At 36.7% G+C, this 60,745-nt stretch overlaps 1 protein-coding gene, 3 long non-coding RNA genes and 1 pseudogene across 4 annotated transcripts; 1 reads left to right on the top strand and 4 right to left on the bottom strand.

The window, feature by feature from the left end:
• Positions 1-11,134: 11,134 nt before the first annotated feature.
• On the bottom strand, positions 11,135-17,374 carry LOC147543307 (uncharacterized). The gene is made up of 5 exons (XR_015223515.1): positions 17,289-17,374; positions 16,984-17,061; positions 12,746-12,797; positions 12,587-12,645; positions 11,135-12,431 (listed from the first exon to the last, which is right to left on the bottom strand). It is a non-coding gene; the product is annotated as an uncharacterized LOC147543307 (long non-coding RNA).
• LOC147543308 (uncharacterized) lies at positions 13,729-15,223 on the top strand (annotated as a pseudogene).
• An 11,815-nt stretch (positions 17,375-29,189) lies between the features above and the next one.
• On the bottom strand, positions 29,190-30,443 carry LOC147543306 (uncharacterized). The gene has a single exon (XM_086637244.1). It carries the CDS (start codon positions 30,423-30,425, stop codon positions 29,337-29,339), a length of 1,089 nt encoding a protein of 362 aa, XP_086493370.1. The 5' UTR covers positions 30,426-30,443; the 3' UTR covers positions 29,190-29,336.
• A 2,035-nt stretch (positions 30,444-32,478) lies between these two features.
• Positions 32,479-37,315, bottom strand: LOC147543305 (uncharacterized). The gene is made up of 4 exons (XR_015223514.1): positions 37,242-37,315; positions 36,933-37,014; positions 34,349-34,393; positions 32,479-34,053 (listed from the first exon to the last, which is right to left on the bottom strand). It is a non-coding gene; the product is annotated as an uncharacterized LOC147543305 (long non-coding RNA).
• An 11,507-nt stretch (positions 37,316-48,822) lies between these two features.
• On the bottom strand, positions 48,823-49,600 carry LOC147543304 (uncharacterized). The gene is made up of 2 exons (XR_015224376.1): positions 49,537-49,600; positions 48,823-49,308 (listed from the first exon to the last, which is right to left on the bottom strand). It is a non-coding gene; the product is annotated as an uncharacterized LOC147543304 (long non-coding RNA).
• Between the last annotated feature and the right edge of the window lie 11,145 nt (positions 49,601-60,745).

Here is a 60,745-nt window from a genome sequence, read left to right as displayed (position 1 = left end):
AAAACTAAGAGTAACCCAAGAAACAAACAACTAAACAAGCTGAAGGCACCTCCACTAATAAGAGGCGCCTCTACAAATCTAGACGGATGCATCGTCAATTTATCGTTTACTCGCCTATATCTGAATCATATTATCCAAAATGGATCCAAAACCAAATTGAATTTGTCACCCAGGCGAGTCATTGATTACGATGCATAAGACAAAAACACATTCTAAAATCACGCTCATTTTAAATTTGACTCGAGTTCAAATCTAACTTTGAAAACAAAAAATACAATATTAGGTAAAGTTAGAATTCATTCTTTTCATATAGAAAATCCAAAATTTTAAGTCCACGTCAGTATAAATTTGAAAGTAACCTAGAAAGTTAGATTAGGGACTAATTTCCCAGATTTGGGGTCGTTAATGTCATGTTCGAATGTGAAAATATCACATCTTGCTGGGGCAAAAACGCAAAATGTTTCAGATGCACATGAGTTCATGGGTTTATGTCAAGCACACATGTGGTTGGATCAGATACATGATACAAGATGACCTATCCACATTTGAAGATGCACAAAACATTCTCTTTTATTCATTGTACATTTGCTTTTATGTATTGTGTTTCCTCTTTAAACATTGTGTATCAACTTTCATACAATGTGCATCCACTTTTATGCACAATCGAAGTGTTCTAACAAGCAAAATCTGAAGTTAGATTGTACAGTGTAAAAATATACTGCACACAACATGATATATGTTACCTTCAATCATATTTATGTACTAAATGGACAACTTTCGCTTACACAAAAGTATAATTTTTGGCCGCTTCAAAATTTTTGGGCACTCCAAACTTGATTTTTTGACTTTGTTCTCCTCAGTTTTGTTAGGGTCCTTAGGCCTATCTGAAGTTTTTTTTGGACCTTTTGCTAACCTCCCTTTCAAATATCCACATATCTACATAGTTTATATATGGACCCCACCGTTTCCAAAACTACTAGTTACTCTGTACTAAAAACCTAAACTTAAAGCAAAGATGAATGCCAAAGCTTAAAAAAATCAATGAAGAGAGATGAATGTTTGATGATGAGGAAATCTATTATATTGGATCATACTGATTATATCTATACTCATGTAACGCCGCAAATCAAGATTTCCACGTCGGCCATCATGAAAACCTAAATTTAAAGCATTTATCCGAAGAACAGTGAACATATAGGATATACTCATCAAAGCGAGAAATAACATCGAACATGAAGCTCAAATGAAACATGAAATCAACTAATGAACCTTTACCAAGTTTTCAAAACTCACATGCTGTCGACACATATGTTGGACAAGGTCAAATAAAGCAAAAACAAGTATTTAGGAGATACAACTCCAAATAACTACAAAAAGAAAGAAAGAAGACTACTAAAGAAACTCCTCCAAGGCTAACTATGACTCAAGCCGGTGGCACTTCCCGATGTCCTTGACCTGAAAAATAATAAGTCGGAGCGGACCCAAACAAGTAGATTTCGAAACCTCCAAAGCCATAATAGACAGTTTCAAGAACTACCAAAACAATAGACAACTCCAAAACAATATAAAGGTGTCCGAAAATAGTACCCGAGTTATGACTGTTAAAATAAAGTAAACCACATTTGTAACAAACAACCAAAAGAGATATGACAAGTTGGTGCCCACGTTGTATAAGAGTGTGGTCCACAAGGCTATCCTTGTGTTAGAGCCGACCCCATACGCTCCATACCTAGGTCGGATCCGGTAGAGAGGGTGGAACCAACCACAAAACTCCTACAATCCTCCACCAACTCCATCACGTCACACATACATAATAACATCACACCATTTGTAGTAAATAATAAAAAACGATATGACAAGTTGGTGTCCACGTTGTATAAGAGTGTGGTCCACGAGGCTACCTTTGTGTTAGCGCCGACCCCATACGCTCCATACCTAGATTGCATCCGGTAGAGAGGGTTGAACCAAACACAAAACTTCCACAACCCTCCACCAAGTCCATCACATCACACACATATATAGCATCACACCACAACATACATAGATCGCAATTATATTCATCAATATATTACAACATATGAGTTTCATATCTATAACGTTTGCATGTAATGAATCAACGGATAATAATAACCTACAATTCTCATATCATGGTGAGTTCTAACAAATGTTCATGTATCTACATGAAGGATATTGTCCAATAGTGAGAGACATCTAATTATATAAGTTATATACTACAATCATGGCAAATAAAGGGGTTTAGCCCTAATTATCATTGTAGTACATGAATGTAGCATGAGAATGTTGATTGAGATTGTATGGTTCATCAACTATGTCATTAGGGAAAATTCCTTCAAAATCTAACACATGGATGGTATTTCAACTACAAATTTGTTTGTGTGGAAATGATAAATCTACTACTTCAAAGGTATATATTTGTTATGTATATATTAATTTCAAGAACCCTAATCTATGTTCAAGTAATACCAAGATCTAGGGTTTGTAGTGTCATCTAGTTTGTCTAGGTCTTTCTATAAAAATGGCTATTCAAGCCCTAGAGAGATAGAAATCTATTATATCCAAAGCAAACCAAGCCCCACACCAAGAACAACAAAGAAAAAATCTCCAAACTCTGATCCCTCCTTCTTCTCCTTCACTTTGTCCTAATTTTTCTCTCTAGAACGAAACTTCCTCTCTCTAACACTAATGGCTACAATAAGATAAGAAAGAGATGAAGAAAATAGGAACTCAAAAGCGGGTGTAGGGTTTAGGGGTTAAATGGGTTAAAAAGGGATAAATGGGTTGGGTAAAAATTGGAAGTGGAGGAATCACCTAACATCAAAACAGTGGGAAGTCTCAATGTTGTAAAGGATATCAAAGATGGTCCATGAATTAATTGTTCTTTTTTTTTCTTTTTATGGAATATCTTACTTTCATCATTTTTCTTCTTTATATAATCTTAATATAAATTTGTTGCTTAATCCCCTTTTTGGTGCCTAATCTGTATTTTGAAACTCTTTATTTGTTCAATTCACTAATTTGAGAGTTTCTTTTGGTAAAATAAAGAAATGTTTAAAAAATTAAAACAAGATACAAAAGTTAGAGTTGGGAGTCTCTTGCCGAAGACAATCGCTAGGGAAAGGAGCACGAAAAAATCTTATGTTGTTACAATTCAAAATAAATAGATACTTTCGGGGATAATTTTGCGGCCGCATCAGGCTCTTATTCAACAAAAATGCAATAAAATATAACAAATCTATTTGTGTTTCACTAAAACCCACAAGGCCACAATATTGCCAATAATAGCTAGGTTTTCAGTCTCATGTACATTTGTGCACTTACCCATGATATACCAACGGAGGTCATGTTGCTCGAGATTCAGGATTTATGCCATTCTCTTAAGGCCACAATATTACCATTAACAACAAGCTCACGAGTTTATCCCTGACGGTCCGCTTAAGGGCCAATAGTTCAAACAACTCACAAAGTCAGCGTGTACCGGGAATGTTGTCAACATCTAATACTGGGCCAATAGAAATGAAGGAACAGATTAGGGCAATAGGGAGAAACGAATGGCCAAGTATAGGGTCTGAGAGGGAACATTTATAGAAGAAAAGGAAGTGGCTTTGTTAGGTTTTCTATAATTAAAAGAAGCGAGGTTGTAGGAACAACACAAATAGTGGCCAGCTAGTAACATCTTCTCTCTGGAAAATAAGCAGTCAAAGCTCTCTAGCCCCGAACACCCCTGAGCAATCATAGCCATTAGGTCTTCTTTTAGTGGAAACATGGACATTAGATTTTTTTTAGGCACAATCAAAGCCATGAGGTTTGTTAATCTATATAGAAAGAGTAAAGCCAAAACTATTGGAATCGGAGCCTATTTTGGATCGGTTCAAGTCGTCAAACTCAGAAACGAAGCACACCATTGCGTTCGTCTCGTCGAGCTCTTAAGTTTAGACTCAAGAATCACTCAAATCCGATTCCGGATGAATGAGATATTCAAGTTTAAAGTTGGATCGATTTTTGGTTGATTTAGGGACTAAATCGCAATAAGGAAAAGTTGGTTTGGGGGATATTTACGCAAAGAGGACACGTCCAGATCAGACGGCCCAAATCCCAGCCGACACGTCTGTTGCTAAAGAAGTGACCCGTCACTTTACTTTCCAACAGATGCGTCCCTAAAACCCAACAGAAGTGTCCCTTATGAATGCATCTATTCGAAACCTATTTATAGGACCCAAATCAACTCCAAATTCCAATCCGTTTTTTCCAGAGTGTCAAGCATTGTTAGAAGATCATATTAGAGTGTCTAAGAGAAAGATTTAGCAGAGTTTTCAAGGAGTTTCATAAGCAAGAAGTTTGGTCCATTTGCATAAGTCAGAGGTTAGTATACTTTCAAGTTCGACTGCTTTCTGATTCGAAGTACCATTGAATCGAAAGGTTAATCGTTGTATCCTGGGAGACAAACGCCGGTAACTGTTTGGTACTATACAGGGCGTCAATTGTCTTAAGGAAAGAGGAATACCTCGCCTCGATTAAAAAATTATTCTTCTTCTAATCCTCCGATTTTCTTTTTCTTTTTAGTCTATCTGATTTCTTAATCAAAGACATTCTGATTTTCCAAATCAGAAGTGTGTTGATTTTTAAAGTAATAAATCAGTAAACACAGAAGGATACAATTCCTCTTTCCGATCTTAAATCGATAGTGAGATTCGACTACGAATCATCTGTTCTGGGTAACAGACATTATCGGTTAGAAATACGAAAGATACTGAGTTGTTTTATTCCTTAGTTTTTCTCCATTAATTTGGAAAGAAAGTGTGTTTGATTGATTTACAATTAAAATCAAAGTAGTAACCAGTTTCACCAGTGATCCGGTTAGAGACTCGTTGAGTCAACTCGTTGAATCGGTACACCGAAACCAACAATCTTAAGACAATTGAATTACTTCGGTATACTGAACTAATTTTCTATGTCAGACAGAAATAGAGATGGCAACAACTGGTGAAGCCATAACGAAAAGTGTTGGTCCTGTCCATGCCGAAAAACCGGAGAAGTTTAAGGGCATCGATTTTAAGCGATGGGCACAGAAGATGATGTTTTATCTAACCACTTTAGGGTTAGTAAAATATCTGACTGAAGACCAACCAGTCCTTCGAGAAGACGGAGATATCCAACATACTTCGGCCGTAGAGGCCCGGAAGCATAGTAATTTTTTATGTAAGAATTACATTCTGAATTCGTTGGATGATGGGCTTTATAATGTGTATTGTGTTATTGATAATGCAAAAGAATTGTGGAACACACTACACAATAAATATAAAGCCGAAACTGCAGGAGTGAAGAAATTTATCGTTGGAAGGTTTCTGGACTTTAAAATGGTTGACTCTAAACCAGTCATAACCCAAGTTCAAGAATTCCAAATAATTCTTCAGGAATTAAAGGCCGAATCATTGGTAACGAATGAAGCCTTTCAAGTCTGAGCAATGATTGAAAAATTACCTCCGGGTTGGAAAGACTTCAAGAATTACCTTCGTCATAAAAATAAAGATATGAGCCTTGAAGAACTCATCCTCAAACTTCGAATAGAAGAGGATAGTCGTACTGCAGAGAAGAAGACAGAGAAGTCTTCAAATACTCCAAAAGTAAACGTCATCGAAGGGGGACCAAAACTAAAGCGGAAACGCTCGGGCCGTGAAGTGGGCTCAGGAAGGCCGACGAAGAAGAGTTTCGACGGCAACTGCTTCAACTGTGGCAAGAAGGGACATCTTGCCAAAGATTGCCGTTCTAAAAATGACAAGATCAACAAGAGAAAGAAAGCTAAGCATCAGGCTTCTCTTGTTGAAGATGAAGATGTCCAGAACCTGTGTGCAATGGTTATTGGAATCGAAGACGTGGCTGAAAAGTTTCAGAATATGAACCTGTGTGAGGTTATTTCTGAAGTTAACCTAGTTGGAAATCCGAAAGAATGGTGGATCGACACTGGGGCCACGAGGCACGTTTGTGCAGATAGAGCCATGTTCTCCACTTATACCAAACTTGAAGAAGGCGAGACACTGTTTATGGGAAACGCCGCAACAAGTCAAGTTCAGGGTAAAGGGAAAGTAATCCTAAAGTTCACTTCAGGAAAAGAAGTAACCCTAAATGACGTCCTGCATGCACCAGACATTCGAAAGAATCTTGTGTCTGGATCGCTCCTTAGCAAGAACGGATTCAAACTTGTATTTGTTTTCGATAATTTTGTTTTATCCAAAAACGAAATGTATGTGGGAAAAGGGTACTTATGTGGGGGGCTCTTTAAATTGAATGTTGCAACTGTAACTCCAAATATTATTAATAAAGAAAAAGCATTAGCTTATGTTGTTGATTCTTGTAATATTTGGCATGAGAGACTAGGTCATGTTCATTATAACTCTTTGAGAAAGTTAATGCAGATGGACTTAATACCGAAGTTTGATATTAATTCTTCAGAAAAATGTCAAACGTGTGTAGAGTCTAAATTGACAAAGACTCTTTTTCATTCTGTGGAAAGAAATACAGAACCATTAGAGTTAATTCACAGTAACATATGTGATTTAAAAATGGTTCAGACTAGAGGAGGTAAAAAGTATTTTATCACCTTCATAACGATAGTACAAGATACTGTCACGTTTACTTGCTAAGAAGTAAAGATGAAGCAGTAGAGAAATTCAAAATCTATAAGAATGAAGTTGAAAATCAACTTAATCGAAAAATTAAGATTTTGAGAAGCGATAGAGGCGGAGAGTATGAATCCCCTTCGCTGAAATTTGTGCCGAAAGCGGCATCATTCATCAGACTACTGCTCCTTATACACCTCAACAAAATGGTGTAGCAGAGCGAAAGAATCGAACTCTGAAGGAGATGATGAATGTATTATTACTCAGTTCTGGATTACCTCAGAACTTGTGGGGGGAGGCAATATTGTCGGCCAACTACTTATTAAATAAGTTACCTCACAAGAAAACAGGTAAGATACCTTATGAGTTGTGGAACGGCAGAAAACCATCCTTTAAATTCATTAAAGTGTGGGGGTGTCTAGCCAAAGTCCTGGTGCCTTTACCTAAACGGGTCAAAATAGGACCAAGGACAATAGAATGTATTTTCGTTGGATATGCAGAAAACAGTAGTGCATACAGATTCTTGGTTCACAAGTCTGATATAGAAGATTTACATGTGAATACAATCTTAGAATCACGGGACGCCGAATTCTTTGAAAATATATTTCCATGTAAATCTATATCAGAGGAAAAATCTCTGAAAAGAGTTAGAAACGAAGAAAATACAGAAATCTCTGAAAGAGATAAAAATCTAGTAGAGGACAAGTCGGAAGAGTAAAAGGGCAAGGGTAAAAAAAACCTTTGGTCCTAATTTTCTAACCTACATGTTAGAAAGTGAGCCTCTAACATATAAAGAAGCTATGTCAACTCCAGAAGCTCCTTTTTGGAAAGAGGCAGTGAACAGTGAGATTGAGTCCATTATGAATAACCATACATGGGAGTTAGTAGATCTCCCGATAGGTTGCAAACCTTTAGGTTGCAAATGGATCTTCAAAAGGAAATTGAAGACGGATGGATCAATCGACAAGTATAAAGCCAGACTTGTGGCTCAAGGATTCAGACAGAGAGAAGGTCTAGATTATTTCGACACTTACTCCCCTGTTACTCGAATCACATCAATAAGATTGCTAATTGCGATAGCATCTATCCACAATCTAGAAATACATCAGATGGATGTAAAGACAGCTTTCTTAAATGGACAACTGGAAGAAGAGATCTATATGACTCAACCAGAAGGGTTTGTGGTACCCGGCCAAGAGAAGAAAGTGTGGAAGTTAGTAAAGTCGCTTTATGGTTTAAAGCAGGCTCCTAAGCAGTGGCACTTGAAATTTGATCAAGCAATGTTATCAAATGGGTTCAAAATAAATGAATGTGACAAGTGCGTCTACACTAAGGTCACTGCTAAAGGATGTGTAATCCTATGTCTGTACGTAGATGACATGCTTATTATGGGAGATAATATAGATGTCATAAAAACAATTAAGCAAATGTTGTCGAAGAATTTCGACATGAAAGACTTAAGTAGGGCTGAAGTCATTCTCGGAATAAAAATATCTAGAAGCTCTTCTGGGATAAAATTATCTCAGACTCACTACGTTGAGAAAATTCTAGGAAAATTCAGCAAGAATGATATGAGTTTAGCTCGGACGCCGATAAATCCGACCGTGCATTTGATGAAAAATCGTGGTCAAAGAGTAAACCAGTTAATGTACTCACAGATTATTGGAAGTCTAATGTACTTGATGAATTGTACACGTCCAGACATAGCCTATTCTGTTAGCAAATTGAGTAGGTTTACTAGCAATCCAAGTAAAGAACATTGGACGGCGATAGTAAGGGTACTCAGGTATTTGAGGCAGACTAAAGAGTATGGGCTATTATATATCAAATATCCAGAAGTATTAGAGGGATATGCGGATGCCAACTGGATCTCAGATACTGATGATACCAAGTCAACTAGTGGATACATATTCACACTGGGTGGGGCGGCCATATCATGGAAATCCTCAAAGCAAACATGCATAGCTCGATCGACAATGGATTCCGAATTATTGCTCTGGATAAAGCAGGAGAAGAGGCAGAGTGGCTGCGACATTTCCTGGAGGACATTCCTACATGGACTAAGCCAGTGCCTGCAATAAAAATACACTGCGATAATCAGACAGCTATTGCAAGAGCACATAGTAAAATGTATAACGGTAAGTCACGACACATTCGTCGACGACATAACACCGTAAAGCAATTACTCTCAGAAGGAGTCATAACAGTAGATTATGCCAAATCTAAGGATAACCTAGCGGATCCATTTACAAAAGGGTTACCTAGAGAGTTAGTAATTGCTTCATCAAGGGGAATGGGACTTTTGCCTAAAGTAAATGAGTAAAGTCATAACGGAAACCCAACCTATGTGACTGGAGATCCCAAGATGTAGGTTCAACGGGAAAACTGAAGTTATATACTGACTCGAACGGAACACTGAAAGAGATTTATCTCTTACCCATTCCTAGGATGACATCAGTGTTGTCTGCAATGAGAGGTTAAGCATTAAGCTTTTAATGAATCCGAAAACTTAGAACTTGAGTCTAACGTGAGGTATAGCAGAATACCTTATTACGGATAACCTATATGTGTGCGAACTGATGCCGGTTCTATGAGAAGGTCGTAATGGCCGACTTCTCTAGAGCACACATGAAAACCAGGTTGTTCAGGGCCGAAATGAACACAACTGAGAACTTTTGAAAGTAAGGAACTAGCTGTGTGATAGTTACTCGTTGGTTTACAACTCATGGGACCCAGTTCAAGACATAGTTCACTAAGGTCTTTGTAAACCCGATGGCTACTCACTACGGGAGATTCAAAGCCGCAAGCTATCTATCCTGATACAGCGAAATTCCGCCTCTAACCTCTGTCAGTGTCAGTGTGTCAGTCTAGTAAGTCTGCATGATAGGAAATCTCGAATATTCATTCATGTGGGGGATTGTTGGAATCGGAGCCTATTTTGGATCGGTTCAAGTCGTCAAACTCAGAAACGAAGCACACCATTGCGTTCGTCTCGTCGAGCTCTTAAGTTTAGACTCAAGAATCACTCAAATCCGATTCCGGATGAATGAGATATTCAAGTTTAAAGTTGGATCGATTTTTGGTTGATTTAGGGACTAAATCGCAATAAGGAAAAGTTGGTTTGGGGGATATTTACGCAAAGAGGACACGTCCAGATCAGACGGCCCAAATCCCAGCCGACACGTCTGTTGCTAAAGAAGTGACCCGTCACTTTACTTTCTAACAGATGCGTCCCTAAAACCCAACAGAAGTGTCCCTTATGAATGCATCTATTCGAAACCTATTTATAGGACCCAAATCAACTCCAAATTCCAATCCGTTTTTTCCAGAGTGTCAAGCATTGTTAGAAGATCATATTAGAGTGTCTAAGAGAAAGATTTAGCAGAGTTTTCAAGGAGTTTCATAAGCAAGAAGTTTGGTCCATTTGCATAAGTCAGAGGTTAGTATACTTTCAAGTTCGACTGCTTTCTGATTCGAAGTACCATTGAATCGAAAGGTTAATCGTTGTATCCTGGGAGACAAACGCCGGTAACTGTTTGGTACTATACAGGGCGTCAATTGTCTTAAGGAAAGAGGAATACCTCGCCTCGATTAAAAAAGTTATTCTTCTTCTAATCCTTCGATTTTCTTTTTCTTTTTAGTCTATCTGATTTCTTAATCAAAGACATTCTGATTTTCCAAATCAGAAGTGTGTTGATTTTTAAAGTAATAAATCAGTAAACACAGAAGGATACAATTCCTCTTTCCAATCTTAAATCGATAGTGAGATTCGACTACGAATCATCTGTTCTGGATAACAGACATTATCGGTTAGAAATACGAAAGATATTGAGTTGTTTTATTCCTTAGTTTTTTCTCCATTAATTTGGAAAGAAAGTGTGTTTGATTGATTTACAATTAAAATCAAAGTAGTAACCAGTTTCACCAGTGATCCGGTTAGAGACTCGTTGAGTCAACTCGTTGATTCGGTACACCGAAACCAACAAAAATGATTGTCCTAAGATTGGCCACGATTTAGCATTAGTGACCGGAATCTATGGTGGTCAGAATTGTTGGTGGTTGAAATTTGTGATGGATAAGGTTTGAGGAAGATGAAGACTAGGGGACAAGAGACAAGTTAGTTAATTTTTAGGCTAAAAAATAAATAAGTACCTTAAGTCAATAATGGTTGACTAAGTCTTTATTCTCTAGAGATTTTTCTTTATTCTCCAAAGCCGACCTTTCATTATCCCTTACACTTGTAGAATGTATCATCATTGGAACTGAACCCTTTTTTACCCCGTTGGGCATTTCAGACTTATATTTTCTTACCTAAGTTGAGTTGTTGTTGTTGTTCAGTATGAACTGCCCAAACTTGCATCTCAACTTTGTTCATCATACACACAACTAAACTCCGATCTAATTCAACCAAGTAAGGAGTATAAGGATCTCCCACATCCACGCAGATAGGCAAGACATGAGTTCTGTACTCTTCAGTGATTATGTTGATTGACAATACATAAGTAAGTATTTTTGATAATGATAAGCAGGAGAAGCCTGGACCGAATACAGAGAATTAAGAAGTAAAAAAACAGCAAAAAATCAGCAAAAATAGCAAAAGAAAAATACATCATTTCATTAGCCCCATCCCTTCCTCATTCTCACCATCCCTCTAGAATCTGCACTAACAATGTTGACTAATTCCACCGGCAGTTGACAAATGTTTAAGTGAGTGACAACCGGTCTGAACTTCATCTTTGACACGTAATCAACAGCTTGATTAGCTTCTTCTCTATAGACGCGAAAAACCCGAAAACTCCGAATTTGGCTACGAAGCCTCTGAATTCTCTTCCATATTCGCCTCGCCCTCCATGGTAATTTCCGATGTGGTTTTGCAAGAAGTAGCTTGATATTCATTGAATCAAGACCAAACTCAGCTTCCTGTAACCCGACACTAATTGCTAACTCCAATCCCAACTCCACACCCTGCAGCTCATGTATAAAAATAGTTTGTCGATCAACCTACTCAGTAGTTGTCCTAACAACAATCCCCTCCGAATCTCGAATATTAGCTCTATAACCCGCATCCACCTCGTTTAATGCACCATCAGTGTTAATCATATATCTCCCTGTCATCGGTCGAGTCCATTTACAAGAGTATAAATCGACTTTTGAAGGGAGATAGTTAGATTCCAGCGATCAATGGTCCTCCGGTTCTCCTCTGTTTCTTCAAACCGTTTGGTGATGCAGCTTGATACGCACTTCATCACAAATAGTATGAATAATCAGCCCCGGCGACATTACATTGCTTCTAAATACCCTGTTGTTTCGCTCCTTCCAAATATGATATACATAAACAATATTTAAAAGCGAACGACGGGCAGCAATAGAGAGCCCACCAAAGTGATCAATACACCATTCTAACTCATCTTCCCAATGAACAGTACATAAGTAAGTTGATCACTTGGCCCCTTCACAACCAGTTTATAGCGCCACCTTCCTTAACAAGCTTGGTTTGTTTCGAAATACGAGGGACTTGTTCTTCACTCTCCCAGTCCTATCTTGTCCTATGGTCAAGACCTCAAGTCTAGCCATGTAATGAGATATCAAGAAATTGAAGGCAAGCCTAAACACTTCATTTCTCTTGTTGGATGAATCATATGCAAGAGATAATTCAAATGATGCCATTATGTGTAGGTCATCAAATTGGGCCATAAAGATAATGCCATTGCACGAATCCATAACCGAGTACTAAGTAGGATTTATATAGTCCGACCGGTTTGAAAACTTCAACGACGTTACTTGTGTCCTGTTTGTCTGGGAGATAACATAACAGGTAAAATAGGTTTAGGCCATTTCTTCATATGCATTTGGCTGTTTTTTGCTTCTCTGATTAGGTATTCTGATCTCTCTTTTCAACAAATAAAAGTTAGTTCTTTTTTGAGAAGTTATATGATTGAATGATTCTTTACCTCTGGAGTCACAATCTCCCACTTCTGAGTCGTTAGCTTTAGAATCTCAACGCCAGTACCTGCATTGATCGAATAAATCATGAGTGAAATTCAAATAACTGTATGAAGTTTAAGCAATAGTACAAAAGCAAAGATGTGACTTCTACATCAAAAACCTACTTTGTGCTTATTAGTCATCGGATTATAAGAATCCACTTGACCCACGTAATACCTGCAAGAACATCAAATATCTTATTAGGCTTGTGCATTTACATACAAGAAGCATATGAAGAGATCTGAATTGGATAACAGGTATCGAACAATGTGAAGTGGCTAAGTGGGGACATCAATCATATTAAGGAGTAAGACCTACTTATAAAGCATTGGTACAAAAGCAAAGATGTGACTTCATCATCATCATCAATAGAAATTATGGAACTAAATTGAAGAAAATATTATTTAATGGGGATCAATAGAAGACGAGAAGAAGCTTAATCACAGGAATATATCGACCATATGGATTTTGAACTTTACTTCCTTAGTCTGCTTGTCCATAGCTTTACATTGTTCATAGTGTAAGCTCGATTGATTTCAAACTTAAGCACTGAACTTGGCTTATTTTTAAATATAAGTTATGGTGATCATCAGCTAACATATTGATGTCCATCGTTATTTGAGTTCCATGACATATTTGAGCTTGCTGATAGCTATTTAGGATTTGCCATATGTTTTCTACCTATTTGATATGTTATATTCGAATTTTGTTTTCCGTTATCAAATATAGGCAATATAACGGGAAAAAAATACGAATATAATATTTTGTTTTAGATATCATGTTCTAAGGTCGATGGCGACAAAAAACATTTTTGTTTTAGACGCACGAGCCAACACATAAACTACAAGCAGTGCAAAGGTCGACGGCGACAAAAATATTTTGTTTTAGATATCATGTATTTGGGTAAAAATATGTTCTAGGAGAGATATAAGAGTTAAATATTTTTATTTTTGTAGAGAGGGTCACAACTAACCAATCACTATTGCGTCTGTCTCTCTAGAAAACTTGTAACCGTTCTTTGAACAAATCTTCCGATCTTCGTTGCTTATCCGGCGAAGGGATTCTTTCCTTTTTAGTTCCAATAAACAGAACACCAAGAAACACAAAAATGGTTTCTAGAATCAGGAAGAAAACCCCATCAAAACCTAGCATAGAACGCAAAATCGTCGTAGAAAGAGATCCCCTCTGAAGAATCTTACAAATGCTTCGTCAGTCGTCATTGCGTTGATTAATAAGTGAATCTTAACTTGTCAACGTCGTTTCATCAAATTCTTTTCAAAACTCACAAAGATCGGAACCCCAAATCGTAGAAAACAGGGAGTTCATCTTTTGAGAAATCCCCAAATGTTGAAGAAAGAAAGGTTAAAAGATAATAGTTTATGTCGGTCTTTAACATTCAACAAGATCGATGTGATTCCGCCATTGTTATACTCTGAGAAAATAACAACTTATTTTGTGTAGATGAAACATTGATTCATTCAAGAACAGATCCACCACCAGAGAAATTTGATTTCATTGATCAACCTAAAATTGATGGTGTATTAATGTATTTTTACGGTTTAAAACGTCTGGGTAAAGGAGGCGGTTTTCCAGTGATAGCGGAGGTTTTCCGGTGACGGAGGCAGTTTTCCGGTGACGACAACGGTTTTCCGGTGACAGCGACGGTTGTTCTTTTAGTTTTTTTCCCGTTATTTTCTCAGACCTTTAGGGTCTCTTTTCACGATCTTTGGGATCTTTTTGTCGACCTTTAGGGTCTTTTAATTCTCGATCTTTAGGATCAATGTGTTAGTGTCTAGTCCAATTTCTTTCCCTTCATGAGGCACTTTGCATTTAAAGGTATGTAATTCTCATGAAGTTTTCAGAGGAGAGAAATAACAATTATCGTTCATGTAAATCGTGATTTTATCACTTCTGAATGGAAATGTTTCCCTTGGCTCAAAAAGAAAAAACTAACCAATTACTATGACCATATAAAATTTGTGTAATTTGGATGAAAGTGTTTATAACTTCTATTATGTTACAAAAAAGAATCTCACTATCACTTGTTATGACGATGAGACTATCATCAGTAAAGCATTATTGTCTCACCTCCATCACTACTTTGTTGTATTACATGGCTTTTGATGAATTCACCATTCACGGTTAGTTAATTACTTATCTCATTAATGTATCACTTTGTTAGTTTCACATCATCAGATACTAACTTCATTTTGTATGTATGTGAATGTAGTTACCATGATATCTCGCATCGATCATTTGGCGTGTTGAATGGAAAATCAATTGGACTTTTGAATCTTAGCCTCGATTTTAACTCGGTTGGTTTTACGGTTTACATTAGTTATTTTGTTATTTTACGGTATACTTGGATGGACCAATAGTGTTGTTTGCATTATTGTCTTTTGGCTTGGTTATTTTGCATGTATATGACATCGTTAATAAAACATTCACTTGTTTTAATTTGTTGTTCATGTGATTGTCTGGTTAGAATGTTTAATATTTATATTGTCAGCAGGTTTATATTATTTTATCAACAGGTCTATAATGTCAATTATGTAATTGATGATGATGATGTTGCTGCAGTAGCAGTAGCAGCGGAAAAGTAGAAAAATAATATTTAAAAAAAAACATAACCGAAAATACTTTGACTACTATTTCCGACGAATTTAGTGAAAGAACCCGTCAGAAATAATGGAACTTTGGTTATTTTGAATAGGTTTTTTGCCACGGCCTGTTCCAAGTGAGCCGTCAAAACTGTATTGTTTCCGACGAACCAAGCCGTCGGAAAGGGTATTTGCTTCACACTTATTCACGACCACTTTACGACGGCTTACTCTCATCGTAAAAACCCTTTCACGAAAAATTTTCCTCTCGAAGGTTTTGGGTTGTCATAAATAGGCTTCATTTTTGTAGCCTTCCCCAGGTTTTAGCATTAAGGTGATTCTTAGATATGTTGCCTCGACAAATTGCTATACTGTTTGAATCAGACATCCAGACAGTGGTTTGCCAAATTTTCTTCTAGTCTAAAGATTGGGGGCTTCTGTCAGTCTTCTTTTGACCATTGCTTTCTAGTTTCTTTTATGGCTCGGTTTTCATGTATTTTATAGTCTATGTCGCTGAAAATATTATCACTGGCAACGACAATCCTGCCATAACTTCTTTGCTTTCTCGCCTTAAAGCGACTATTATCTCTTAAAAATTTGGTCGCCTTCAATACATTCTGGGTGTAGAGGTTTTGTGGTCCCTAGATAGTATGTTCTTGTGTTATTGAAATTACTCCTTTGACATCATCTAGGATTTGGTCTGCTTGGACCCAACCCCTGCACTTTTTCGATGAAACAATATCTCAACTTTTTCCCCTGCACATGGGACTCCCCTGAATGACTGAGTATTTTTCGTCGTCTCACTGGACGTCTTCTCGATGTTACTGTCACTCGTCGTGACATAGATTTTTCTGTTAGAATTCATTCATGCATATTCCATGGTCCACCCCACTTGAGTGTTGCAGATCGGGTTCTACGATATTTAAAGCTTACAACTAGACATGGTCTGCATCTATCGTAATGTCGTTCTCTCACTCTCACGGGTTTCACGGACTCTGATTGGGTTAATTTTCCTACCACCCGTCGTTCCACTACCGAGTATTGTTACTATGCTTGGTTTGCGTCCTCTGTCTTGGAGCGAGACACATTTCACAATTTCCCGTTCCTGCGCGAGCTAGAGTTTTGTGCTTTAGTCACTCTGACTGCAGAACTTCAGTTGTTGAAGTACCTATTTTAACACCTTCACATTTCCATTCCTGGACCTTTTCTAGTCCACTGTGAAAAGCTTGTATCTGGTCTCCTTAAGACCATGCGTATCTAATGTCCTGGATAGATTATGATATTCAAATTATTAAGATGTTCAAGTTCCATGGCAATTTATTTGTTTTTATTAATTCTATCTTATCGTTTTCTTTTACTAATTTCTTTTTTCTTTTTCAATAGTTTTGATCACTACTAGTATAACAATGGTTAACTGTAGTTAAGAGACAAACTATGATGTTCATCATTGAACTTTGTTCTTTTACTTGACTCATTTTAATGTTCTCACAATTTATTATATATGATATTTTGAATTAATATGATTTCCAATTTTGAAAATAAGTAGCAATCAGATGATTCAAAGAGGCAAATAATAAATCAATAAGTTTAGCTTTATTGATAATGTAGACATTCCCCCTTTTCAAAGTCAATTTCTTATGTGAGTATATAATTGTGAAATTCGTTAATTTATATTACTATTTGATATATTTTGAGGCTTCATAGGGCTTGATTGCAGGGTGAATAAAGATAATCAAGTATAATAATAACAAAGTATGTCTCACCAGTTTCTCATGATCACTTTGTATGGTAAATCGTTGATTCGATTGTGGGAGTTTTTAAAACTACAAATTCTTTCGAACCTGAAATTTCAACAATGAAGAAAAGTTAAATGTACAGTTAATGTCTATCACATTATAAATTTCCAAAAGCAAAAGAGATAAAAGGATGAATTTTTATCTCTTAAAATAATTTGATTTTTTATGATTCTACAAGTTTCATCAAATTTGAGAAGGAAACAATGATTATGATATAAGATTCTATTAGATGAAAAATCAAACTAAAATAACTAAGAAAGCACATATTTTACCAATCCCGGATCTCCATTGGCAGGAGAGATGAAGAGAGAGAGAGAGAGAGAGAGAGAGAGAGAGAGAGGGATGTCGGCGACTGCTCTACTCATCGCTTTATAAATTAGAATATATAGGTAGGATTAGGGCAACATGGAGAAAAGCACAATACACACGCTTAAATCACACCACATATCTTTTCAATTTAGGAAACTAAATCATAGAGATTAAAGAAAATAATGCCAACTAATCAAGATTGTATTGCCAAACATTCCTAACGTCTTTGAAAACGCCACGGTTTTGTTGTTGATGATGACAATTGACACATGATATTCACTTTTTTGCTTCCGTTTGAATAATCCGCGACTTTGGGGCATAAAGAAAAGTTTCTGGGGCATACAGATTTTGGTCAACAAGATTTGATTTAGTGGACGACAAAAAATTGGATTTCTTATTTTTTGCCCCCTAATCTTGATCTCTACATCTTTCTCTCTCCTACTCTCTCTCTCTCTCTCTCTCTCTCTCTATCTCTCTCTCTCTCGTTGTACATCCCTCTCGTTGTCTCTATCTCTCTCTCATTGTAGATCTATCTCTACGGATCTTCCTCCATAAATCTTTCAATTTTTAGTAAAGTATCACAAGAACCCTAGCTTTAACGTGTTGATTTCTATGGAATTTTGATTCATTAATTTAATTTTTGGTGTGGGTTCCGTTAGAATGGTTAGTGATGTGGGTTTTGTTGGAATGATTTCTCATAAAACCAAGGATGGAGCTGCTGCTCTTGCAAGATCGAATGCTTACGAGGGTATTCCACCACCGTATGATCATTCCTGATGCTCTCAAGTGGGTTCGATTCTTTAGTGGTTTTAGGGTTTTCAGGGTTTTCATTAGTCTTTAGATCGAGTTGAAATGAGGTTTGATTTTCTATTTTTTGTTGTTGTTGTGTGTTAGAGTTTCGAGGCTTCACTTGTACACAAGTATTACTTGTATGGTAGACTTTCAAGTGTGAGAAAGAGGGAGCAGTAGGAGAGAAAGAGAAGGAGGGAGGGGGAAAATGTAAAAAATCTAATTTTCGGATCTAAATTAAATATGCCCCTTGGGTCAAATATTGTTGACCAAAGTTTATGTGGCAGAGACTTTTCTTTATGTCTCAAAGCAGCGACATTGAATAATCAATCAATTCTTATGCATTTAAATGCTTTTCTTTAGCCGCGGTTTTAATATTTGTAAGATCTTTAATCGTCTTTAATAGAGAAGACAAATAATGAATATGAAAATATGAAGATAAAGGTCTAAATATAAAGAGAAACATGAATGATGAAAACAAAAATAAAGAAGAAAAACAGGAGAATTTTGAATTTTGGAATGTGCAAGTTTGACTGATGAGTCAATGTATGGAAAAACACAAAAGGAGATTATCTCGGTCTTTCTCCTACTTTAAGGGGCCACGCGAGAAACCGATCATACTTTAGGAGGCAATCTGGAAATAACCCATTGTTTTTATATGACTTCACATTGTTATGGAAAATCAATATTTCCCTATTTTGCTCTTACATAAAGGATTTTAATATTTCTAGTAATTCATTAAGTTTAATATATTAGTTGAAAAAAAATTAGGGTTTATGAATGCTTTGTGCCTAAAAACATATATTGTGAAAAAGAATATGATTTATGATGGAAAAAGGAATCAAACTGCATCATAAAATTAGAGAGATTATGTGATTAGTGAAAGAGATGTGAGAAAGTAATTAGGGGAAAGTCCTGACTAAGTGAAGGAGGGGTAAAGAATCAGAGGAGCTATTCACTAAAGTCATAGAGGGGTTTTTGTTTATCAGTAACTTTACTAAAGTATTAGTTAGGATTTACTCCTCATTGTTAAATTAGATTAATATGACTGTCTTTTTATATCACTCAAAGTAGTAGATATAAACACCAGGAAGCATGGCTTTGCATACTTATATTGTACTTGTATATGCTCTACATCTCAACATGGGATCAATGTAATGAATCCTATATCTAATGAATAGATGTTACGTTTGTGTTAAAAAAAATGTAGTAGATACATAGCTTGTATCTTTTTTTTTTAAGTTGGAACTATTAAGATGGTTACTATTAGTGAGGGTAGTAGATATTTGACTTGTCACTAAGATGGTGTCATTCATGGGCTAAATATATCATTAGTTAGCAATCAAGCTATTTTCTTTTCATTCTGGAGATATCCTTATCTATTAAAGTCTACTTCATCTCTCAAGAAACCTCGAAATTTAGTTTGTTGTTCTTCTCTTCTTCTTGAGAGCTTCTCCATCTTAGAATCTCCTTCATCTTCGATCTTCTATTGCTTCTTCTTTTCATTTTTGTGATTCTTCTTTTTCTCTGATTCTTCTTTTTTCTGCGATTCTTCTTATAAGGTTTTTATTTAAATTGACATGCTTTATTCACTGCATAAAAAATGTCGGGGCGTGTTATGGTTAGATATTGTAGGGCCCCTGCCACACTTGGATATTGAGTGGCGTCAGATAAAACGTCCCCATATTTAGAAGAGAGTTTATGTAAGGCTGAAATTGGTGAGGAGATAGGTTTAGAATCGTCCATCATTACTCTTTTCAAAAGTTCTACAACGTACTTTTGTTGAGAAAGAATAATACAGGACTGATTGCGAGTAATTTCTATACCCAAAAAACAATGAAGATCCCCAAGATCCTTGAAAGCAAACTCTTCACTAATTTGTTGCACGAGTCGTTGAATAGTTGAGGTGTTATTTCCAATAATTAATATATCGTCAACATAAATTAATAGGCAAAGAAGATTAGTCCCTTGTTTTAAGATAAACAACGAAACATCAGTTTTGGAACTTTCAAAGCAAATAGATAATAAATATGTGCTCAATCGAGTATACCAAGCGCTTAGAGACTATTTTAAACCATATATGGACTTCACAAGTTCGCATACATAATCGGGATGGGAGGAATCAACGAAACCCGAAGGTTGAGACATATATACCTCATCTTCCAAAACACTATTTAGAAAAGCATTATTAACATCAATTTGCCGCATACACCAATTTTGAGAAACCGCTAAAAAATTAACAGCACGAACTGTTATAAATTTGACAACTGGATTGGATGTTTAACTATAATCCACTCTGAACTGCTGGTTGAACCCTTTCGCCACTAGGCGAGCTTTATACCTTGCAATGGTGCCATCAACATGTCGTTTAATCGAGAAACCCCATTTTGAACCTAATACATTCATATTTTTCTGTTGTGGAACCAAAACTCAAGAATCTTGTTGTAGCAATGCATTCAATTCAATTGTAATCATACCGCCAATAAGGTACCTTAACCGCTTAAGATGCACAAGTCGGCATTTCTTCTTCTTCATGATTGAAGATAGTGGAATAAACTAATAGATACTTCGAACAATGAAAACCCGTCTTTTGAAAATGCCATCCTTGGCACGAGTCTGCATGGGATGAACAGAGACTCTTGTATTTTCAATTAGAACAGATGGTGTAGTACTTTGTGGAACATTATCATTAGTTCGTAAAGACCTGTAGAAATTTGATTTGGTAAGGGATCTTAAGCCAACTTTGACCTTGGCAAGGGACTCTCACCAATTAGTAATGGTGGAGATGTTGTATCTAACCTTACATCAAATGGAGGTACTGTAGATTCAACTTCAGTAGGGGTATTAGGCACAATTGGAGCATGTATTGATGGAAGAACTACTCGTGACTTAGTAGATGAAGAAGTACTATATTTCTCATTTGCGAAAGGGAAAACACATTCATTAAAAATAACATGTCGAGCAATATAAATTCGTTTACTTGAGAGATCAAGACATCGATAGCCGTGGTGGTGAAGAGAATAACAAAAAAATACACAACGTACTGAACGGTAATCCATCTTATGACGGTTATACGGTCTAGTGTACGGATAACATTCCCAACCAAAAACCTTCAAAAATTTGTAATCTGGTTTTGTCTTACACAAGAGTTCCAATAGTGTACGTCTTTATAATACTTTGGAATGAAGACGATTAATTAAGTATACCGCACTTGCATGATGCCAATAGTGTTTTGGAACGTTTCCTTGTGCCAACATGGTAAGGCGTGTTTCAACCACATGGCAATGGCGTCGTTTAGCAACCCCATTTTGCTCATGAGTATGGGGGCAAGCAATACGACGTAGAATACCATGTCCTGAAAAAATACATTTAATTTTTGAAATTCGGAACCCCAATCAGATTGCACCGACTTAATTTTAGTACTAAATAAATTCTCAACCAACAACTTAAATTTATTAAAAATACTAAATGCTTCAGACTTCATATGTCAACGGATAAAGCCAACAATATTTAGAAAAATCATCCACGAACAAAATAAAATACCGATGTCTATCGACATAAGCGAATGGAGTCGGTCCCCAGACATCAGTAAGAATTAAGTCCAATGGTGCACTTGAAACAGAGCGTGTCTGAGCCAACGGAAGTCGATTACTTTTACCTAGCTTACATGAGCCACATATTCCCATTGTTTTTATGAGCCGACTGGCAACTTATTTTTGTGTAGAACAAACAGCGTGAGCTGTTCAGCCAGATGGCCACGACGATTGTGCTACATTTTTACCGAACAATGTTCACCTACTCCTACGAAAATCTCCCCTCTTTTATTCATACTTCTAGCGAAGGGGAGATGATATAAACCATCTTCACTCTCTCCTTGTAGTAGAACTTTCCCGACGGACGATCCTTTATATAGAAGACATCATCAAAAAAGACAAAGTAAACATTATTGTCTCGACAAATTCTTTCTGATGTGAGGAACCCGTAGAACTTTATGCAATTTAAAATTATGGCCAGAAGAACTTAAAATAGATGTACCAATGTGAGTGATTGGAAAACCTAATCTATTTTCGACTTTAACAACGTCTGCACCATTATAATCCAAATGAGTTGTAAGATTTCGAAGATCAGGTGTTACATGATGAGAAGCCCCAGAGTCAGAGCTCCAAGATTGAATGGAGTCTTCTTCGTTACGAGTCAAAAGCGATGTAACATGAGCATATGGTTGAGCACTGAAAGTCTGTGAGTGATTAACATATTCTTGAGGCTCATTGTCATAACGGTTATTACATCGTTTGGCACTATGTCCATTTCTCCTACATATTTGGCAAGGCACCTGAAAACTAGAAGAACCCTGGTTTCCATGAGAAAGAATAGGAGTGAGATTGAGAATTACCTTGATAATGTTGGCCTCTTCAACTATAATTCTTGTAATGACCATGACTCCTTTGTCCGCGACCACGACTAAAGTGTTGTTGTTGGGGTTGATTAGAAAACTGTTTGGAAGACCTATTACTTTGTTTTCCTGCAATATGAATCTGAGGAGGTACATCAGCAGTCATAATTTCTCCAGCAATACAAAGTTCCTGGATAAGGAGAAAGCCTTGTAAATCAGTAAATGTGATTGGAGAAGTCCTTGTAGTAATAGATGTCACAAATGAACTATATTCTGGTCCAAGACCTCCAAGAACATGAAGGATTAATTCGTGGTTAGAAACAGGTCGGGAAGCAACAACAAGTTGATCAGTGATATTTTTCATAGTGGTAAGGTAATCTAAAATAGATGAAGACCCTTTCTTGGTTTTGTGTAACTGTAATTGAAGATGCATAAGACGAGCTTGAGATGGAGATGCAAATGTTTGTTCAAGATGACACCATGCTTCGCGAGAAGTTGTAGAGCCAATAATTTGAGCATGAACACTTTCACAGACAGATGAATAAACACAACATAGGATCAATCCTAACGTTTCCATTTAGCAAATTCAGGATTAATAGTAGGAGTAGAATCCGAAGCAGATATATCAACATACGAGACGAATATGGAAGACTACCATCGATGTATCCGAATAAATCATTACCACGCCAAAATGCAACAAAGTGTAAGTGCCATAAGATGTAATTAGTGGGATTCAACTTAACAGTAATGGCGGATCTCATAGAAACGGATGACAAAGAAGACATTTCTCAACAATTTCTAAGAACTACCAAAGCTCTGATACCATATAAGATGTATATTTTGAGTTCTCTTCTCTGTGTGAGACTCAATAAAATTCCTTTAATTTATAGATGATTACAGTTATTACATAAAGAAGGAATACAAAAGATCAATGGCCTATACAAGGAAATTGAGCTACAAAGCAAACAACAATATTCTTACATATACTATATTATTTGGTATGATATCAATTAAATATCTACCATACTCAATTAGTTTCTTGATTGATGTCAATGATATCTTGGGTTGATCTCAAGGGCGGAGCTATATGGAGACTATCCCTGGCTGCAGCCAGGGATAGTCTCCATATTTTGATAAAAATGGCTAAGGTTTTCATCAGACAGCCAGGGATAGTATCTATATTTGATAAAATTGGCTAAGAAGTTCCTTAGTTATTAGGCAGCTCAGATGGTCTTAGGTTTGCACATACGCACATGAGGTTGGGAGTTCGAGTCTCCTCCTCCACTATTTTTCGTTTTTTTATTTATTTTTGTGATCCTCCTTTACACCCAACCTACCAACCTAAACCCATAGATCTAGAGTTAAATTGAAACCGTTGGATTATTAGGGTTAGGTCTTGTTAATACCATATTATGTGCTTGCTTCTTGGTCTCGTCCTTTTATTCACTATACCTCTTATTCACGATTTTGTTTTTTGTTGCAATGTTAACCATGGTTTTGGAGAGAGAGAGAGAGAGAGAGAGAGATGGGCAAAGAGTCAGAAAGTGAAGAAGAGATAATGATCATTTAGAGTGAGGATTAGTTCTGATCTCTTTTATTCTCTTTCCTTTTCTTTCTCTTTATCATCTATTTCTTTAAAGAACAAGTGAAATAAAAACTACAATAATTACTGAAGAAATAACTATGTTATATAAGAAAAAAAGTTCGTGTATTTTGTTATGGTCGCTAACATGAACATCTATGAATATATCGATATAAAATTTAATCTACTAAAAGTTCATTAATTCAATTACATGTTAAACTTATCTAATTCTTATTGCGTTTTAACATTTTGGCTCAAAAAATCGTCAACAACTAGCAGAAATAACCATCCTGTCAATAGGCCATTTGACCGCATCCATAATTTTTAGCTAGCCAGGCCTAGGTTTGATTCCTGGCTCCGCCCTTGGTTGATCTAATACTTCTTCTTCTTCAATTTTTTTTCCTTTTTTTTTCTTCTTTTATAGAATAATTGAAATCTCCAAAGGAAACCCTAAAATCATATCTAAAGCTATGAAACGAAGTCTTAAAACTATATTCGAAGCTATGAAATGAACCCTAAAAACCAGATCCAAACTTATGGAACCCTAATAGCATAGAAGACGAAGTTGAGGATTTGATTTTCGCTAGTTGTATGCCCAATTTCAAAATCAATATTGGTTCATCAATTCAAAGGATAAATCTATGAAGAAATCAAAGACGAATAAAGGTTTCTAAGGAGATTATGGGAATATATAGAAGGTTAGAATAGGCATTTTAAAAGAAAAATATTTTTCGAGGTTCACATTCCAACCTAAAAATTGTTTCTTAGTCTAGACTACCTGATTTAGATTTAAAAAAATTTTGGGTTAGAAATTGATCTATTTTACTATTTGAGCTCACTTTTAGGACCAGTAAATTAAATATTTACCTTTAAGGTAAATAGTCACAACACTCATTCGAGAAAAAGAATGAAGAATTGAATGAACGGGCTTGGGGTTAACAATTCAGCATAACACCTTAAAGTGTTGACCAAGGCTGGATATAAGAGCATCTCCAATGAAACACTCTAGCAAAAACTCTAAACTCTAGTTGTCAAGTGTCAGATAGAGTGCCCCATTGGAGAAGGTTTTTTAACAAAATCTCTAAAAATCTCACGTGGTACTATAAGGCTATGTTTGGCGCGCGGGAATGGCGTGGGAATGGAATGTGATTCTTGGCGCGCGGGAATGGCGTGGGAATGGAATGTGATTCCCGGGAATCACATTCCAGATCATTGTTTGGCTTGTGGGAATGTTGTGGGTCCGAGAATGTGATTCCCTCAAAAACGGGTAATAGCAAACCCAGAGGGGAGGTGGGCTTGTGATTCCCATTCTCCCTGAATCACATATATTAATATTTGTTCTATCTGCCAACTTTCGGTTGAGATTCTCACTCCTATGTGGCAGAAATAAAGATCTTCAATTCTTTTGTGTCTCCAATGCAAAACTATGAACTTATCTTATTTACTTATGTGTCGTAGTTATTTTTGTAAATAAATAAGAGTTATTTAGAAAATATAGAAGACTCGATTTCTATTGGTTGAAATTCAAATATTGATGAGTTGGACAAAGAGATATCTCAAGAAGACACTCTATTTCTAGAGTGTCTTCTTGAGATATCTCTATTTCACTCTCGACACGTCATCTTAGAGATCCAAATAGAGTGTTGCATTGGAGAGAGTTTCAAACAAAAACTCTAAAAATTCTATATGGCACTCAGAGTTTTTAAGATTGAGTGTTGCATTGGAGGTGCTGTGAGTGTCTCACTGGAAATGCTCTAAAGAACTGAAAATTAGGAAATCTGTTAACACTCAAGTCAAAATGCATGGAGATCTTCCCGAGGGAGATAAAAAAATCTAGTAAGGAAAATTAAATGCATAAATGGGGAACCTCATTTGACTTTTTTTAAAGGTCACAACTCACAAGTTATCACACTCTAATGGAAGAGACACCAGTACAGTCCCATTCTCTATAAACTCAAACATTTATGTCCCAGCTGGCCCCTTGCCTTCTTCCTCTATCTTTCTCTTAATGATTTCATCACTCTCATAGAATCTTAGATTGTGTTTCTATTTCAACTCTATGTCTCAAACGTGTCTTAGTCTAATCCATATGTTTCTTTTTACCTATTTATATCTGACTCATTTAAAAATACGATACTGTAATATCAAATCTAGACAGAAGCATTGTCAATTTATCTTTTACTCGCCTATATTTGAATCATATTATCCAATATGGATCCAAAACCAAATTAAATCAGTCACTCGGGCGAGTCACTGATTACGATCCATAAAACAAAAACACGTTCTAAAATAAGGCTCATTTTGAATTTGATTCGAGTTCATATCTAGCTCCGAGAACAAAATAATACTATATTAGGTAAAGTTATATTTCATGCTTTTCATATAGGAAATCCAAAACTTCAAGTCCACGTCTGTATAAATTTGAAAGTAACCCAAAAAGTTAGGTTAGGGACTAAAGCTTAAAACGTGTCATATGCACATGAGTTCATGGGTTTATGTGAAGCACACATGTGTTTGGGTCAGACACATGATACAAGATGACCTATCCACATTTTTTTTTCGATGAGATGACCTATCCACATTTGAAGATGCACAAAACATTCTCTTTTATGCATTGTACATTTGCTTATGTATTGTGTTTCCTCTTTCAGATGTTGTGTTTCAACTTTCATACAATGTGCATCCATTTTTGTGCACAATCGAAGTGTTCTAACAAGCAAAATCCGTAGTTAGATTGTACACGGTGTAAAAATATACTGCACACAACAGAATATATGTTACCTTAAATCAGATTTATGTACTAAAATGGACAACTTTGGTTTACACAAAAGTGTGATTTTTGGCCACTAAACTTTTGGGCACTCTCCAAACTTGATTTTTAGACTTTGTTCTCCTCATTTTTGTTTGGCAGAGGATCCTTAGGCCTATCTACATAGTTTATGTTGGAATCGGAGCCAATTTTGGCTCGACCCGACTCGTCAAACTCAGAAACCGAACGCGCCATTGCGTTCGTCTCGTCGAGCTCTTAAATTTAGAGCAAAGAATTACTCGAATCCGATTCCGGATGAATGAGAAATTCGAGTTTGAAGTTTGGGTGAAAAAACGGTTAAGTCAGGGTCTGAAACGTCAAACGGGACAAGTTAGATCAGGGGTCGTTTGAGCGAATACCACGCGCATCCAAATCTGTGGGCACATTTCGGGACTGATCTAACGGTGGGCGTTCCACCCGAGTTTTCTAGCCAGATCCGACGTCCCAGGGTCCAACCGACTCCAATATTCAGTTATTCTTTCTGTTTAGTCCCTCCTTTCGAATGGATACATCTTTTAACCCAACAGACACTATGCACCCATTCAACTCCTATATAAACCAACCAAACCCACTTCATTTTTCAATCAATTCAATTCATTCTCTTCTTCTCTTCCCTTCTAACAATTAGAGGTTCTGGTTAGCCTAGAATATCTAATTAAAGAAGTATTTTCTAGAGGTTCTGGTTAGACTAGAATATCTGGAAAAGGAAGAAAGAAGTCTCGAGTGAAATTTGAATTTCAGAAGCATCTAGAAGATCATCCGCATTAGTCCAAGAGCTCATAATACTGACAAAGGTTCGTCCGCTTTCAGAATATAGAAGTACCATCTTAAAATTCTGAAAGGTTAGTCGTTGTATCCCGAAGGCATTCACCCTAACGTTTGGTACTGTTACGGGGGTGTAAAATGTCTTAAGGAAAGAGAATTTATTCTTGCCTCGACTACATTAACACCTATCTCGGTTAGTCCGAAAGAAGGAATATTGATTAATCATTATTCCTTATTAATTTATCTCTCTATAAGTTAGAGAAAGGAAACTCTGTCTAAATTAAGCCAAGACAGAGAGAAATCGACTTATCGAGTAATAACCAGAGAACAACAGTTTATATATGGACCCTTTGCACACCTCCCTTTCAAATATACATCTATCTACATAGTTTCTATATGGACCCTTAGCTCTCATCCTTTTCAAAACTATTACTGTAGTTACTTTGTACTAAAAACAGAATAGTAGATGAGATGAAGATCTTCTGCTTCATAGTCTTTTTCTTCACCCTAGCTTTTCTTCAAACTAAAACAACATCCACCAGACCCATCACATTAATCCCGCCGGAATCTGACCCACAACCACCACCTCCCTATACTCCTAATGTTTCACCATCAATGGTATGCTCAATTACTTTCCCTCTGCCTCTTCTTTCTCTATTTTATTGATCAAGAAAAAATTTCAGTTCTTAATTATCTTTATCTGATTTGCTTAAATGGCGGTTGATTTTAGGAAGAACAAAAGGGAAGTAATAGTAGTGATATCAAAGATGAATGCCAAAGCTCAAAAAAATCAGTGAAGAGAGATGAATGTTTGATGATGAGGAATTCTATTATATTGGATCATACTGATTATATCTATACTCAGGATATCAAAGATGGTCCATGAATTAATTATTCTTTTTATTTTATGGAATATCTTACTTTCATCATTTTTCTTCTTTATATAATCTTAATATAAATTTGTTGCTTAATCCCCTTTTTGATGCCTAATCTGCATTTTGAAAATCTTTATCTGTTCAATTCACTAATTTGAGAGTTTCTTTTGGTAAAATGAAGAAATGTTAAAAATTAAAACAAAATACAAAAGTCAGGGTTGGGAATCTCTTGCCGAAGATAATCGCCAGGGAAAAGAGCACGGAAAAAAACTCTTATGTTGTTACAACCCAAAATATTGCCATTAACAACAAGCTCACGAGTTTACCACTGACGGTCCGCTTAAGGGGCAATAGTTCAAACTGCTTAGAGCATGTCCAGCCCCAGCCGGCTGAGGCCATAAATTCAAATTTATGGCCTCAGCCACCCGCTCCAAGCCCAGCCGCTTGGAGCGGAGGCTGGGGCTCGATCTTCAGTCGCCCCTAACATTAGGGGCGACTGAAGAGGGTCCCCATGTGACCGTTGGGGACCCCAACGGTCACATTGGGGACAGATCTGGCCGTTGGTTTATCCAACGGCCAGATCTACCTTTTTTTTTAAAAAAAAAAAAAAACTAAAAACATTAAATAATTAAAATAAAATTTAAAAAAAGCTAAAAAATAACAAAAATCAAAACAACTTTTAATAATGAAATTATATTAATACAAACCGACTTTTGCATTAATAATCCGACGATCCAAAACACAAAACTAATAATCCGACGATAGAAAACACATTACTAATAATCCAACGACCAAAAGTTATTCATTGTCATCGTTTGATCTCGTATTCCATAAGTGTTCGATAAGATCTGCCTTCAACCGAGAATGAGTATCTTGGCTTCTAATTCGACCTACACGTTCAAGCACTTCGTCCGATAAGTCTTCTCCACGCTCTATCGGACCCATTTCACATCCCTCAATATTGGTTGTAGCATTTGGACCTTCGTCTTCAACAATCATCTTATGCATTATGATACATGCCTTCATAATGTCACTCATGGTCTTTACGTCCCACCAACGTGACGGTCTCCGAATAATTCCCCAACGAGCTTGCAGTACACCAAAAGCTCGTTCAACGTCTTTTCGAACCGACTCTTGTCTTTTGGCATAATATGCTTCTTTTGGACCATGTGGATTAGCAATAGTTTTAACTAAAGTACCCCATGGAGGGTATATCCCATCAGCAAGATAATAACCCATATTATATTGTGTGCCATTAACTACATAATTAACTGGGGGACTCTCATTGCTTAACAGTTGATTAAAAACCGGTGAACGTTCAAGAACATTAATGTCATTGCAGGATCCGGGCATCCCAAAAAATGCATGCCATATATGGAGGTCTGACGATGCAACTGCTTCTAGGATGATAGTTGGGGCTTTGACATGGCCAGTGTAGGATCCGTGCCATGAGGCGGGACATTTACTCCATTCCCAATGCATACAATCAATACTACCTAGCATTCCAGGAAATCCTTGCGATTCACCAAGTGCTAGGAGTCTAAATATATCTAACTCATTCGGATCTCTCAAGTATCTAGGGCCGAACACATGGATGACTCCGATTAGAAATTCTCTTAAAGATTCAATGACAGTAGACTTACCAATCCGACAATATTCGTCTTGTGAGTCGGCCGCACATCCATATGCAAGCATCCTCATTACAGCTGTTATTTTTTGATGAGGTGAGCATCCCTTTTGCCCAAATGCATCAACTCTTTCAGTAAATCTGGGGTTGTACCCCCCAACAGCATTGAGAATACGCAAAAATAAAGGACGATTCATCCTGTAGCGTTTGCGAAACAATGTGTCATCATAAGTTCGAGTTTCATTGAAATAGTCTCTCATGATGTTTTCATGACCGAGTTGTCTATTACGATCTATAGTTTGGCAACCAATAACAGAACCAACATGACGAGAACGTTTTCGTGTAGTGTTATTTTCCATTTCTTCTACGATCATCGTCATCTCTTTGTCGAACCCATTCATCTTCTTCAAACATCAACATTAATAAAGTAAAATTGGAATTCATGGGATTCAAAGGATTTATGGGATTCATAATATTCATAGGATCCATGGTAGAGAAAGAAGAAGATGAAGTTTGATGAGAAAGAAGAAGATGAAGTTTGTAGAGAAAGAAGAAGATGAAGTTTGATGAGTTTGTAGAGAAAGGGAGATGTATTTATAGAGAAATATGAGATATTTAATATGGTGGTTGGATAGTTAATAATATTTAATATGGTAGAAAAGAGGGAAATTCAAATTTCAAATTCAAATTTTCGGCCTCAAGAGAGGCTGGGGCTGGAGCTGAATTTTAGAGGCTGAGCTGAGGCCAATAATTTTAGGTGAAAAAGTGGTTTTTTCGGTCTAAGACAGGCTGGGATTGGACTTGCTCTTACGAAGTCGGCGTGTACGGGGGATGTTGTTAACATCAAATATTGGGTCAATAGAAATGAAGGAACAGATTAGGTCTGAGAGGGAACCTTTATAGAAGAAAAGGAAGTACCTTGTTAGGTTTTCTATAATTAAAGGCTTTGGGGATTAAAGAAAATTCTCTAGGGAATAAATTCTCGAAGGAATCCAGATTTTTTTGAAAGTTCTCGGGAAATAAATTTTTATGGGGAATACATAATACATTTTTTTTGAAAGTTCTCCTCCATCACATCTGTTCTCTCTGCCACTTCAACTTCTCACCACCTCATCGAAGGTCGCCGGCCGGCGACCTTCAACATAAATTTTTTTTAAAATTAACATTTTTTTTCTCTCCTCTCTCTCTCCAAATTTTTTTTCCTTTCCTCTCTCTCTCTCTAGAACATATCTAGAGAGAGAGAGAGAGGTGTTCATCACGAACTGACCTAGGTCTGTTCGTGTTCATGACGAACAGACCAGGTCTGTTCGTGTTCTTCACGACCAGACCAGGTCTGTTCCTGATCTACACGAACAGACCTAGGTCTGTTCGTGATGAACACCTCTCTCTAGATCTGTTTTAGAGAGAGAGAGAGGAAGGAGAGAGAATTTTTTTTTTTTAATGTTTGTTTGCCGGAGAAGATGATGAGATGGCGTGAAGATGAGGTGCTTGAGAGAGGTGATGAGATGGAGGAGTTTTTTTTTATAGCATCTTCTAAAATTAGAAGCCCCTTAGCAATAAAAAGAAACATAAAAGTCAATCTTATTTGACTAGTTTTAAGAAAAGTCTTTATTCTCCGGAGAATTTTTTATATTCCCCAAAGCCGCGGCCTAATTAAAAGAGGTGGGGTTGTAGGAACAAGACAAATTGTGACCCGCTAGTAACATCTTCTCTCTAGAAAATAACCAGTCAAGGCTCTCTAGCCCCGAACATCTGTGAGAAATGAGAGCCATTAGGTCTTCTATATAGAAAGATTAAAGCCAAAACTATTGTCCTAAAATTGGCCACGATTTAGCATTAGTGGTCGGAATTGTTGGTGGTCAGAATTGTTGGTGGTTGGAATTTGTGGTCGGATAAGATTTGAGGAAGATGAAGATTAGGGGACAGGAGACAAGTTAGTTAATTTTTGGACTAAAAAATAAATAAGTACTCTAATTCAATAATGGTTGATTAAGTCTTTATTCTCTAGAGATTTTTCTTTATTCCCCAACGCCGGCCTTTCATTATCCCTTCCACTTGTAGAATGTTTCATCATTGGAACTGAACCATTTTTTACCCAGTTGGGCATTTCAAACTTATATTTTCTTACCTAAATTGAGTTGTTGTTGTTCAGTATGAAGTGCCTAAACTTGCATCTCAACTTTGTTCATCATACACACGACTAAACTCCGATCTAATTCAACCAAGTAAGGAGTATAAGGATCTCCCACATTCACGCATATAGGCAAGACATGAGTTTTGTACTCTTCAGTGATTATGTTGATTGACAATACATAAGTAAGTTTTTTTTATAATGATAAGCGGGAGAAGCCTGGACCGAATACAGAGAATTAAGAAGTCAAAAAACAGCAAAAAATCAGCAAAAAAAAGTACATCATTTCATTAGCCCCACCCCTTCCTCATTCTCACCGTCCCTCTAGAATCTGCATTAACAATGTTGACTAATTCCACCGGCAGTTGACTAATGTTTAGGTGAGTGACACCCGGTCTGAGCTTCATCTTTGACAAGTAATCAACAGCTTGATTAGCTTCTCTATAGACGTGAAAAACCCGAGAACTCCGAAACCTCTGAATTCTCTTCCATATTCACCTCGCCCTCCATGGTAATTTCCGATGTGGGTTTGCAAGAAGTAGCTTGATATTCATTGAATCAAGACCAAACTCAACTTCCTGCAACCCGGCACTAATTGCTAACTCCAATCCCAACTCCACACCCTGCAGCTCATGTACAAAAATAGTTTGTCGATCAACCCACCCAGTAGTTGTCCTAACAACAATCCCCTTCGAATCTCGAATAATAGCTCCATATCCCGCATCCACCTCGTTGAGTGCACCATCAGTGTTAATCATGTATATCCCTGTCATCGGTCGAGTCCATTTACAAGACGTATAAATCGGCTTTTGAAGGGACATAGTTAGATTCCAGCGATCAATGGTCCTCCGATTCTCCTCTGTTTCTTCAAACTGTTTGGTGATGTAGCTTGATACGCACTTCATCACAAATAGTATGAATAATCAGCCCCGACGACATTACAGCGCTTCTAAATACCCTATTGTTTCGCTCATTCCAAATATGATAGACATAAACAATATTTAAACGCAAACGACAGGCAGCAATAGAGAGCCCACCAAAGTGATCAATACACCATTCTAACTCATCTTCCCAATAAACAGTACATAAGTTCGTTGATCACTTGGCCCCTTAACAACCAGTTTATAGCACCATCCTTAACAAGCTTGGTTTGTTTCGAAATACGAGGGACTAGTTCTTTCACTCTCCAAGTCCTATCTTGTCCTATGGTCAAGACCTCAAGTCTATCCATGTAATGAGATATCAAGAAATTGAAGGCAAGCCTAATTAACACTTCATATCTCTTGTTGGTTGAATCATATGCAAGAGATAATTCAAATGATGGGGTCAATGGTTCCGGGATTCGGGAGAGCGTAAAGCTGTTTGGTTGTTGGATTACATATTGCCATTATGTTTAGGTCATCAAATTGGGCCATAAAGATAATGCCATTGCAAGAATCCATTACCGAGTAGTAAGTAGGATTTATATAGTCCGACCGGTTTGAAAACTTCAACGACGTTACTTGTGTCCTCTTTGTCTGGGAGATAACATAACAGGTAAAATAGGTATAGACCATTTCTTCATATGCATTTGGCAGTTATTTGCTTCTCTGATTAGGTATTCTGGTCTCTCTTTCAATTGTTCGAAGTGTGTTTTTATCATATGAGGATCTTTGATGCAAAGTTCCCAATCCTTACAAACAAATATCAAGAATATGCACCATTGCTCCATAGGGAGTTGGTGTATCATTGGTTTGTCTTCCATGGCATGACCTGGACTGTAGTGATAAACCAAAGAGAGAATTATGCCATTGTAAATATACAGTCTATCATCTTAAACTATCAAAACTATTTCACAAGATTCTTTTAATGATCAAACATATATACCTTCGTTGATAGGGAAAATTTCAAGTTTCTATTTTTGGCCTTCTGTTGCTTTTATTTTGTGTTTCTTCTATAAAGTAGTTCTTTTTTTTTTTCTCTTCAACAAAAAAAAAAAGCAGTTCTTTTTTCTTTTCAACAAATAAAAATTGGTTCTTTTTTGAGAAGTTATATGATTGAATGATTCTTTACCTCTGGAGTCACAATCTCCCACTTCTGAGTCGTTAGCTTTAGAACCTGCATTAATCGAATAAATCATGAGTGAGATTCCTTAGTCTGCTTGTCCATAGCTTTACATTGTTCATAGTGTTATATGCTCGATTGATTTCAAACTTTAGCACTGAACTTGGCTTATTTTTAAATATAAGTTATGTGAGATCATTGTTCATAGTGTTACATTGTTCATAGTGTTATATGCTCGAGTGAGATCATCAGCTTACATATTGATGCCCATCGTTATTTGAGTTCCATGACATATTTGAGCTTGCTGATAGCTATTTAGGATTTGCCATATGTTTTCTACCTATTTGATATGTTATATTCGTATTTTGTTTTCCGTGAAAAAAAATACCAATATAATATTTTGTTTTAGATATCATGTGCAAAGGTCGATGGCGACAAAATTTTTTTTTGTTTTAGACGCACGAGCCAACACATAAACTACAAGCAGTGCAAAGGTCGACCGCGACAAAATTATTTTGTTTTAGAGAGGGTAAAAACTAACCAGTTACTATAAGTTATTGTTTGGGACTCTACTGCCTGTATTGCATCTCTCTCTCTCTAGAAAACTTGTAACCGTTCTTTGAACAAATCTTCCGATCTTCGTTGCTTATCCGGAGAAGGGTCTTGCCTTCGCCGGATTCTTTTCTTTTTAGTTCCAATAAACAGAACACCAAGAAACGCAAAAATGGTTTCTAAAAATCATGAAGAAAACCCCGTCTAAACCTAGCATAGAACGCAAAATCGTCGTAGAAAGAGATCCCCTCTGAGGAATCTTACAAATGCTTCGTCAGTCGTCATTGCATTGATTAATAAGTCAATCTTAACTTGTCAACGTCGTTTCATCAAATTCTTTTCAAAACTCACAAAGATCGGAACCCCAAATCGTAGAAAACAGGGAGTTCATCTTTTGAAAAAATCCCCAAATGATGAAGAAAGAAAGGTTAGAAGATAATAGTTTATGTCGGTCTTTAAAATTCAACAAGATCGATGTGATTCCGCCATTGTTATCCTCTGAGACAAGAACAACCTTTTTTGTGTAGATGAAACATTGATTCATTCAAGAACAGATCCACCACCAGAGAAATTTGATTTCATTGATCAACCTAAAATTCATGGTGTATTAATGTATTTTTACGGTTTAAAACGTATGGGTAAAGGAGGCGGTTTTCCAGTGATGGCGGCGGTTTTCCGGTGACGGAGGCGGTTCTCCGGCGACGACAGTGGTTTTCCGGTGACAAAGACGGTTGTTCTTTTAGTTTTTTTCCCGTTATTTTGTCAGACCTTTAGGGTCTTTTAATTCTCGATCTTTAGTATCAATGTGTCAGTGTCTAGTCCAACTTCTTTCCCTTCATGAGGCACTTTGCATTTAAAGGTATGTAACTCTCATGAAGTTTTCAGAGGAGAGAAATAACAATTATCCTCCATTTAAATCGTGATTTTATCACTTGTGAATAGAAATTCCATGGTCCACCCCACTTGAGTGTTGCAGATCTGAGTTCTACGATATTTAAAGCTTACAACTAGACATGGTCTCCATCTATCGTAATGTCGTTCTCTCACTCTCACGGGTTTCACGGACTCTGATTGGGTTAACTTTCCTCGCACGGTGCACCCGTCGTTCCACCACCGAGTATTGTTACTATGCTTGGTTTGCGTCCTCTGTCTTGGAAGTCCGAGACAAATTTCACAATTTCCCGTTCCTGCGCGACATAGAGTTTTGTGCTTTAGTCGCGTTGACTGCAGAACTTCAGTTGTTGAAGTACCTATTTTAAGAACTTCACATTTCCATTCCTGTACCTTATCTAGTCCACTGTGAAAAGCTTGTATCTGGTCTCCTTAAGACCATGCGTATCTAATGTCCTGGATAGATTATGGATATTTCCACCAAGCCTTTGGGTTTTTGTCAGGTATCTTTCCCTACTCCAATTTGTTGTGGGTATTGAGTATATTTGTTATAATGATTTTTCTGGTGCTAAACGAATTTTAGAAACTCTTTACGGTTCGTTGAGGCTGAACAAATTATTAAGATGTTCAAGTTCCATGGCAATTTATTTGTTTTTATTAATTCTATCTTATCGTTTTCTTTCACTAATTCCTTATTCCTTTTTTCTTTTTCAATAGTTTTGATCACTACTAGTATAACAATGGTTAACTGTAGTTATAAGACTTTCATATCTACTTTTCATTTCAATTTAAGAGGCAAATAATAAATCAATGAACTTTGTTCTTTTACTTTGTTCTCACAATTTATTATGTATGATATTTTGAATTAATATGATTTCCAATTTGGAAAAAAGTAGCAATCAGATGATTCAAAGAGGCAAATAATAAATCAATATGTTTAGCTTTATATGACTAGTGATGGTCAATTTCTTATGTGAGTATATAATTGTGAAATTCATTAATTTATATGACTAGTGATGGTCCAAAAACTACCCAAAATCGTGAAACTAATCAAATTTTAAGACTATCTGATATATTTTGAGGCTTCATAGGCCTTGATTGCAGGGTGAATAAAGATAATCAAGTATAATAATAACAAAGTATGTCTCACCCAGTTGCTCATGATCACTTTGTTGTATGGTAAATCGTTGATTCGATTGTGGGAGTTTTTGAAACTACAAATTCTTTCGAACCTGAAATTTCAACAATGAAGAAAAGTTAATTTTACAGTTAATGTCTATCACATTATAAATTTCCAAAAGCAAAAGAGATAAAAGGATGAATTTTTATCTCTTAAAATAATTTGATTTTTTATGATTCTACAAGTTTCATCAAATTTGAGAAGGAAACAACGATTATGATATAAGATTCTATGAGATGAAAAATTAAACTAAAATAACTAAGAAAGCACATATTTTACCAATCCCGGATCTCCATTGCCAAGAGAGACGAAGAGAGAGAGAGAGAGAGAGAGAGAGAGAGGGATGTCGGCGACTGCTCTACTCATCGCTTTATAAATTAGAATATATAGGTAGGATTAGGGCAACATGGAGAAAAGCACAATACGCACGCTTAAATCACACCACATATCTTTTTCAATTTAGGAAACTAAATCATAGAGATTACAGAGAATAATGCCAACTAATCAAGACTGTATTGCCAAACATTCCTAACGTCTTTGAAAACGCCACGGTTTTGTTGTTGATAATGACAATTGACACATGATATTTACTTTTTTGTTTCCGTTTGAATAATCCGCGACTTTGGGGCATAAAGAAAAGTTTCTGGGGCATAGAGATTTTAGTCAACAAGATCCGTGGACGACAAAAAATTGGATTTCTTATTTTTTGCTCCCTAAGCTTGATCTCTACATCTTTCTCTCTCCTACTCTCTCTCTCTCTCTCTCTCTCTCTCTCTCTCTCTCTCTCTCTCTCTCTCTCTCTCTCTCTCTCTCTCTCTCTCTCTCTCTCGTTATACATCCCTCTCGTTGTTTTTATCTCTCTCTCGTTGTAGATCTATCTCTATAGATCTTCCTCCATAAATCTTTCAATTTTTAGTAAAGTTTCACAAAAACCCTAGCTTTAACTTGTTGATTCCTATGAAATTTTGATTCATTAATTAAATTTTTGATGTGGGTGCGGTTAGAATGGTTCCTTGATGTGAGTGTTGTTGAAATGATTTCTCACAAACTAAGGATGGAGCTGCTGCTCTTGCAAGATCGAATGCTTACGAGGATATTCCACCAACATATGATCATCCCTGATGCTCTCAAGTGGGTTTGATTCTTTAGTGGGTTTAGGGTTTTCATTAGTCTTTAGAACGAGTTGAAATGAGGTTTGATTTTCTATTTTTTGTTGTTGTTGTGTGTTAGGGTTTCGAGGCTTCATCTGTACACAAGTATTACTTGTAGGGTAGGCTTTCAAGTGTGAGATAGAAGGAGCAGTAGGAGAGAAAGAGAGGGAGGGAGGGAGGGGGAAAATGTAAAAAAAATCTAATTTTCGGATCCAAATTAAATATTGCCCCTTAGGTAAAATATTGTTGACCAAAGTTTATGTGTCAGAGACTTTTCTTTATGTCTCAAAGCAGCGACATTGAATAATCAATCAATACTTATGCATTTAAAGGCTTTTCTTTAGCCGCGGTTTTAATTTTAATCGTCTTTAATAGAGAAGACAAATAATGAATATGAAAATATTAAGATAAACAACTAAATATAAAGAGAAACATGAATGATGAAAACAAAAATAAAGAAGAAAAATAGGAGAATTTTGAATTTTGGAATGTGCAAGTTTGACTGATGAGTCAGTGCATAGAAAAACACAAAAGCAGATTATCTCAGTATTTCTCCTACTTTAAGGGGCCACGCGAGAAACCTCTCATACTTTAGGAGGCAGTCTGGAAATAACCCATTGCTTTTATATCACTTCACATTGTTATAGAAAATCAATATTTCCTTATTTTGCTCTTACATAAAGGATTTTAATATTTTTAGTATTTCATACTAATTTAGTATATTAGTTGAAAAAAATTAGGGTTTATGAATGCTTTGTGCCTAAAAACATATATTGTGCAAAAAAAATATGATTTAAGATGAAAAAAAGAATCAAACTGCATCATAAAATTAGAGATTATGTGATTAGTGAAAGAGATGTGAGAAAGTAATTAGGGGAAAGTCCTGACTAAGTGAAGGAGGAGTAAAGAATCGGAGGAGATATTCACTAAAGTCATAGAGGAGTTTTTGTTTATCAGTAACTTTATTAAAGTATTAGTTAGGATTTACTCATTGTTAAATTAGATTAAAATGACTGTCTTTTTTTTAAGTTGGAACTATTAAGATGGTTACTACTAGGGAGGGTAGTAAATATTTAACTTGTCACTAAGAATCTAAGATGGTGTCATTCATGCGCTAAATAATATCATTAATTAGCAATCAAGTTATTTTTTTTTTCATTCTGAACATATCCTTACCGATTAAAGTCTACTTTATCTCTCAAGAAACCTCAAAATTAGTTGGTTGTTCTTCTCTTCTTCTTCTTGAGAGCTTCTCCATCTTAGAATCTCCTTCATCTTCGATCCTCTATTGCTTCTTCTTTTTGTTTTTGTGGTTCTTCTTTTTTTGAGATTCTTCTTATAAGGTTTTTGTATAAATTGACATGCTTTATTCACTGCATAGGAAATGTCGGGGCGTGTTATGGTTAGATATTGTAGGGCCCCTACCACGCTTCGATATTGAGTGGCATCAGATAAAACCTCTCCAGATTCAGAAGAGAGTTTATGTGAGGCTGAAATTGGTGAGGAGATAGGTTTAGAATCTTCCATCCTTACTGATGCAGGGGCACCCGGCGTGGAGATTATTTCCATGACCGGACCCGGTCATGGACCAACCGGGCAGAGAGAGTATAATTAGGAAGTCCTTATTTTAGTATGATTATTAATTAATTTGGGTTTAGGAATTTTACTATTTTAATATTTCCAATAATTGGAAAGGTTCATATTTGAGTCCAAGTTATTTAGGCAGTTGCAGTATTTAATTATTTAGAAAGTCTAATTCAAGTCTATCTAGGAAAGTCCAGAGTCCTATAAAAGGATATCTAGTTTGTCTATTGTTCTCAGATTGAGAGAAAAACCCCATTGAAGTTTTAATCAAGTTTATTATTTAGAGTTATTTGATCCTTATTTTCATCGTTCTTATTTAATTATTCCTCTCTTTTAATTCCGCTGCTTTTCTACATCAAGTGGTATCTAGAGGCATAAAATTTTTTTTTTCCCGGTCTTCATCACTTTTATCATCATGGTTAATACTACTATCTCGGCTACACCAACTAAGGAGAAAACACCAACCTTTTCATCTGAATGGGACAATATTAAGGAAGGGTTATCTGCAGGTAAAAAGTTGGAAGAAGGTTTCATGGAGTACAAGAAGGAAACAACAGAAAAATTCGAACGAATCGATCAACGTTTCGATCAATTCACCGATTCCTTCAACAATCTCTCAAAACAAATTAAAGGTATGTGTATCAATCAACCCTCTTCCCACACTTCAAACCCGTTATCTATCGGTTCCAATACACCACCAATCCTCACAACCAACTCACACCCTAACCGGTTTTCACCTATAAGCTTCCCTACCGATACCAACATACCCCTATTTGGTCACACCATTAGCAATCCTTGCCCAATTACACCTCCACCGTTTATCACAAACAACCCAACGACTCCTACACTAAAACCAAATACATACCCATCCTACACAAGTCCACAATCATCACCATTCTCCTTCACCAATCCTACCATAAACCAAAACCGTCCACTAACCGAACCATACATCCCAGCCGAACATCACCACAATTCGACATCACCCGAACACCGTTTCCCAACCAACAACCAACACACCAACAGTGGACTCCAACATCAAACCCAACCTCTCGGTCCCTCCCGTCCTTCACCAACGTATCTCGAACCTCACACCCAAAACCCGTTAACCCGAACCGACACCCATCCTCATAACTACATCCCAAATCAACAAACCGACAACCGCCATTACCTCCAAACTCGCGACACAACACCACCACCTAACCAACCCTATCAACTACGTGAACTTCCCAACACCTCTCGACCACTAGTTACCGAGTCAGCCCTTCCATATCATCTCCAAACCGATCATCACCCAACTCAACTAACCCGAGAACCATACCAACCGTTCAACCAAAACCGAGAGACCAACCTAAATCTCACTCAAACCCGAGACCCATACCAACCGATCAACCAAAACCGAGAAACCAACCTTACCCTTACCCAAACCCGAGAACCATTCCACCGTCCAAGTAACCAAACCCAACGTCAACCAATTGTGTTTCAAACCCCTAAACCAATTCTCGAACACCACCATCAACAAACCGAAACCGATTGTACCCATGCTAATTCATCTTACCGTATTCGAATGGAAGTACCATCATATGATGGTTCAATAAATATCGAAGACTTCTTGGACTACGTCTCACGACTCGAGATCTTCTTTGATGTTATGCAAGTGGAAGGCCCGGAACAGGTACGTTGTGTTACTGGTTATTTATCTAAAACTGCTCTAACTTGGTGGAAACAGGAATCCGAAAATCGACGTTTATCACAACTACCTCTGATGTGGCGTGAAAATGCCACATTTAGGTCACTTAACTTTGATTAATTAGTTCTTTTCGAGTTTTATTTCTAATTATTTATGTATTTTTATTGCTAGGTAGTTTATTTGGGGTTTGGCGTGTAATTCGGAATAAAGAGAGCGAATTATCACATTTTCATCTTATGCGGCAAAAGGGAAGAAAATAGCACCAGGGGTATTTTGGTCAAAATCAGAAGTCGAACGACAAGTTAAGTCAATGACGAGTCCGACGGTGAAAACGGAAGTCGATTCGGAGTTCGGACGGAGAAGTTGTGAAGGAAAGAAGCCGAGGTTCGGTCTGAAAACAAGGATTCTATGAAGGCACCTCCCTTGGTTCTAAATGTAGAAACAAAGATGAAGGCAACCCCTTGCTTTAGAAAGAAGCCCAACCCAAGAGCCCAAAGAGGAAGAGAATAATAGAGAACTTATGAGCACCCTCTCTTTGGTCCAAGTCAAATGGCCTAAGACTTAGTCAAGTTTGACTAAGTCTAGGGTTGTGTATACACAAGTGAGAAAAAGGGGTCAAGGAAAGTTTGACACTATTCATCATCTTCTTGAATACACAACTTGGAAGAGAGAAAGGAGGCTAGGGTGTTTTTCTAGGGTTTTTGGTTCTTGAAGTTGGAAACTTGAAGGAAGAGAGAGAAAAGAGAGAAGGAAGGAGTTGTTGCCGGCCAAAGCTTGGCCGGCCAGCACTCAAGGCCGGCCAAGCCTAGGCCGGTACAACAGCAGCAGGAGAGGGACGGAACGACCATGGAAGGCAGCCTAAGGAGCTTGCTCGGGCAGCAACATGGCGCAACTCCATTACTCATCTCGGCCGAACAGTAGCAAGTACGGGCTGGCACGCGAGGAGGAGCAGCTCGGGCTGCACATCTCACGGGAACAGCACCTGCAGCCCGAGCAGCACCATTAAAGGCACGGGACATAAGCTTCTCATATGCTCGGACAGTACACGTGATGCCCGGATCTTAGTACGGGACGGCTCGAACATGCACGGGACAGTGAGACTTGGCCGGATCTTGGTGTTGGTCGGAATTTCATCATCTTTGACCGGATTTTTCTAGGTGTTCCGGCCACTTCCTCGGCGGGAAACCTTAGGGCTTTTGTTCCCCATCATCTTGGCTTGCTTCTCATGTGGTTTGATTTGATTTTGGATTTGAAATGTCTAGAGAGAGAGAACTTGGTGAAGCTTTAATGGAGTTTGTGTTCTAAATGGAGAAGATGATGATGGTCGCTATGGGGAACCCAGAATTTGCTAAGGGGAGATCGACTGCACCTTAACTACTCAAATTTTCCGACGAACTTAGCCTTGAACCATATCGGAAAAGGGGGATTCTCTTATCATTTTCTTTTCATTTATTACTCATTCACCATGTTTAGCTAAATCAAGTGTGTCGATTATATGAGATGAAATGTGATAAATTTTATGACTATGTTTGAGATGATTTAATGAGCTTGATAAAAAATTGATGTTCTCTTATTTTGATTACTTGTTTCAATCGTTTTTCATGTGTCTTATCAAGTACTTCGCATAGTTAATCGATTAGGCAAAGTGATCGATATCGATCGTAGTCTAGACCCAAATTTCATGTGTCTTGTCATGCACTTCACATAGTTAGGCGGCTAGACGACATTTTCGATGATTCGATTTTAATCGTTTAGGAAGTTTGTTTGACTAAGTATTATCTCCGGACATACGTAGTGCTTATGAACATCCACCGTAGGAATCGAGACTAGGTTTGTATCAATCCATTCGATTGAACCGTAAATAGTTGTATGTTCACCACAACGGATTCCCGGACCTCGACACTTCTCTCACTTATTTGTTTCCTCCCTACTCTTGTTCCTTCAACTCTTCTCTCGAATCTCTCTCGCCCGTTTACATATATCGTTTAATTAGTTTATTTGTTTTCTTTATTACTCTCACAATCAAAACCCCCCATTTATCTTTGCTTCTCTTCCTTTTTAGTCTAAGTTAGCTTTTAATATCTAGACCGAGGGATAAGACCCTTCGATATCCAAACTACCTTCCTATCCTTGGATCGATCCCGGCTTTGCCGGATTACTACTTGATACCTCCGCTTGGGTGTGCAACCTTTTCGGGTGCATCAACCTCCTATCTCTTCTTGGCTAGAGCTTAAACCATTAATGTTTTCCCGATTCCTCCCTCCGGATTATGAGAACCAATTATGTGTTGATTATTTGCGTTGCCGTCAAGGAAGACGTTCTGTTGAGGAATATGCTTCGGAATTCCAACGTCTAATAATAAGGCTTAATCTTCCCGATTCAGAATCAATGAAAGTGGAAAAATTCAAAGACGAACTTCGGAATGATATTAAGGATTTCGTTAATTTAAGGTCTTTCAATTCCGTATCTGAATGTATTAGTGTGGCTAGATCCTTTGAATCAGATTCTCGTTCCATCTTTCGGGGACACAGTACTAGAAGTCAAGCGGTAAGAACTTTACCGGATGAGTTAGATCAACCAAAACAACCGGAGGAGGGTACTAAAACAGTAGCTGAAAATCCTTATAAAAAACCTCCACCAGTTAAGTGTTATCGTTGTTTTGAAATGGGCCACTATTCTAATGCTTGCCCCTCCCGCGGTAAAGCAAATATTGTAGAAAAGAAATCAGATTCAGATTCAGATGAAGATCAATTGGAACGAATTAATACTATTCCAGACAACGGTGATCGAGTTATGTTACTCACCCGTAGAGTTCTTTTCACACCTTTAAAAAGGAATTTATCTCAACGAAAGAATTTGTTCGTTACACGGGGTACAGTACTGAATAAAGTGTGTACTATAGTAATTGACAATGGTTGTGTGGAAAATTTAATTTCTACAAAACTGGTTAATTTCTTGGGTATTACTACAATGATTAAATCAAACCCATATAAAACCGCTTGGATTCAGTCAGGAACTACTACACGGGTTGATCACATGTGTACTATTAATCTTTCTATTGGTTCTTCTTATGTGTCTACAGTTAATTGTGATGTCACTGATATGGATTTATGCCACATCATATTAGGACGACCATGGCAATCTGATGTTGATGTCACTTACCGTGGTCGTTTGAATGTTTATGAATTTCCATGGAAGAAGAAGATTGTGACGTTATTGCCAATTGAAGATGGATCGGAAGAACTACATTCTCTTCACAAACGGTTCGGGACGAACCTCTTGAGGGAAGGGGATGCTGATGCAGGGGCACCCGGCGTGGAGATTATTTTAATGACCGGACCCGGTCATGGACCAACCGGCCAGAGAGAGTATAATTAGGAAGTCCTTATTTTAGTATGATTATTAATTAATTTGGGTTTAGGAATTTTACTATTTTAACATTTCCAATAATTGGAAAGGTTCATATTTGAGTCCAAGTTATTTAGGCAGTTGCAGTATTTAATTATTTAGAAAGTCTAATTCAAGTCTATCTAGGAAAGTCCAGAGTCCTATAAAAGGATATCTAGTTTGTCTATTGTTCTCAGATTGAGAGAAAAACCCCATTGTTTTAATCAAGTTTATTATTTAGAGTTATTTGATCCTTATTTTCATCGTTCTTATTTAATTATTCCTCTCTTTTAATTCCGCTGCGTTTCTACATCACTTACTCTTTTCAAAAGATCTACAATATACTTTGGTTGAGAAAGAATAACAACGGACTGATTGCGAGTAATTTCTATACTCAAAAAATAATGAAGATCGCCAAGGTCTTTGAGAGCAAACTCTTCACTAATCTGTTGCACGAGTCCTTGAATAGTTGAGGTGTTCTTTCCAGTAACTAATATATCGTCAACATAAATTAAAAGGCAGAGAAGATTAGTCCCTTGTTTTAAGATAAACAATGAAGCATCAGTTTTGGAACTTTCAAAGCAAATAGATAATAAATATGTGCTCAGTCGAGTATACCAAGCGCCTGGAGATTGTTTTAAATCATATATAGACTTCACAAGTTTCCATACATAATCGGGATGGGAAGAATCAACGAAACCCAAAGGTTGAGACATATATACCTCATCTTCCAAAACACCATTAAAAAAAGCATTATTAGCATCAATTTGCCGCATACACCGATTTTGAGAAACCGCTAAAGAAATAACAGCACGAACTAATGTAAATTTGACAACTGGACTGGATGTCTCATAATAATCCACTCCGAACTGTTGGTTGAACCCTTTCGCCACTAGGAGAGCTTTGTTCTTTGCAATGGTGCCATCAACATGTCGTTTAATCGAGAAAACCCATTTTGAACCTAATACATTCATATTTTTCTGTCGTGGAACCTAACCCAGGAACCTTGTTGTAGCAATGCATTTAATTCAGTTGCCATTGCATGCCGCCAATGAGGTACCTTAACCGCTTGAGATGCAGAAGTCGGTATTTCTTCTTCTTCGTGATTGAAGACAGTGGAATAAACTAATGGATACTTCGAACAATGAAAAACCCGTCTTTGCTTTTATGTATTGTACATTTGCTTTTATGTATTGTGTTTCCTCTTTTAGAAGTCGTGTATCAACTTTCATACAATGTGCATCTACTTTTATGCACAACTGAAGTGTTCTAACAAACAAATTCTGAAGTTAGGCACAATGTAAAATGCATAATATTGGATCCACAATGCATTTAGCTATATGTTCAATAAGAAAAAATATACTGCACACAACGGGATATATGTTACATTCAAATCAGATTTATGTACTAAAATGGACAACTTTCACTTACACAAAAGTGATTTTTGGCCACTATGAAACTTTTGGGCACTCTCCAAACTTGATTTTTAGACTTTGTTCTCCTCATTTTTGTTTGGCAGAGGATCCTTAGGCCTATTTACATAGTTTATATATGGACCCTTTGCTCTCATCCTTTTCAAAACTACTAGTTACTTTGTACTAAAAACAGAATAGTAGAAGAGATGAAGATCTTCTGCTTCGTAGTCTTTTTCTTCACCCTAGCTTTTCTTCAAACTAAAACAACATCCACCAGACCCATCACATTATCCCTGCCGGAATCTGACCCACAACCACCACCTCCCTATACTCCTAATGTTTCACCATCAATGGTATGCTCAATTACTTTCCCTCTGCCTCTTCTTTCTCTATTTTATTGATCACAAAAAAAATTCAGTTCTTATCTTCATCTGATTTTCTTAAATGGTGGTTGATTTTAGGAAGAACAAAAGGGAAGTAATAGTGATATCAAAGATGAATGTTTGATGATGAGTAAATCAGTTATATTGGATCATACTGATTAATTATATCTATATTCAGGATATCAAAGATGGTCCATGAATGATGCATTATTCTTTTTTTGATGGAATATCTTATTTTCTATCATTTTTCTTCTTTATATAATCTTAATATAAATTTGTTGCTTAATCCCCTTTTTGGTGCCTAATCTGTATTTTGAAAATCTTTATATGTTAAATTCACTAATTTGAGAGTTTCTTTTGGTAAAACGAAGATAATCGCTAGGGAAAAGTGCACGAAAAAAAATCTATGTTGTTACAACCCAAAAAAAATTTAACAAATCTATTTGTGTCTCACTAAAGCCCACAAGGCCACAATATTGCCAATAATTTTGCGGCCTCATGTACATTTGTGCACTTACACATGATATACAAATGGAGGTCATGTTGATCGAGATTCAGGATTTATGCCATTCTCTTAAGCCCACAATATTGCCATTAACAACAAGCTCACGAGTTTATCACCGACGATCCGCTTAAGGGCCAATAGTTCAAACTACTCACGAAGTCGGCGTGTACCGGGCATGTTGTCAACATCTAATATTGGCTTTCAACTAAAAAAAAAAATCTAATATCGAGCCAATAGAAATGAAGGAACAGATTAGGGGGAAACGAATGCCCAAGGATAGGGTCTGAGTGGGAACCTTTATAGAAGAAAAGGAAGTGGCTTTGTTAGGCTTTCTATAATTAAAAGAGGTGGGGTTGTAGGAATAACACAAATTGTGGCCAGCTAGTAACATCTTCTCTCTAGGAACAACACAAATTGTGCCTCAACAAATTGTTATACTGTTTGCAATAGACATCCAGACAGTGGTTTGCCGAATTTTCTTCTAGTCTAAAGATTGGGGGCTTCTGTCAATCTTCCTTTGACCATTGCTTTCTAGTTTCTTTCATGGCTCGGTTTTCATGTATTTTATAGTCTATGTCGCTGAAAAAATTATCACTGGCAACGACAATCCTGCCATAACTTTGCCTTCTCGCCTTAAACGACTGTTATCCCTTAAAATTTTGGGTCGCCTTCAATACATTTTGGGTGTAGAGTTTTTGTGGTCCCTAGATAGTATATTCTTGTGTTATTGAAATTACTCCTTTGACATCATCTAGGACTTTGGTCTGCTTGGACCCAACCCCTGCACGTTTTCGATGAAACAATATCTCAACCTTTTCCCCTGCACATGGGACTCCCCTGAATGACTGAGTATTTTTCGTCGTCTCATTGGACGTGTTCTCGATGTTACTGTCACTCGTCGTGACATAGATTTTTCTGTTAGAATTCATTCATGCAAATTCCATGGTCCACCCCACTTGAGTGTTGCAGATCGAGTTCTACGATATTTAAAGCTTACAACTAGACATGGTCTCCATCTATCGTAATGTCGTTCTCTCACTCTCACGGGTTTCACGGACTCTGATTGGGTTAATTTCGTCGCACCCGTCGTTCCACCACCGAGTATTGTTACTATGTTTGGTTTCCTTCCTCTGTCTTGGAAGTCCAAGAAACATTTCACAATTTCCCTTTCCTGCGCGAGCTAGAGTTTTGTGCTTTAGTCGCTCTGACTGCAGAACTTCAGTGGTTAAAGTACCTATTTTAAGACCTTCACATTTCCATTCCTGTACCTTTTCTAGTCCACTGTAAAAAGCTTGTATCTGGTCTCCTTAAGACCATGCGTATCTAATGTCCTGGATAGATTGCGGATATTTCGACCAAGCCTTTGGGTTTGTGTCAGATATCTTTCCCTACTCCAATTTGTTGTGGGTATTGAGTATATGTTTTATAATGATTTTTCTGGTGCTAAAGGAATTTTAGAAACTCTTTACGGTTCGTTGAGGCTGAACAAATTATTAAGATGTTCAAGTTCCATGGCAATTTATTTGATCACTTCTAGTATAACAATGGTTAACTGTAGTTATAAGACATTCATATCTACTTTTCATTTCGATTTAAGAGACAAACTATGATGTTCATCATTGAACTTTGTTCTTTTACTTGACTCATTTTAATGTTCTCACAATTTATTATGTATGATAATTTGAATTAATATGACCTCCAATTTCGAAAATAGGTAGCAATCAGATGATTCAAAGAGGCAAATAATAAATCAATAAGTTTAGTTTTATTGATAATGTAGACATTTCCCTTTTTTAATGTCCAAAGACTACCCAAAATCGTGAAACTAATCAAATTTTAAGACTATTTGATATATTTCAAGGCTTCATAGGGCTTGATTGCAGGGTGAATAAAATGGTGAATAAAGATAATCAAGATAAAATTGACAACAACCCATTTACTGTTGACGACCTTCGTGATTTCCATCACGAAGATGGGGAGCTGTACTCTTTGTTGGTTTTTGCTCTTCTTAGAAACCCATTTGAGTGTCTAACATTATGGCATTATGGAACGCTCTAGAAGAAATAGGGTTCCCAAATATTGTTATGGGAATGAAACTTTTAACCCATTTGAGTGTCTAAACATTATGGCATCTTCATTATGTATGTCTCGCCCAGTTGCTCAAGATCACTTTGTTGTATGGTAAATCGTTGATTCGATTGTGGGAGTTTTTGAAACTACACATTCTTTTGAACCTGAAATTTCAACAATGAAGAATAGTTAATTGTACAGTTAATGTTTATTACATTATAAATTTCCAAAAGCAAAAGAGATAAAAGGATGAACTTTTTATCTCTTAAAATAATTTGATTTTTTATGATTCTACAAGTTTCATCAAATTTGAGAAGGAAAGCACCTCTATGATATAAGATTCTATCAGATAAAAAATCAAACTAAAATAACTAAGAAAGCACATATTTTACCAATCCCGGATCTCCATTGCCAAGAGAGAGGTAAAGAGAGAGAGTGAGATGTCGGCGACTGCTCTACTCATCGATTTATAAATTGGAATATATAGGTAGGATTAGGGCAACATGGAGAAAAGCACAATACTCACGCTTAAATCAAACCACATATCTTTTTTAATTTAGGAAACTAAATCATAGAGATTAATGAGAATAATGCCAACTAATCAAGACTGTATTGCCAAACTTTCCTAACGTCTTTGAAAACGCCACGGTTTTGTTGTTGATAATGACAATTGACACATGATATTCACTTTTTTGTTTCTGTTTGAATAATCCGCGACTGTGGGGCATAAAGATTTTGGTCAACAAGATTTGATTCAGTGGACGACAAAAAATTGGATTTCTTATTTTTTGCTCCCTAATCTTGATCTCTATATTTTTCTCTCTCCTACTCTCTCTCTCTCGTTGTACATCACTCTCGTTGTCTTTATCTCTCTCTCGTTGTAGATCTATCTCTATAAATCTTCCTCCATAAATCTTTCAATTTTTAGTAAAGTTTCACAAGAACCCTAGCTTTAAGGTGTTGATTCCTATGGAATTTTGATTCATTAATTAAATTTTTGATGTGGGTTCCGTTAGAATGGTTCCTTGTTGTGGGTTTTGTTGGAATGATTTCTCACAAAACTAAGGATGGAGCTGCTGCTCTTGCAAGATCGAATGCTTACGAGGTATTCCACCACCATGTGATCATTCCTGATGCTCTCAAGTGGGTTTGATTCTTTAGTGGTTTTAGGGTTTTCATTAGTCTTTAGAACTAGTTGAAATGAGGTTTGATTTTCTATTTTTTGTTGTTGTTGTGTGTTAGGATTTCTAGGCTTCATCTGTACACAAGTATTACTTGTAGGGTAGACTTTCAAGTGTGAGAAAGAGAGAGCAGTAGGAGGGAGAGAGAGAGAGAGAGAGGGTTGGGAGGGAGACGAAGAGAGAGAGGAACAATGTAAAAAATCTAATTTTCGGATCTAAATTAAATATGCCCCTTAGGTCAAATATTGTTGATCAAAGTTTATGAGTCTCTATTTTTGAATTTCGGAATGTGCAAGTTTGACTGATGAGTCAGTGTATAGTAAAACACAAAAGGAGATTATCTCGGTATTTCTCCTACTTTAAGGGGCCACGCGAGAAACCGATCATACTTTGGAGGCAATCTGGAAATAACCCATTGTTTTTATATCACTTCACATGGCGATAGAAAATCAATATTTCCCTATTTTGCTCTTACATAAGGATTTTACTATTTCTAGTATTTCATACTAATTCATTAAGTTTAGTATATTAGTTGAAAAAAAAAATTAGGGTTTATAAATGCTTTGTGCCTAAAAACATATATTGTGAAAAAAAAAATATGATTTAAGATGGAAAAAGGAATCAAACTGCATCATAAAATTAGAGAGATTATGTGATTAATGAAAGAGATGGGAGAAAGTAATGAGGGGAAAGTCCGGACTAAGTGAAGGAGGAGTAAAGAATCTGAGGAGCTATTTGCTAGATTATCAGTAACGTTATTAAAGTATTAGTTACTGATCATTGTTAAATTAGATTAAAATGACCATCTTTTTTATATCACTCAAAGTAGTAGATATAAACACTAGTACCACACACAATCTTGCTATAAACACTAGGAAGCATGGCCTTGCATACTCATATTGTACTTGTATATGCTCCACCATCTCAACATGGCATCGATGTAATGAATCCTATATTAAATGAATAGGTGGTCAATACATGGACAACCAAATATTTTATGTAGACAACTATTTTCAAGTCAACAATCTTTGACTTCATTGACCTTAATTTAATAAGGGGACAACTCTCTCATAATCTCTTTCTCCTCTTAACCACAACAAATCCAAGAAAAAGTTCCACCATGATTCAGCCGATTCTAAATGATTTACTCTAACTATAATGAACAGTGTCAAGAAATCTATAAAAATTGGGTTTCTCCAATTCAAATTCTTCAAGAAGGAAGTTGTGAAAGAATATGATAATCTATTAGCCACAATTCTTTAATGATAGAAGTTGTATTGAAGGAGAATCCTTTTTACCACCTACCGATGGTAGTTTATCTGATACACTCACCAAAATTTCTGTCCGACTAGTATATGTTCATACGGAAAAGGGGGGTTTTTGCCGGAAGTTCTCGGAGGTGAAGTGATCGGTTGTGGGAAAGACTAGAAAGTTGAGGAGGGATCTGACGAAGTAGTTAATCCAAATATTCATGAAAGTTCATATGATAAAGATGAAAGATCTTGTGTTGATGTAGTGCATGGTTTTGAAGATTCATGGGAACGAAGATGATGATGATGAAGAGAGAGAAAGTGATGACCCTATCTTAGTTGAAGCTTTGATCTAAATAAACCCCATATTTTTTTTGTATCAATTACTGTAATTTAGTCTTTTAGATTTCAAAATTTGAGTTTTCAAATTTAGGGTTTTTACTAATCCTCAATATCTATGACATTTCTGTATATAAATAAATGATTTTCAAACACTCCAATCTTTTGGCAAGTTGATTTGATCATTGGTTAGTGGAAAACCAATTCAATGGATGTTCAAGCATAAAGAGGTCAAATAATTTGTTGGGTTTAAAAAGAAAAAGAAATGAGGAGAGAGAGTTGTCCCCCTATTGATAAAGAGTCAATTACGTAAAGCACAATTGACTTACACTCCGACCCGAAAACAGTGGTCCACGTAGTGTATTTGGTTGTCCATATATTGGCCACCAAGATGGTGGTAGATATTTAACTTGTCACTAAGATGGTGGTGTCATTCATGCGCTAAATAATATCATTAATTAGCAATCAAAGTTAATTTTTTTTTCATTCTGAGAATATCCTTACCTATTAAAGTCTACTTTATCTCTCAAGAAATCTCGAAATTTAGTTTGTTGTTCTTCTCTTCTTCTTCTTGAGAGCTTCCCCATCTTAGAATCTCCTTCATCTTGATCTTCTATTGCTTCTTCTTTTTATTTTTGCGATTCTTCATTTTCTTTGATTCTTCTTTTTTCTGCGATTCTTCGTATAAGGTTTGTATATAAATTGACATGCTTTATTCACTGCATAGGAAATGTCGGGGTGTGTTATGGTTAGATATTGTAGGGCCCCTGCCACACTTCGATATTGAGTGGCATCGGATAAAACCTCTCCAGATTCAGAAGAGAGTTTATGTGAGGCTGAAATTGGTGAGGAGATAGGTTTAGAATCTTCCATCTCTACTCTTTTCAAAATATCTGCAATATACTTTTGTTGAGAAAGAATAACACCGGACTGATTGCGAGTAATTTCTATACCCAAAAAATAATGAAGATCCCCAAGATCCTTGAGAGCAAACTCTTCACTAATCTGTGGCACGAGTCGTTGAATAGTTGAGGTGTTATTTTTAGTAACTAATATATCGTCAATATAAATTAAAAGGCAAAAAAGATTAGTCCCTTGTTTTAAGATAAACAACTAAGCATCAGTTTTGGAACTTTCAAAGCAAATAAATAATAAATATGTGCTCAGTTGAGTATACCAAGAGCTTGAAGACTGTTTTAAACTATATATAAACTTCACAAGTTTGCATACATAACTGGGATGGGAAGAATCAACGAAACCCGAAGGTTGAGACATATGTACCTCATCTTCCAAAACACCATTTAGAAAATCATTATTAACATCAATTTGCCGCATACACCAATTTTGAGAAACCGCTAAAGAAATAATAGCACGAACTGTTGTAAATTTGACAACTGGACTGGATGTCTCATTATAATCCACTCGGAACTGTTGGTTGAACCCTTTCGCCACTAGGCAAGCTTTATACCTTGCAATGGTGCCATCAACATGTCGTTTAATCGAGAAAACCCATTTTGAACCTAATACATTCATACTTTTTTTGTCGTGGAACCAAAACACAAGAACCTTGTTGTAGCAATGCATTTAATTTAGTTGTCATTGCATTCCGTCAATGAGGTACCTTAACCGCTTGAGATGCACAAGTCGGTATTTCTTCTTCTTCGTGATTGAAGACAGTGGAATAAACTAATGGATACTTCGAACAATGAAAAATCTGTCTTTTAAAGATGTCATCCTTGGCATGAGTCTGCATGGGATGAACAGAGACTCTTGTGTTTTCAATTGGAACACATGGTGTAGTACTTTGTGGAACATTATCATTAGTTCGTGAGAGAAGACCTGGAGAAATTTGATTTGGAAAGGGATCTTGAGCCAACTCTAACCCTGGCAAGGGACTCTCACCAATTGGTAATGGTGGAGATGTTGTATCTAACCTTCCATCAAATGGACGTACTGTAGATTCAACTTTAGCAGGGGTATTAGGCACAATTAGAGCATGTATTGATGGAAATACTACTCGTGACTCAGTAGATGAAGATGTACTATATTTCTCATCTGCGAAAGGGAAAACAGATCCATTAAAAACAACATGTCAACCAATATAAATTCGTTTATTTAAGAGATCAAGACATCGATAGCCGTGGTGGTGAGGAGAATAATCCAAAAATACACAACGTAATGAAGACGATTATACGGTCTAGTGTACGGATAACATTCACAACCAAAAACCTACAAAAATTTGTAATCTGGTTTTGTCTTACACAAGAGTTCCAATAGTGTACGTCTTTGTAATACTTTGGAATGAAGACGATTAATTAAGTATACCGCACTTTCAAACGCATGATGCCAATATTGTTTTGGAGCGTTTCCTTGTGCCAACATATTAAGGCCTGTTTCAACCACATGGCAATGGCGTCGTTCAACAACCCCATTTTGCTCATGAGTATGGGGGCAAGCAATACGACGTAAAATACCAGGATCCTGAAAAAATACATTTAATTTTTGAAACTCGCCACCCCAATTAGATTGCACCGACTTAATTTTAGTACTAAATAGATTCTCAACCAACAACTTAAATTTATTAAAAATACTAAATGTTTCAGACTTCAATGTCATCGGATAAAGCCAACAATATTTAGAAAAATCATCCACGAACAAAATAAAATACCAATGTCCATCAACATAATCGAATGAAGTCGGTCCCCATAGATCAGTAAAAATTAAGTCAAATGGTGCATTTGAAACAGAGCGCGCCTGAGCCAACAGAAGTCGATGACTTTTACCTAGCTGACATGAGTCGCATATTCCCATTGTTTTATTTGAGTCGATTGGCAACTTATTATTGTGTAAAACAAACCGTGTGATCTGTTCAGCCGGATGGCCAAGACGATTGTGCCACATTTCTACCAAACAATGTTCACCTGCTCCTACGAAAATCTCTCCTCTTCTATTCATACTGCTAGTGAGGGGGAGATAATATAAACCATCTTCACTTTCTCCTTGTAGTAGAACTTTCCCCGACGAACGATCCTTTATATAGCCGACATCATCAAAAAAGACAAAGTAAATACTATTGTCACGACAAATTTGTAGAACCGATAACAAATTCTTTTTTATGTAAGGAACCCGTAGAACTTTATGCAATTCAAAATTGTGGCTAGAAGAACTCAAAATAGATGTACCAATGTCAGTGATTGGCAAACCTGATCTATTTCCGACTTTAACAACGTCTGCACCATTATAATCCGAATGAGTTGTAAGATTGCGAAGATCAGGTGTTACATGATTAGAAGCCCCAGAGTCAGGTCACCAAGATTGAATGAAGTCTTCTTTGTTACGAGTCAAAAGCGATGTGACATGAGCATATGGTTGAGCACTGAAAGTCTGTGAGTGATTAACATATTCTTGAGGCTCGTCGTCATAACGGTTATAACATCGTTTGGCACTATGCCCATTTCTTCCACATATTTGGCAAGGCACCTGAAAACTAGAAGAAGCCTGGTTTCCATGAGAAAGAATAGGATAAGGTTAAGAATTTCCTTGATGCTGTTGGCCTCCTCGACTATAATTCTTGTAATGACCACGACTCCATTGTCCGCGACCACGACTAAAGTATTGTTGTTGGGGTGGTTGATTAGAAAACTGTTTGGAAGACTGATTACTTTGTTTTCCTGCAATATGAATCTGAGGAGGTACATCAGTGGTCACAATTTCTTCGGCAATACGAAGTTCCTGGGTAAGGAGAAAGCCTTGTAAATCAGCAAATGTGATTGGAGAAGTCCTTGTAGTAATAGATGTCACAAATGAATTATATTCTGGTCCAAGACCTCCAAGAACATGAAGGATTAATTCGTGGTCAGAAACAGGTCGGGAAGCCGTAGCAAGTTGATCAGTGATATTTTTCATAGGGGTAAGGTAATCTAAAATAGATGAAGACCCTTTCTTGGTTTTGTGTAACTGTAATTGACGATGCATAAGACGAGCCTGGTCAGATGGAGATGCAAATGTTTATTCAAGACGACACCATGCTTCATGAGAAGTTGTAGAGCCAATGACTTGGGCATGAACACTTTCACAGACAGATGAATAAACACAACTTAGGATCAACTGATCTTGACGTTCTCATTTAGCAAATTCAGGATTAATAGTAAGAGTAGAACCCGAAGCAGATTTATCAACATAACGAGACGAACATGGAAGACTACCATCGACGTATCCGAATAAATCATTACCACGTGAAAATGCAACAAAGTGTGAGTGCCATAAGATGTAACTAGTGGGATTCAACTTAACAGCAATGGCGGATCCCATAGAAACAGATCACAAAGAAGACATTTCTCAACAATTCTTAAGAACTACGAAAGCTCTGATACCATATAAGATGTGTAGTTTGAGTTCTCTTCTCTGTGTGAGACAATAAAATTCCTTTGATTTACAGATGATTACACTTATTACATAAAGAAGGAATACAAAGATCAATAGATTATCAAGGAAATTGAGCTATGATGCAAACAATAATATTCTTACACATATATTATATTATTTGGTATGATATTAATCAAATATATACCATACTCAATTAGTTGTTTGATTGGTGTCAATGATATGTTGGGTAGATCTAATACTTCTTCTTCAATTTTTTTTCTTTTTTTTCTTCTTTTATAGAATAATTGAAATCTCCAAAGGAAACCCTAAAATCATATCTAAAGCTATAAAACGAAGTCTTAAAATTATATTCGAAGCTATGAAATGAACCCTAAAACCAGTTCCAAACTTATGGAACCCTAATAGTATAGAAAACAAAGTTGAGGATTTGATTTTCGTTAATTGTATGCCCAATTTCAAAATAAATATTGGTTCATCAATTCGAAGGACAAATCTATAAGAAATCAAATACGAATAAAGGTTTCTAAGGAGATTATGGGAATATATAGAAGGTTAGAATAGGCATTTTAAAAGAAAAATACTTTTCGAGGTTCACATTTCAACCTAAAAATTGTTTCTTAGTCTAGACTACCTGATTTAGATAAAAAAAAATTCTTTTGGATTTGAATTTTTTGGGTTAGAAATTGATATATTTTACTATTTAGGACCAGTAAATTAAATATTTACCTTTAAGGTAAATAGTCACAACACTCTTCAAGAAAAAAATTGAAGAATTGAATGAACGGGCTTGGGGATAACAATTCAGCATAATACCTTACAGTGTTGACCAAGGCTGGATATAAGAGCATCCCCAATGGGACACTCTAACAAAAACCCTAAACTCTAGTTGTCAAGTGTCAAATAGAGTGTCCCATTGGAGAAGGTTTTTTAACAAAATCTCAAAAAATTAAGCGGCACTCTAAGTGTTAAAGTTTGAGAGCATCTCCAATACAAAACTCAAAAAAATCTCTATTTGTCCTATCTAACTAGTTTCGGTTGAGATTCTCACTCCTTTGTGGCAGACATAAAGATCTTCAATTCTTTTGTGTCTCCAGTGCATCACTATGAACTTATCTTATTTACTTATGTGTTGTAGTTATTTTTGTAAATAAATAATTAGTTATTTAAAAATTATAGAAGACTCGATTTCTATTGGTTGAAATTCAAATATTGATGAGTTGGACAATTAGAGATATCTCAAGAAGACAATCTATTCCTAGAGTGTCCTCTTGAGATATCTCTATTTCACCCTCGACAAGTCATCATAGAGATCCAAATAGAGTGTTGTATTGGAGAGAGTTTTCAAACAAAAACACTGAAAATTTTTATGTGGCACTCAGAGTTTCTAAGATTGAGTGTTGCATTGGAGATGCTGTGAGTGTCCCATTGGAGATGCTCTAAAGAACTGAAAATTAGGAAATCTGTTAACGCTCAAGTCAAAATGCACGGAGGTCTTCCTCTAGGAGATAAGAAATCTAGTAAGGAAAATTAAATGCATAAATGGGGAACCTCACAAGTTATCACACTCCAAGGAAGAGACATCAGTACAATCCCATTCTCTATATACTCAAACATTTATGTCGTAGATGGCCCCTTGCCTTCTTCCTCTATCTTTCTCTTAATGATTTCATCACTCCGTTAGAATCTTAGATTGTGTTCTATTTCAACTCTATGTCTCAAACGTGTTTTAGTCTAATCCATTTGTTTCTCTTTACCTATTTACATCTGACTCATTTAAAAATACAATATTGTAGTTTCAAATCTAGACGGATGCATCGTCAATTCATCTTTTACTCGCCTATATTTGAATCGTATTATCCAAAACGGATCCAAAACCAAATTGAATCAGTCACTCAGGCGAGTCACTGATTACGATCCATAAGACAAAAACACGTTCGAAAATTAGGGTCATTTTAAATTTGATTCGAATTCAAATCTAGCTTCCAGAACACAAAAAAATACTATATTAGGTAAAGTTAGATTTCATCCTTTTCACATAGGAAATCCAAAATTTCAAGTCCGCGTCAGTATAAATTTGAAAGTAACCCAAAAGGTTAGTTTAGGGACTAATTTGTCAGGTTTGGGGTCGTTAATGTCATGTTCGAATGTGAAAATATCACATCTTGGGGTGGGGGAAAAACGTAAAATGTGTCAGATGCACATGAGTTCATGGGTTTATGTCAAGCACTCATGTGTTTGGGTCAGTACTACATGACCTTGTTGGAATCGGAGCCGATTTTGGCTCGACCCGACCCATCAAATTCAGAAATGGAATGCGCCATTACGTTCGTCTCGTCGAGCTCTTCAACCTAGAGCCAAGAATCACTCGAATCCGATTCCGGATGAATGTGAAATTCAAGTTTAAAGTTGGACGAAGATCGGTTTAAATAGGGACTAAAGCGTCAAGTTGGACAAGTCACTTTAGGGGTCGTTTGAGCGAAGCACGCGGATTCAGATCTGGACGGATGGCGTTCGTTCCGGGGGATTGCGAAAGATCTGACGGTCGCGCGTTTGGGATCTCGGGATAACTTCGGTATGTCTCTAAAAGCGTTGATCCACGAGGATCCAACGACCCGCATAACTTCCGCGTCGGGCACCTGGTGCGATTTCGTCCGTTCCTTCATCTAACGGTCGGATGTGTCATCTGTTGGGTAGAATTCGGAACAACACCATCTTCATCCAACAGTGGGTGTTCCACCCGAGATTTTGAGAAAAATCTGACGGTCTAAATTATAACTGACTATAGTACTCAGTTATATTTCACCTTTGGCCCTAGTTCCGAATAGATATGTCCCTTTAACCCCAACAGACACTATATACCTATTCAATTCCTATATAAACCATCCAAATCCATTCTAAATCAATCAATTCATTATCTTCTTCTCTTCTCTTCTCTTCTAACAATTAAAGGTTCTGGTTTGCCTAGAATATCTGATTGAGAAGTAATTCTAGAGGTTCTGGTTTGCCTAGGATATCTAGAAAAAGGAAGAAAGAAGTTTTGAGTGAAGTGATAATCATAGGTCGTCTAAGACATCAAATTCATTCTCTTCTTCTCTTCTCTTCTAACAATTAGAGGTTCTGGTCTGCCTAGAATATCTTATTGAGAAGAAACTCTAGAGGTTCTGATTTGCCTAGAATATCTAGAAGAAAAAGGAAGAAAGAAGTTTCGAGTGAATTTTAAAGCGTCTATAAGATCATTCGCATAAGTCCAAGAGCTCACAATACTTACGAAGGTTCGTCCGCTTTCAGAATATAGAAGTACCATCTTAAAATTCTGAAAGGAAAGTTGTTGTATCCCGAAGGCATACACCCTAACGTCTGGTACTGTTACGGAGGTGTAAAATGTCTTAAGGAAAGAGAATTTATTCTCGCCTCGACTACATTAACGTTTGTCTAACTCGGTTAACCCGAAAGAAGGAATACTGATAAATCATTATTCTCTTACAGTCTATCTCTCTACAAATTAGAGAAAGGAAACTCTGTCTTAACCAAGACAAGACAGAGACAAATCAACTTATCGATTGATAACCAGAGGAACAACAATCTTAAGACATTTTATAACGATTATTTCTCTGGTTATACGATTTTATTTGGTTTTCTGTGTGTTTCAGAAAAATGGCAAGAACAAGAAAAACACTACGGGTTCTTCAGCCTGACACCACATACGTGGAAAACCCAGAGAAGTTCAAGGGAACTGACTTCGCTCTGAAGCGGAAGCATCCGTTTCAAAACAGAAACAAGTCGAGGAAAAGGCAAAGATTGTCACTCCACAAATGACAATCAAGGGAAAAAAGTTGATAACCAAGCTTCATTAGTAAAAGACACCGAAAATCGGAATCACTGTCTTATGGCTACTGAATTCGAAAAGATGTTTGATATACTTCAGAAGATGAACCTCTGTGCAATGGCATATGAAGTTACCCGGTTAACAACCAGAGAGAATGGTAGGTCGACACTGGGACAAGTCATCACATTTGTAGTGGCAAAAGTTTATTCTCTTCCTATACGGAGGTAGCCGAAGGAGAGACCTTATTCAAGGAAAACGGCTCCACCACCCAAGTTAAAGGAAAGGGGGAGATGGTGTTAATATTCACTTCAGATATAGAAGTGACTTTGACCGATGTACTCCATGCTCCAGACGTTCGAAAGAACTTGATTTCTGGTTCTCTTCTAAGTGAGACCGGGTTCAGACTAATCTTTCTGTCAGATATCGTTATCCTATTTAAGAAAAGGATGTATATTGGAAAGGGTTATTTATGTGGGGGTTATTTAAATTAAATATTACCCATGTAATGCCGAAGGCATTTATTATTAATGAAATTAATAATTATGCGTATAGTGTCGAGTCCTCCAATATTTGTCACTAAAGACTAAGCCATGTGAATAATAAGTCATTAAAGAAATTA

This window comes from Eschscholzia californica, unplaced genomic scaffold, assembly GCF_041429995.1.
Source record: "Eschscholzia californica isolate CP2 unplaced genomic scaffold, dmEscCali1.0.p SCAF_4, whole genome shotgun sequence".
Lineage (NCBI taxonomy): Eukaryota > Viridiplantae > Streptophyta > Magnoliopsida > Ranunculales > Papaveraceae > Eschscholzia > Eschscholzia californica.
This window is presented reverse-complemented; position numbering and strand designations above follow the sequence as displayed.

Excerpts from the sequence above, each read along its gene's own strand:
- LOC147543306 (XM_086637244.1), bottom strand. The coding sequence starts at position 30,425 with ATGAGAGACTATTTCAATGAAACTCGAACTTATGATGACACATTGTTT.